We start from the raw sequence: 67772 nt of genomic DNA, 5'->3' as shown, positions 1-67772 counted from the left end.
CCGACCCAACTACTAATCCGGCACTTCGCAGCTTGACGATAGGGGAAGCAGACGGGACCCCGTATTCTCTACGAGCTCTGGTCGTATGTGTTTGGGAATAGAGATTTAGCGGATTATGAACCAAAGATGTCGCTGAGTTGAACATACCTCTATTGTAGGTTGGAGAAGACCGCACCATTTCACTCGAGAAGCATTCACCACGGCAAAGGTAGTACCTACTAGGTAGCCACCAAGTTCAAGGTAGAATCAAGTAACCTGTGTTCATTCAACTGGAATTCGTCGTCTATATACGAGTAATCATCATGTCATTCGGGCATGCAACTCTTTCCCTCTTTGACCCGGAACGTAGCACCAGGCTTAAACACGCTGGTCTATCTACCACGCCCCTTTGTTTAAATTCTCAATACTAAATCCAACATCTTTCGCTCGACATGTAGTACGGCCTCTACAAGTGCTCAAGGCCGTCTTAAATAATATCCCCGTTCGCTCTGAGTGGGCGTCATCTCGGCCTGCGTTTTCCTAGGTATCATGCGGTTTCAAAGTGAACCTTAAACTTATCGAATCTTCCTTTCCTCTTCCAGTGTTGATCCTATCTATCTGAAGCGAGAGCGGCAGCGACCCATGACCTCGCCTTGGCAGACAAGCTCGGCACTGAATTCTGAACCGTCTAGCGTCAGGTAAATATCGAAGTAAACGCGATAAAATGTGCCTTGAGGGGTGTCCATTCGTTCGAAGTCCTTCTCCAGGTTCTTACGGGAGAGATCCGAGGTTAGAGTAACGACTTCCTTGATACCTGCGTTTGGTTAATGAAGATTTCAAATCAGGAGTATCGGGTAAACTCACGGGGGTCTTTGGTGTATTCAGGGCAGACATCATCGTCACATGCATACAAGACGTCTTCATACATGAGAGTAGCACCCGGTGCAACTTGTCGGAAGAATGAAACCTTGACAGGCTCGCCGTTCTTGACTTTCTGGCCCTTTTGGACAAAAATTTGACGGGTGAACTTGCAACGGTCCTTTCCATCAAGAGAGGGTACACGGTAAGCCTCGGGGTGGTAACCCTCCTTGAAAGGCTGGAGAGTAGCCATAAGGTAGTGTCGACGTGCCACACGGTGGGTAACGATTCGCTCTGTGATACCGGCAGTGACAGCACCCTTGACAATGGCAGCGACGGAGTCCATGGGTCGAACAACCTTGGACTGGAACTGAGGAGGAACGTGGAGCTTGATCTGCTGGAAGAGATATTCAGAGGCACCAAAACCACCGACAACCAAAATGTTCTGAAGCGTACGGTTCTGGGCCTGGATAGCAATGATCTGGTTTCTTACAAGCTCCAAAATGCGATTGACGACAGGCTCGAAACATTGAAGAATCTCTTCGTTGGTGAAGGTCATGTAACCTTCCTCAATACCAGCCTCAGGGAACTCAGCCTCAATACCAACATCAACAGCCCACTTCTGACCGTTGTTTCGGAAATCAGCCTTGATTCGGTTTTCGAAGTCCATGATACACTTGGCGTAGACTCGACCGGCGGTCTTGGAGCCGTCGGGCAACTTCATCTTCCGAATCTTGGTGCGGAGGATATTGCTGAAGTTACGGTTCAGGGCCGTTGAGCCGCATGAGTCACCAGAGCCAGCGGTACACTCGGCTACAGTGAAAGGGTTCTCCTCCTCGACTTCGTACGCAATCAAATCGACAGTACCACCACCACAATCCACAATCAAAACGGCGTCATGCACCTTAAGGTCCAGGAGACCGGTCTTGGAGCAGAACAGAGCAGCGGCCTCAGGCTCAGAGACGAGGGTCAAGCGGTTATCGTTCTCATCACGAAGGAAACCGGCCTGAATGGCAGCAGCTCGAGTGGCGGCCTTTCCAGCGTCGTTCCAAATGGCAGGGACGGTCAGATAGTATCGAATGTTGCGCTCTTCTCGGTTAAAGACTTCACCCAACGCTTTCTGTAAAGCTGACCGCATAGCCTGTCGAAGCTTGAAAAGGTAATCGGCGGCGACATCGATCTCGGACTTTCCGGGGGGCAGAGGAGGCAGGTTAATGGGGTCAATGTATGTGTTGCCGCTCAACATCAATTGCAGCTTGAACCACTCGACCTTTTGCACGCCGGGCTTGGGATAACCGGTAGGGGCGAGGGCGTCAGCAATATCGGGTCCCCATCCTACCACCTTTTGGTATTGGTCGTAGTAAAGCACTGTGGGAATCTGTGGGGTACGTTGTCAACTTAATTCCTCGAGCTTATTCTTCATTGCAAGACAGAAATGTACCTTTTGCTTTGTGTAAGAGCCAGCACCAGGCCATTCGGTGATGATATCTTCCTTGGCCTCGTTGTTGGTTGCGAATGCAAAGGCGACACCAGAAAACGTAGTACCCTGTTCATTGATCATTAGTTATGCTACTTGCCAACTCAGCGACTGATCAAGGTGCCTACAAAATCGATTCCGACAATCAGCTGAGCCTTGCTCTTGCTGGCACCCTCAACCTCGGCAGCAGGGCCTGGTCGCTGGAACTGCTGGTTCATAGGACCGCCTGGAGGACCAGGAGGAGGGTATCCTTGGGGAGGAGGTGGTTGTTGCCCGAACCCGGGAGGACCTCCCATCGGAGGAGGACCTTGGCCCATGGGAGCCATACCAGGTGGGTAGCCCATCGGGGCTCCGGTGTTGATCGGGGGAGGACCGCCTACCATTTGAGTAGGAGGAGTGCGGTTAGGTTGTTGAGTGAGAGGACTGGTTCGACCGAGAGGAGCTTGTCCAGGAGGGAAGTTTGCAGTGTAGCTAGGCGGACGGTTGCCAGGGCCCGGATGATTCATCGGAAGGCTCGTCGTCGAAGACGATGGGGCGATTGAGGGAGCGTGTAGCTGCTGCTGCTGCGGAGGCTGCGGTATTTGGCCTGGAGGAGGGGTTGGGCTCGGTGTCTGACCTTCCGGGGTCTGTATGCTCGCGGTGGACTTGCGTTTTCCGAAGCCAAGGCTTTTGAAGCGGGAGTTCATAGAACTCATATGGAAAAGAGGAAAGGAAGCAAAGGGGAAAAAGGTTGAGAAGTAGGACCTAGGAGGTCAAAAGAGGTAGAGGCAGGCACAGACACAGAGAGCAGCGAGCGAGGCGCCGCAGCAGGACGGGGACGGGGGCAGGACGGACAGGACGAGGGGGGGTTTGGATCGAGGCGGGTTAGGATTGGGCGTAAGAGGGGGAGGGGAATTTGAGAGGAGGAGTGGAGGGCCAGGCTTGGGCTCGGGTCAGAAATTAGCACGGGGGCGTGGGAGGGGCAGCGACAGCGCAATACAGCACAGTAGGTACAGTTGTAGCGGGCAAAAAAAGGCCGAGCTAGGGTCTTTTTGGTCCTCGAAGACCTAGATATAGCGAGAGGCGAGACAAGAGTCCAGGGATAAGAACTCGGCTGCCAAACAGTGCGGTTGCGCTGATTCTGATGCTAGGTATGATGTCGATGCAATGCAATGCAATGCTATCATGTGCCGCTTCGATTCAAGTCTTGAGCGTCCTGGACTGTACAGATAGGTAGATAGTCTAGTAGTCCTGTCCTTTTGCGTCCTGAAATCGTCGGAACGTGCGAAGCAACAAAGAGGGGTGTGTGAGTCTGAGATCTTCGCAGGTTGGTTGGCTAATGATATTGAGCTTGGGCTGAGCTTGGGCTGAAGCTGGCTTGAAGCTGGATGCACCGAAAATCAATTTTTGATGCTTCAAGTTTCCTGGCTTGATGCAGGCTTTGCAATGACGAGCGAGTTAGACTTGGCCTGTCGTTTCTATGGTATGGTCTTGTCAGATGTCTCTCAAGGAAATCTGGAGAAGGAAAAAAAAGGTACGGTAATTATCCAGTATGCACCGCTTTCTCGAGGGACGTAGCAACGGATGGAGTCGTGAGATTCAAAGTGGGCTGGGCTTTGTCGGATTGGCGTCGATACGATACGCGCTGGTCTGTTCAGTGCTTATTACCGTTTCGAGACACGATCAAACAAAGAGGCGCAGTTGTGAAAAGAAGAACGGGCTGGCCGAAGAGGCGTGACGAGAGGGATGTAGTTGAGATGCCTATGGTAAACAGGTATCAACAAACGCTTTGCTTTGTTACTTAGAGAAGCTGTATCATTTGCATCGTATGGTCGCAATGAACGCGAGAGACACGAGGATGGATGATTCTGGTCTGAGTCTGAGTCTCAGTCTCAGTCTCAGTCTACGTCTTAACTTGTTCCTTCTAGGCTTGGCTTGACTTGGCTGGACTGGGTTGAGCTGAGGTTGTAGTGGCTGAATTGAGGCGCTGCGAGCTGGAATACCCGCTCCACAAGATTCATGACCCAATGGAAGGAGGAGCAACAAGGGACGAGGAATCAGCGACCGACCACTTCCAGTGGAGATCTTTCCAGGACACAGCTGACAGCGCTAGGATCTTTTCAGCGGTTTAAGGCTGAGTGCAGGGGTTGCCAGGACCCATTGGATCCATAGGATTGGATGTATGGTCCTACCGTAGGTGCATTTTAGCTGTTGAGAGTGTACTGGTAGGTGGTATCCAATCTGTGACCAGGAACGCCTGTTTCACACCGTTTTTTTGGTTAACAAGAAAGTTCATGATCTTACAGAGCGCGACGTTAGTACCAAGTATTGAATGTAAATATCAACAGTAACTGTTGGTATCGTTGATAACGGTCCAAAGTCTTCTTTAACTCACATCACCTCGATCACTGCAAACAACCAATCATGGCCAAAGTGAATGACTTGATCTGTTCTGCTGGGCTCTTTGCACGTCTCAAGAAAAGAAGCTCAACCATTTGCTGCTGACATGATCCAAATCCATGTCCGTTGTGGCTGTGAGTGAGAGCCCGGAGTCTTGAGGAGGCTAGCGCTAGTGCTAATGTGGTGCGAATCCTGCGTGAGATGTTCTTTTTGTTTTGTTCCATCGGCTACCTAGGTACCTAAATACGGAAGTTTGGGCAGGTGAATGATTTTAAGCTCAAGAATGATGCACATTTCAAATTTACTGTAATAAAATGGTGCAATACAGTCAATACCGTATTGTTCCTTTCGAATATGTTGAGATAACCCTGACGTTTGGGTACAGCACAAACAAGGTGGGATGGGTGATGGTGGGGAAGATGCCATACCCGCACCGCAAATGCAGGACACGAGCAAAGCCCCAATACGAAACCATACGGTAGGTAAGGTACTGCACTGTATGTATTGTCCAAGGAGGGATGACGAACCTCGAATCTGCCGAAGGAGAGAAAGGGGAATGGCAATGTTGACGTTGACCATGACGTCTGTTGTCTCGTACCTACGTAAATATCAAGTGCATCCCTTTAGCAATCATAGTACTAGAACTTGGTACCTAGGTAGGTAGTAGGTAGTAGGTACCTAGATTATCAACATCTCTGGATGGGATGTACATATCCATACCAGGTGAGCCTGATTGTCCTGAGCCACCTCCGGGTACCTACCTAGGTTCTCTCTCAGCCGCTTCCGCTTCTGACCTTGGAGGTAGGATGTAAAGTAGGACAATCCTTGCAGGGCCCTGGATCTCAATCCAGGACTTTCCGTAGGACCTTTTGTGGAACCCTTTTCTTTGTTGTGCCAATCTCCATGGTTAGCTCCGGGCTTTGTCATTGACTTCAGGTCTTTCATGAAATTGACGGGCAGTGGGCACTCCGACACGGAATTGAGTCCTTTCGCTGTAAAAAAAGGCTAGCGGCAAGCAATAACAGCCTATATGTGAATAGCTCAATTCTCTTAGTCTTTCATTCAAGTCAAGTGCAGTGAGCAGTACCGGGTAAGCAGCTTTACAGCCACACAAGTCTTAGTCTTCTATCCATCTTCATGACGTTGAAAGAGAGTTTATGTGTCTGGCCGGAAGTTGATGACTTGCTGTGATGAAAGTGACTCGTCTAATGGTGGAATAACGTGTGTTTGGAACAGCACGTTCTGGCAAATTGCTCTTCGAGATATCTCCATTCAATGATAGTATCGCATGTGATGTATTATCGGAACGTGGCCTAAAATATTGTTTATGGCAAGCTTCGCTATTGATCAGAGATATATGATTACTAGAGATATGGATCCTACTTGTACATATGTGTATATCAAAGTTGTCTCAAGAGATTTATGAGGGAATATAGATGACGGGAAGATGTGCTAATAAGACAAAGTTATGTGGTGTCTAGGCAATCAAGATGACTTCACCGCTTGCAACATATTTAGCTGGAAAAGGCATATACATATTGTCCTAAAGACGAATCATACTCGAAATACTTACCGGTTGTGTAACAAAGTCATAACTTTGGAATTTGGAATGTCGAAAGCTGTATGGATGAGGATTGCAGCAGTGCTTGCACTCTGAGAACCCCCCAAATTTCCGGTTGAACACAACAATTAAATTACATATAGTATAACTGAGGTACTACTTTGGCTGCTAGCTAACATATCTTACGAGCCCAAGTACTGACACTGGAAGATGAATATACGGATAGTGGTAGCATGTAATAAGTCAGCGAGCGCTGGTACGCCCAAAGTCCACCATACCCTAACGCCGGTCGAGCCATTGTGATGAGGAGTCATTCTTAGTTATATTTGTTGCAGCATGTTCTTCATGTCTGGTTTATGCTATCAGTTGCGTATATCATGGAGCGTCCGAACATGCAGTTTGGCTGAGCCAAGGGAAGCTCCCAAAGAGCACAATAGGATAAAACCATTTAATAGTCTGGGCTTCTAGCATAACTGGAAATAGGATACCATCCGATTCTGGACTGAAACAACTCACCCTGGCCTTAATAGCTAGCTACATTCCTATCTATAGGACGGCTTGGCCACGGTGTACTGGTCTGCGGCACCAGAGGATTAAATACACGAAGCGTTCAAAGCAGGAAGATAGACACTCAAGTTACATAACATAACAAGTCAACTTGATAGACATAACCAGAGTCTCTGGATAAACGAATCAACGACTCATACAGGTCATGTTGCTCGAAATCCAACAGAGGAGCTACCACGTCGCGCTCAGCATCAGCACCAGAGTATGGATGTTCTACCAAAACAACGGATACAAAACCCGAACCATCATCATTTATAAATTGGTTTCATTCATAGGGAACTGAAGACCAATGTAATTCGCTGATATCTATTCCACTACATGCTGTTAATGGTATCACTACCGAGACACCCACTTGGGACAAGATGATATAGATTCTTGGATTGCACCATAACAGCTATAGAAGAGCAGAATATTCAACAATGAAGCACACTGATGAACAGCCTTTGGTACTCTATTCTCTCGGGCACTAAGAGAACATATAGAAGGGTTGCCTCAACTACCAGTGAGTTGCTGGCCGCAAACTTCCACCGATAGAACGTCTGTCTAGCACTGTTTCATAAATCCGGGCATGGCCACGTAGAAGTCACTAAGTGACAGACCGAAAGATAGAATAGTATTCCATTCAAAAATTCAACAGCACCTTTAAGCAATACATTGAGTAGAGTATGTCATGACGTGTACCACTTGCTCAAAACACTGTCAAGTAAAATCTGGGACAAGAGTACAACCAAGGTGCGTATAGGTCATATAACCATCATCTAGCCGATAGGTATCCATAAACGAAGGAGCGATTCTCTTGACTTCTAGACAGCATACTGATATTGCAACACCTGTGGTGACTTTGAACGGAAAGAAACATGTTATGTAGGCAACAACTATTTGGTTGACTCATTCACCCGGAACGAGACTTAACCAAGATTCTTAACCCTGAGCGACTTGGACTTAGATTTGCTCATAAAGAATCATTGCGTTTGAGCTATTTTATCCACATAATGATATAAAAGCAACCGAGCCTCTCCAATGGCGTCGCCGCCGAGGTCCTCGATCTAGAGATTGAGACCAACTCGCCTTGAGCCACAAGTGGCCAAGGTCCGGACAATGAACAGACTTGTCTGAGGTACATGCCTCGTGTCCCAGGGACTTTATTTGTAGATACTCCATTATTATGCGGTCAAACTAGCCGACATGTCCTGAACGAGCCATCTCCCCAGGCCAGCTTGCTTCACTCTCAGACCCGCGGTGCCCCCTATGTATCTACTTAGTGATGTGTTTCGAACAGTTTGAAGCAATAGCAAGCACTTGGCTTGTGAGGAGATCAGCAAACAACAAATCCACCAGGGCTGATCTTGACAGTTCAGATATCTAGCTGAATCATGAACTTGTCGTTACCAAGTGAAATATGAACGCCGCTTTAGCAACACGAGGACAGTCACTGCAGACAAATAGGACATCTGCCCGAATAATTGATAGTGACAAAAAATGATCGGCATGGGAGCTGCATGACTACCAGCACGGCATCGCGATCGTTTCAAAGCGGAAAGGAAACGAAGCTAGCTACCCAGGTATGGATGTTTGGTTGGATCGCCGATCTACAGGGAATATCGATAAGCATCAGAAGCAGCATTTTGATAGGACGATGACATTTCTTTAATTCCATTGGCTTGGTCCATAGTAGACTATTAAGTTACAGTGACAGACTGACAGGGCATATGTTCTGAAGCAGAGTAGAGTATGTCGAGCATTTTGCGGTATGCTGGAGCCAGCCACGAGCGAACCGGCCGAGAGATTATAGAAAGTGTAAGAACTGGTAGGAAGAACGCAAAGTTACTGACCGACTCATTGCAACTTAACTTTGAGGCTGGAAGCTTCGGATGTTGATGTCCTTGACCTGACTTGGGACCATGAAATTGACATAACCGAGGCTATGGGCAGAATACCTACCTAGAAAGATTTGGAAACTGGACAGACATGGCCCCATTTGATTGGGGCGCATGGGTACCCCCAAACATGGAAGATTCTAGGAAAACCGAGACAGACAGACAGACATATCCGATAGTTACTGATGGTAGGCTACAGAATAAAAGACCTGCAACTAGATCCTTGATGCGAGAGGGGAAGTCGCAGACGAGGGGTTTGCCGAGAGGACACGATACATGGTACTATCAGCGTTACATTCCAAGATTGAAGCTATCTTGGCTTGGCTTTTTATCATGTCAATCAATTACCAACAGATCAAACCAATACAGTGGATATAAGCTGGCAGTCTGCATGAAATAGTAGGCCATGCAGTTTATAGGTTAGCGTGATAAACAAGACTTTAGACAATATTCCCAACTCCGTTAATTAGGTAGTGTCGTGCATTAATTAAAACTTGGGGCTGGGGTCGGAACCCTGACAGCCTAACTGACCCATGGGTAAGGTTGGGGAGCTTTGAGATGGGGAGGGGAAGAGAGGTGTGGAAGAGGGGGAGGGAAGGGGAAAGGGAAAGGGAAAGGGAGGGGTGGGTGAGGATTCATCTGAGGTAGGGAGGTTATCTATCACAAAATAGACGAGTCAAATGGTGACTTGAATTATGAATTGGATTGAACCCACAAAGTAAAGAGGATCATCGTGAGCATGTGAGCGATGGAATACGTGGTGTTGTGGGTAAGGTAAGGCAATTGCAATGCAAAATACGGATAAGGGGTTCATACTTTTAGACTCTGGTTACCTAGGTACCTCTAGTCTCAGCTTTACCTGGGTCAACAACTCAACAAACATTTCTAGAGACGGGTCGGTGTAGAGAGAGAGCATCTGCTATCTAAATCTGTCCCCGCTCTCGGAACCCCCGACCTCTCTTTCTGTTTTCTTTTTCTTCACCTCTCATCTAGACTAGTCCCGGATGGAAATCCAATCTTAGTTCCCGTCACATGAAGCCTCTTTCCCCATCTTTTCGGAACCCCCCAATTCAGTTAGTCTCTTCGCTAAACTTAACAGTTTGTGCCTGAGCGGGGAAACGTTCAAAGTTCAAACGACAACTCAACTTAACTTAACTCAACTTTCCGGGCCCGGGACCTGGAGCCGGTCGTTGCGGCTCTGCTCCGTTCGCTTCGCTTAAGTTCGAACTAGCAAGACTTGAAACCCACACAAATTCTCAATCCCCTTGCAAAATGTCTTAGATTGATTTTGCTACTCACGAGGATCATCAACCTACCCATGCTCTCTGTCTCGGATCCGAACACGTACTCTGCTCTTAGATATCCGGCATCAAGGGATAACCCACTTCTTTTTTTTCTTCCTTCCGCGTGATGTCTTACAATCCCAGGACATCTAAATTAAGACCAGGGCTAGAATCTCTCGTAGAAGCTGTCTTGCCTTAGCGAGTGCTGTAGCGACATGGCACGGCATGGATCGCACTGGTATTGCCTTACGAATCCAACTAACCCGTCAAGGCATTCCGAAAAGCCACGACTTTGAGTATCCCGTATGTTTGACTGATAGATGGATAGTATTGGGACTTTGACTTTTGACTGATTTGCTTCGGTTGTCTTGCCTCTGAGAACTCGCCACACCCATCCCTTTCTTTTTCTTGCGTTTCAGTTTGCTTTTGCCTTTCAATCTCACAATTCCCGGAACATTCTGTAACTTGGTACATGTAGATATCCCCTGCCTAGTTGTGTCAGTAGATATATGATATCCGTCAACAACTCATACTGTACACATATCAAAAGCAATAACATACACCTCACTAGTCTAAACACTAGATCGCAGTAACTCGCATATACAGCGTTTCTGAAGTGTAGTTTCTGGGCCTGGAATCAATCTTTCGAACCAAATAGATACCAAGGACATCAATTTTGCAGTGAGGCTGTGCTGATTGAGATTGAATACTTCAAACAAAACCCCAAACATCAATCGTCAACTTGCGCTTTCACAACATTCAGGCCTGGTGTTTCATATGTGGAAGACACTTGAATTTAAATCGTTATGGTATTATGCACTATATGGAAGCTTTTAAGCTATACTAAAATCCCAAAAAATATCATTTGCCGAGCTCCCATGCTCATGATGCGCTATGCCCAGTTGAACGCCTGTAAGCCAGTCATTATGCAACAAAAGTTTCCACACTCTTGAGAGTTCGCCATCGCCTTATTTTATTCATCGTCCTCATCGTCCTGGAGCCAACCTCTGCTCATCTCGACGGCTCGCTCCCAACGTCGTCGAGAGCGACGCACGTCCTTGGGGTCTGCTTCGGGGTAGAAGACCTTACGGTCCTTTCGGTTGACTTCGTGCAGCTCCTCCAGCTCGTTCCAGACTCCTGTAGCAAGACCCGCCGCAATGGCAGCGCCCAGTGCTGTGGTCTCTCGCATAGCGGGGCGATCGACAGGTACTCCACTGATATCGGCCTGTGTTTGCATGCAGAGGTCCGAGTTAGATAGACCGCCATCCACAGCCAGAATGTCGAGGGCGTGGCCCGAGTCAGCTGCCATAGCATCCAGAATAGCTGCTGTCTGATGGCAAGTAGCCTCAAGAGTAGCTCGCACAATGTGACCCTTGTTGGTGTGTTGAGTGACACCAAAGAGAGTACCCTTGGCGTCATCAATCCAGTAGGGGGCGAAGAGGCCGCTGAAGGCTGTGACGAACGTCACACCACCATTGTCAGGAACAGATCGGGCAACATCATCAACTTCAGAAGAACTCTTGATAATCCCCAGGTTGTTTTCGAGAAACTTGACACCAGAGCCGGCAACGGCAATGCTACCTTCAAGAGCGTAGACCGGCTTGCGGCCTTTTCCGAAATCATATGCGACAGTAGCGAGGAGACCAGTCTGTGAAATGACAGGCTCGCTGCCGACATTGTAGAGAAGGAAGCAACCGGTACCGTAGGTGTTCTTGGCTTGGCCAGGCTTGAAGCCACACTGGCCGACAAGGGCAGAGGATTGGTCGCCCAAGCAGCCGGCGATAGGGACATCCTTGAGAGGTCCCCTGAAAAGGGTACCGTAGGCAGTGGGGTGGGAGGAAGGAACAATCTTAGGCAGGCTGATCTTGGTGCGGTCAACATCAAAGAATTTGAGAAGATCGTCATCATAGTCCAGTGTCTTGAGGTTCATGAACATAGTGCGGCTGGCGTTGGTGGCATCGGTGACAAAGATGGGTCCTCCCTCACGTTCCACTCCACCGTTGAGCTTGTAAATGAGCCATGAGTCGACAGTACCAAAGGATAGTCGGCAATCCTCGTAGGCCTCTCGGACTGACTCGACATTCTGGAGGACCCAGAGGAGCTTCACACTTGAGGGGTAGGTAGACAATGGCAAGCCGCAGGATTCTTGGAGCTTCTCGGCGCCAGGCTTGTTCTTGAGGTCACGGACGAGAGCAGAAGTGCGAGTATCGGGCCAGACAACAGCGTTGTAAAGGGGCTCACCAGTGGTGCTGTCCCAGAGAACGGTTGTTTCACGCTGGTTTGTAATACCAATAGAGCGGATATCCTCAACCTTATGACCTTGAGCACAGAACTTCTCGGTTGCCTTTTCGATGCAGACCTCGGCAGTTTCGAGGAGTGTCATAGGGTCATGCTCGTGCCATCCAGAACTGGGGTAGAGGTTCTCAAATTCCATTTGGTGGCTGGCAACAGGCTCACCATGACCATTGAAGATGAGGAATCGGGTTGATGTTGTACCCTGGTCGATGCTACCGACGAACCAGTGCTTCTGTCTCTCCTCCTCAGTCTCCTCAATTCCCTCGGGGAGTTGCTCCTCATGGTCTGACTCTAGCTCAGGCTTGGCTGAGAAGAAATCTCCTGCGAGGTCTGCTGCTTCAGCATCGTGAACGAGTCCTTGTGGTAGCTCCTCGAGGAGAATATCAGCAGTTCGTGGGCGCTTAGACTTGAATTCTTTTCTAAGGTAGTCCTTGGGGTTTATGTCGTCGAAACTATCTTGCACCAGGCGCGGGGGTGCGTTGGTTGTTGAGAATTGCATCCTTGCACACGATGTGGTTAAGAACAAGTTTGCGAATTGGTTGTTTGTAATATCGTGGCAAGGGAGCCGTCCCTAGCAGGGTAAAGGATGTGGCGAAGAGCTTAAACGTTGATGAGCTCTACTAAATCGTGATAGGGTTCGTAGCCAAGAAGCTAGATTGATGTAGTTGTATATAAAGATGGAGAGAGGATGAAGATGTTTGATAGATGATGGAGAATATAGAATGGGAGATGAAGAGGATGGACAATGGAGGGAGGAAGTCGGCCTTGATAAATGCTTGAGGATCGAGGGGGAACAAGGGGAAGGGTGGGGGAAAGAGCGGAGGGTAGGGCGGAGGAAGCCTCGGGATGCCATTGTGAGTTAGACACGGGGGAAGGACACGGCGGGAGACCGGCGCCCAAACGGCTGGAGTCAAACAGCAACTGACATGTGCAGGCGAAGACAAGCGACAGGGCAGGAACGATGTGCAATGCTGACGACTGTGTAGTCTAACGCCCACGCCCAGAACCGGATAGGGAAGGAGGGCGGGGTGTTGGGGATGCTTGCTGTGCCTCGTCCAAGGACCACTTCGCAGTCCCGGGGAGATCGATCGCCGGGTCAAATTCAAAAGCAGGTTTGATTTTCGGTCGGCTTCTGCCATCATTTAGTGGGGCATTTTACTTCTAATACCCCAACCCCACTTCACAGGTCAGGCGGACTATGCGGAGCCCCGGCCTCGGGGGCTCATCCACTGTTTAATCCAGCGGGACACCGAAGGAATTGTTTTGCACGGGATGAAGCCCACACGGGGGAAATTGATTCTCAGATCAGGAGGACAAACCTGAGATTAAGCTTACGAAGAGACAAAAGACATTCGAGGCTGTTTAACGAGCACCTTTCTTTTTCTTTTTCTTTTTCTTTTGTTTCGCATTCTAAAACCCAAAATAACCCTCCCCCACGTTTGTCCTAAAACCAAAGCAGTAACCCGGCAGACATCCATCCAATTCTTTCAATCCATTCAATTCTGACTCCCGGAAACCTTTTTAAGGGGTGGACCCACAGAGTCCAGACTCTTGGTGGGTGGGTGTTGGTTGACGCGTGCTTCCCATGCCCGTTCTGGAGGCTCAAATTCAAATTGAGTGAGGGACACTCATCTGCTACCGTACTGTGCCCTCAATAGGTAACCCCCTGGTTGGTGGATTTTCTGTACCCGCCCCCAATTAGTACTGCCGACACCCCCAATGGCTTCCTCGACACTATCGTGACCCAAATTCTTCAATATTGGGGGTATTTTTCCATGTGTGCATTCCATTTACATTGAGCCGGCAATCAAATCCATGGATTAGGTTCGTTCCTGATGACAGCTCTGCAACTACATGGATACGACAGATCTAATCCTGGACATGACGGCTGTTGAACCAATGGGCAGCCTTGTCCATCCCAGAAAGGCTAAGTGACAAGTCTCCAAAAAAGCCCAGGTTGAGCGAGATACAGCATTGGATGTTCAGGCGGTCCGAGAAATAACCAGGACGCAGGAGTCTCTTGACAAAATAACTTAGACTTGATTAGATACTAAGCTCAGGTAAACTGTCCTAACTTTTATGACACCCTTAGCTAAGTCTCGCTTTTTCTTCGACCCACCTGATGTTCTAATCAGAAATGTATGTACAAGATCACGAGGAATTGCACCTTCCTTCACTGCATCTACCCTTTGGCACGGGTCCGCATTTGTTAATTGCTTGTGTCTCCTCTGCTCTTTCCTCCGGACAAAGTCGCCCGGTTGGGATTAAACCGGTTTTGAAAAAGTGGCGTTACACGTCACAGACGAGGCAAGTGCGTGGTGAGCCGCAGTGGATGTGGCTGATACAGTACTGTAAAGGCAGGCTCGATGCCTTCTCGATGAACACATCCATATGAAGATCACAATTGCATCGAGATTCGAGAAAATTCAACACCTGGACCCTTAATTCTTTATGCAAGAAACGTCACTTCAAAACGTCACTCTAAAGGTTGCGGCCTCTGAGAGATCACTATAACCAGAATCCACATTTCAGCAATCCACCTGTGGACATGGCTATGACACAACGCTTTGGCACATAAATCCAATGACGTTACACCGTTTCTCTCACAAGCGGGACTGACTCCAGTCAATATGCAACCAAACGACAATCCTCAGTTATCAATGTGAGTTAAACGATCGACCCGGCCGTATGATTTCATTTCTTAGTACTTACATGTGTCGATCAGGCCCAATCCTCCGGCGCAATCATCAAAACGTCACTTACTCCAGGACCAGGACCCTTGCGTGGATAACTTCAAACGTCAACGGACAAACATCGACAAATCAACGCCTGAATTGACCTACAGTGACGTTACTGAAACCCAAGGGTCCAGTTTCACACTGGATGAGATCCTTCAGTCCACCAACACTGACAACCCGGAATCCCGTCAAACTTCCTTCGCCCCCTCTCCACGAGAACCCCAAGACCCTTATGACGACCCTTTTGATGATCTGGAGTTAGATCAATACTTGGAGAGCCTCACTGGGCCCATCTCCATTGAACCCTCAGCGGCGACAGTGTATTTGGACGACGCAGATGAATACGGTTTGAAACAATCTGACGAGGATGCTCTGGTGGCGCTGTTGAACGAGGATACTTAGGAAGAGCCTCAACAACCACCATCAAGTGTCCTTCGTACATGGAGTCGGAACTCAAGATCAGCGGATGAGTATGACCCGCAGCTGCAGTGTTCTTCACCGCACTCTTCTTCAGACAAGCAAGAATCCAGTATCAGGTATCACCAATTGCCCGAAGAGATAGACTGGAGTGCTATTGAAGAGCACACACGTCAGGAACCAAATCCTGCATCAACAATTGGGTTTCCCACTGAAAACAGGAGCAAAATCCCCGAACATGATTCACGACCAGTTGAACAAGAAACCTGGATCTCCTCCCAATCTCGATCGTCAGCGCCCACAAAATCTCATTCCTTGGCAGCATTTACTGGTCAAGTATTACTGAAACCTTTCAAACCCTTTTTCGATCTTCAGGAACTCTTAGACGCTAAAGCACAAAATGTTCCGACATCAACCCGAGATAACTTTTGAACTGTTCGCTCGAGTGATCTACTCTAGTCGCGAGTACTTCCACAAAAAAAATACTTTCAATTTCGAAGCCTACTTAAAGAATGCCCGCCTTATATCAATGGGGCTCTCCTGGGCTAGGAGGCAGGGAGTCCAATCGACTGTGCAGCTCGGGAACTACTGAAGGCGCAATCATCACGTATGAAATGCTTTTGCCGATGTAAGTTGCGATCCGACCCTAGGTCAGAAACCGGATGGGGAATCACGGTACTTGAGATCCGTACTACGACTTGGAAGGAAATCCAGGGAGTCATGGATACGCTTGGGAGAACAGATCTGGATGAACCAGGGAGTTCCTTTAGTAAATGAGTGGGTTAATGACGGAATTCTATCGAGATGGGTGTCAATTTGGTGGGATATAAGCAATGCTTCATCCATATGCTAAATAGATCCGACAAGTTCCAAGAATCAAACACAGTGACCATTCTATTTTTATATTTCTATCTGTCTACCTCTACGAAAATTTCCTCGGGAACACACAACATACCCTAAAGCTCATTGCCTAATCGAGGCCACCGATAAATACTACAGAAGCCAAGAAACAAATCGAGGACAGAAAGATATATCTGAAGTTGTTTTGTCTCCCCTCCCACAACTGAAATCCACCAACATTTCATTTGATAGATGAGCACTGGTGTACCAATGGCGAAGAACGGGACTGCCGTCCTTCAGGGCGTTAGAAGGATTGGCCGTTGAAAGCATAAGAGACGACTCCTTAGCTACTTTATCGGTAGCCTCAGCCTCAGGGGAGAATTCTTCTGTTATACACCCGACTGCAAGTCTCAGATCCGAGGTTTAGTTAGGCATCTGGAGATTCAAGTATGGAGCCATAGCCTTCTGAGCAACGGGCTTTACCTGACGTAATTCTGTGCGAGTAGGAGGCTTTGTATCGCCGCGACGTCTATGCCAGCTTTCTTCGGTTTCGAGTAGCGCAGCATCCTCGTCGTCACCGTCAGGATCGACAAATTGATACGAGCGAAACTCGCAGTTTGACCAACCGGTGGCTGTGATAGATGTCAGATCATCATATTTGTTATGTGTGAGAAACTCTGTTGCTGAGACTTACCTCTTTCCTCAGGGACACCATACCAATCATCAGTCAGAAAGTGCCTAAGGCAATCAGCAAATACGTACGAACAGAGGGCATCACTCATCTTACAAGAATCCCCCATGAGACACAACAACAATGTGTTCATCACCACTCACAAGATCCCTCAGGGCTTTCCTAGCTTTCAGACCACGGGCAGTGAGCTTCTCGACTGTGGGTTCATATTCGCTGTCGGGACCCTTATCAGTCCACGAATCCTCTACCCGGGAGTAGTCAGCGATGCCCTGAAACTCGGCCTGCACCTTAGCCACTGCGGAGCCAGTGTCGCAAGGATTAGCAGAGACTTCCTGAAAAACAGGCATAGCAATGATTGGCTTGAGATCCTCTGTTCCAAAAGCATGGAGACATGTGTAAACGGTGCGACGCATAGGCGAAGCGAAGAGCTTGGTAAGCTTATCGTGGTGAGGGAACTCTTTGCGCAGAGCAGCGCACTGCTCCTCTCCAAGAGGAGTCAAGTCAGGGTCTTGCATCGACTCATTCTCGATGGAGAGATTGTGGAAGCCTTGGGCGTGGCGAACAAGGTGGATAGTGGGCGCCATTACGATGATGATGATGAGTATATTCAAAATGAGAAGGTTTGGTTGAGTGGTATTTTCCAATATGAAGTCTAGAGTGGAAATCAGAAGAGCCCAGAGAAAGAAATAAAGGACGCTCAACGTGTGACCAACCTCTATTTAAACGAATCACAGTAGACAGACAGCGGTATATATGATAATCAGACAAGGAAGCGGGAGGAAAAGTTGGATTACCATGTCATGTAATGACTCAAAATGCCCCTCCCGATGTGGCCCCGCCAAAGCCGGTGTCATGATCTCCGGAGGCCGGACTCGGCTGCGTAAGCGGAGCTGCCCTACTAGGTGAGCGGCGTGCGCGGCCGTCGCTCGCCGATTGGCTAATCTTGGGGGTTTCCGAGATGCATCATTAGCCTCTGTAGGTTATTCGTAGCAGAGGGCCACTCGGTTGGGTCGCCTTGATTACCTCTTTTGTATCCGATTCGGCTCGCTAACCAGAGTTGTAGACAGGCATGCAGCGTTAGGTGAATAAGAGCCGAAAGTTGTAGTGACAAAAACAGTTCGTAAGCAATCTTCATTGTTATTCCATCCGTATGTTTCTCGGAATAGGTGAATCAATGCACTGATTTCGTGATTGTCCTGCTCATTTCAAATATAACCTGATGACCCCAACGTGATGTTACTGAGAACCTTCAGAGGGACGTCGTGTCATGAGAATCTGTTGCGTGTTGCGCAAGACCTAAAGAATGGTATCACAGTTCAAATTCTTCATCTAGCAGTACATTTGACCATACCCTTGCTCTGCCAAGAATGCATTCTTCTGATCGTCTACGACGGCCAATCCCACTAGAACGCCATTATCGAACCGATGGAACACAAGACCCTGACTATCATCCAGTACAAATCTAAAATTCAATAAGAGCCTCCTCCTTTACAGGCTGCTTCGCAGGTTCTTGCTGCGGCACCGAGGGGAAAGAATCTTGGGTGTAACCACCATACGCCCAGTTCTGCGGCGCTGCTGGTGGCTGCTGATGCTGCTGTGGCATAGAAGGCTGCCAGTATGCCTGTTGTTGGTGCTGCTGTTGTGGGGGAGGAACTTGCTGACCCATCTGAGGCTGCTGTGGTTTAGAGTGCTGCATCTGGGGTGATTGAACAGGTTGCTGAGGCGCCTGGGGCGGCTGGACGGGTGTTTGGTTTGGCGTGGACTGCGAGGGCACCGGCGCAGGGCCTCCAGAGTACTGCGAAGACGGCTGCAGATTAGGATACGGTGATTGAGCAGTGTCAGGTGCAGCTCCTGGAGCGGATGGCCCGAGAGGGGCCTGCTGTGATTGCTGAGGTGTGAAGTAGTAAGAGGTATTGGGGTCGTTAGTGGCTGCTGCCTGTGGCTGCTGATGGTTGTGTGTCTGTTGGTTTGGATCGTGTGACTGCTGTTGTTGGTACGGATCTTGAGGTGCCGAAGGTGCCCTGTTTTGCCAGCTATCGGTTCTTTGAATCTGCTGAGGAGGATATTGGCCGGTCTGTTGTTCTGATACAGATCCATAAGCAGGATACTGAGGCTGGGGTGTTGCATGCGGTGGTTGTTGGAATTGTTGGTGTTGAGGAGCCTGGTAACTGGCTCTTGGTTGGCCAGTATAGAAGCTTTCCGCAGCGCCAGGATTGCTTGGCATCTGAGTTGAAGAGATAGAAGGATAGGGACCGGCTGGCTGGCGAGGTGGGGGTAGGTTGTATCCGCCGAGATTCTGTTGGCTGTATGCCTTGGAGAGTCTGTCCTCCAACATACGGTCGTAATATCGGACGACGGTCGAGAGTTTAGCATGAAGATCTAGGAGTGTATCTGTACCTGTGTTAGCTACCGACACCTGTTGGTGGAAACGAATTGCTTACCATGCTTGCTCATGGTTTCTCCGTAGGTCCTTGCTAGCTTGGGCCGCAATGTACCAATGCTGTCATAGAGCTCCTGAATCTGAGGTTCACGAAGGATGGTTCCTGGGGGTTGAGTCTGAAGACGGTCCACCAATGTTGCAAATAGGTTAATATTCTCTGCTTCAACAGGAGTCAACTCGTAGTCATTCTTGGGAAGAACAAAGTTGGTGGAGGAAGAAGTATCGACGGAACTGGATGTTTGCTCCTTGAGTACCGCAGCATGCCTCTTCTTCTGCTCTTCCATGTCGGCCAAGGACGCGGCGATTGCGGCCTTGAGGTCATCATCTTCATCTTCTGCCTGCTTGACCGCCGAGGCGTCGCCGTTGGTTGTGTACGAAGATTGTGCAGGCGGTGCATGGTTGTGGGAATGAGTCTTGACTTCCTCCAAGCTCATTGCCAATGCTTTCTTCAGATCCTCATCAAACCCGTCGTCAACTCGGGCGTTTCGGGGTTGCATCGCAGAGGTACTGCGCGTCTTGTGGGGGTATGTCGGTGATCGATCGAGCGACGGGTTAGGGAGTTTGTTACCCTTGTTGGTAAGTTTCGCATAACACCCATCATCAACTCGCACAGGCGCCATGATGCCGAGATGAGGGAGCGCAACCACCTTGGCGGAACATTGCTGGTCGAAACAGTTACCACAGTTTCGGCAATGGTGTTTTCTATTCGTAAAGGTGAAGGGTGTCCGGCATCTCATACACACGTCGGAATCGGTCCATTCGGGGGGCTAAAGCATCATCAGCTAGCTACTAAGGTAATGTTCGGCGATGGTCCTTACCGCGCTGCTGTCAATCATGCTGCTGGCCACTGATGTCTTGGGAGGGAATTGATATCCGTCACGCTGCAAGGTTCGGTATACCTCACCAATGTATGAAAGCTCGTATCGTCCCTCAGTAGCGCCGGCCCAGGATTGTATAAGCTCGAGAATTTTTGATTTCACGTCAGCGTTGACAGCAGCACCACCAACTGCCTGAAGAAGCGACACAAGGTTGTCCATAAACTCCCGTGATGCGACTTCGGCGAGGAAGTGTGATCCGCCGTTTTTGACGCAAGTATCGGTAAGCTGATGAAGCGTCAGACTCAATGTTTGGTTTTATCAACATGACGGGAATCGTACGTTTAAAGCGCTCAGTTGGGTGTTAGGGTTCTTGTTGCCAATGCGCCTCTTGAGAGAGCGCATCGCCTCTTTGGGCGCGACCGTTTTGGATCTAATGACATCGGAGATTTCGAGATTAAGGGCAATATCTTCACTGATAATCTGAGTTAGATGATGCTAATACAAGGAGAGTTGAGCGATGACATACAGGCTACTGCTCGTGGCTTTCTCGATCTGCTCGTCCAGGGCCGTATTGGCGGACGACGACCACCAACTCATCATCTTGTGTTTGGATCCCACAATCCAGAGGAGTAGTATACGGAGGAAACCGAAGCGAAAAGTACTGTAAGTATTGGGCTCTTGAGTTGACGGCGCGCGAGGTCGGGAAATGAAGACAGAACGGCTGTAACGTGATGCGATGCGATGTGATTGTTGGATGTCTGATGGAGATTCAGTATCTAGCTTGCTCCAGGCTATCATCAACCCCAGCCTCTGTCTGGGTGCTATTGGGTCTTACGTAGAATGGTGCCTCATCAGGCTAGCTTAAGCCTGCTAGGATTGGACGAGAGCGGACATTGATTCCACAGCAGTTCACTTGGAGGAAGCCTAACCCCACTGAAGTCTGGATTCGCAGAGCCTGTCGTCAGCGCTGGCAGGGCAGTCAGGGTCGGGTGTCAAAAGAACTGGCTTCTGGGGGTGTGAGAGACAAAATAGCTAAAGCACTTGGAATCAGCTTAGGTAGATTGTTAGACTTCTTTATTTTGGCTTTCTAAGCCTTGGACGACAACCTTTCTGTCACCCACCTGCAGGGGCCTGGTCACACTAAGCTCTTGCTTTCTATGTAGAGTGGAGGAAATGACGATGGAACTTAGCTGTCCGGAGGGCTCTGGACTGTGGCGTAGCTACTACCTGGTATAGATGGGTACCTCTTTGGTGGCTCATGCGCCGGGTGACCGAGGAGTACTAAGAAGCGGTAAACAGTACTTGTCTACACTGTGATCTTAGCTCTAAGACTAAGTACCTCCTTTGCCTTGATCAGTACCTTGTTCCCCGCGGGTTAGGTTCCTAGGGACCGACACCTCACCTCATGGGCGCTCGTCTTCTCCATGAATGGTTCCTTTATACCAACTTCATTACTAAGGCGAGTCTCGAAACATTCTACAGCGCCTCGACAATGCTTCTTGAAGGACGTCCTGTTTTTCGTGTTTATTTAATCAGCCTTTTTTGAGAATGCTACAGGTCCATGCCTTTTATTCAAGGCTAAAACGTTAAACAGGTTCCTTAATAAACACCACCGCTCCGCCACTCTACGTTTACATCGTAGTCAAGATATAGATTACGACCCTACCTTCGCACACCATTTCCACAACTTGACCATACGATTATACATATTCCCACCGTTCCGAACCCTTCGACCGAGCTATTATAGTATAATCCGTTCCGGCAGAGCAAGCCATCATGGCTTCTCTGGGCCATTCGCGCGCAAGTAGTGTGGCCACAGCAGGATCGCACTCCTTGGTCAGTTCAAGCGCATTTAGTCATGGCTCAGTACCGGGTGGCCATCGAGGAGCCGATTCTCCCTCGAAGGCTTCACTTCCACATATCGACGATGTTATTGCTCCTCCTCACAACCTTGACCCCAATATGTCCGCCCGGAAGCTGTTGGAAACAGCGGAGACGGCATTACGACAAGCTGAGATGGCTCGAGACTTTCGCCGACCATCTACTGCTTTGAAAGAATACATACGAGCTTCCATAATTGCAATTCAGACCCTCCCTAAACATCCAGACTATCATGACCTCAGGACCAGTCATGCGGACTTTAAAAGGGCACATGCAAATCTGCTCAACAAGATCAGCCAGCAGGATCCCATATATGGCAAAATTAAGCAGGACATCATTGCGGACAACAAACGATCAGGGGTACAGCCACTGACAGTCCGACCAAGCTCATCGCAGGGGGGAAGCCGGCCTCATACTCCTTCAGGGTTGGCAGTAGATGGAACAATGTCACCGTCGAAACTTAGATCAATCACCAACGGTTCGCCTGCTCGATCAAAACCGACGATTCAACCAAAGCCTCAATCCCTTCACGGGAACGCAATCAAGCCTGGTATTCAAAAAGGGGCTGGGACAGCCAACCCAGATCTCGCTGCCAGATTTGCCAACTTAAGAGGACCGCAAGCATCACCAGGGCAAGATCCTCGTATCAAGACACACCACATAACACTGCCCAAACCAATGGGCCCTCGAGAGATGCCTCCTCCTCGACCCCCCAAGGTTGGTGTTGACACCAATGTGCCAACTCTCCCTAAAATGCCAGATGCCATCTACAGTCCTGCTCGTGGAAGCATTTCAGGAGAAGTAACACGGCCACCCTCGAGTACGCCACGCAGCTTGTATCGTACAGCCTCAACAAGCTCGGGCCCTGGGACACCTAATGCCTCATCGCAACCACAGCCTGACTATTTCGCACCGACACAAAGCTATTCCAATAATTCCATCCCCCCAATCCCTCCAGGTAATCTTACTGGCTCCATGAAGATTCCTGATGGGCATACCATTTCTCCAGAAGAGTTGTACCAAGCTATGAAAGCCAGAGGCAGCATTTTGATAATAGACATTCGAATGCGTGACGATTTCAACGAAGGCCACATCATGTCCTCGTCAACCATCTGTATTGAGCCCAGCATCTTACTCAGAGACAACCCCTCAGCAGATGATATCTCAGAAAGTTTGATCCTATCACCCAATCAGGAGCAAAGTCTGTTTGAACAGCGCAACATCTACGATTTGGTGGTCTTTTATGATCAAAGCTCCGAAGATATCCCTCAACAACCACGGAACTCAGAGGATATGGTCATCATCTCTCTCCACCGCGCCTTAGTTGACTTTAATTATATGAAAGAGCTCAAGAACACGCCCAGGATTCTAAGAGGAGGTCTAGATGCATGGGTAGATCTAATGGGACAAGCATCATTGGGATCTACCACTTCAGCCCTGAACAGGAATCGAAGTCAACAATCAGGTATCGAGCGGAGAAAGTCGAAATACATCGTCAAGCCTCTCAAACCAGATGAAGTTAAAGCTTGGCAAGAAACACTCAAGCATGACGACGATTTGCAGACTGCATCATCACCAAACTTCACTCGCACCACCGAAGACTTTCTCAGAAGGTTTCCACCCGTGTCATTGGAACAGGAGTCCATGACCTCTCCAGAGGAGAAATTAAAGAATCGTGCAGTCTACGGGTTATCTCACCAGGTAGATCTATATACGGACTTGCCCTCGCCGCCCACGAGACCAGCACCCGCTCTCCCACGTCGGAGCTACAGTGGTCTCACCGAGGGACGTGACGAGAACGAGCTTTACGGCAACAACAATGCGATTGTGCCAGCCCGCCTCTCAAGAGCGCCTACTATAAAGCCGATGGAGCACCAGACGACGGGCGATTCGAACAAGTTCTATACGGGACTCAATAACCCCCATAACTGGTGCTATGCAAACAGCACGCTTCAGAGCCTTCTTGCTTCCCCCGACTTTGGCAGAATACTGGCAAACTCGGAATGGGCCAATAGATATAAGGCTCCGAGGAAGCCAGATGAGAAGATTGATCATCCGCAACTCATGATTCGTATTATCTCTAACCTGTTTCACTGGATGAACTCGGGTAAGTTCCAGGCCATGAAGGCCCAGACACTTATGGTAAGTTTAAAAAACAATAGAAAAAGGAAGGAGAGATCGCTGACCCAACCACAGGACTACTCACGGCACCTTTGCGAACAGAGTCGAAGTATTGAGCAGTTTGGCGGGTCTCAGCAACAGGATGCACAGGAGTTTATGACATTCGTCCTCACTCACCTCCATGATGAGACCAACACGCGGCGAGATCGACAGGGAAATGTTCCACAGCCTGACACCTCTCGCCAGACATTGCTGAAAGCCGCTATTCAGTTCTGGAACAACCATCTCGAATACAACCAGTCTATCGTGGACCGTTTCTGGCGTGGCCTTGAGTTATCAACAGTGGAGTGCTTTGAATGCAGCACCCGCACCTACATGTATACCACATTCGACCTCATTACTGTTACAGTGGGCATGGGCCGCGGCATGACACTTGAGCAGGCTTTCGACGAGTACGCCTCAAGCAGCCCTATTGAGGACTTCGCTTGTGCCCGTTGCTGTCACCCCACTCGCGCTCAACAGACTCTGTCCTTTGCCCGCTTTCCCACCCTACTCTGCGTCGCGTTTCGCCGGTTTAACTACCAACCGACTACTGGAGATATGCGCAAGTCTACCGCGCCCATCACATGGGACTTTAACGACACAGACTTCACCCGCTACTTTCTCCCTCGTGGCGCTCGTGAGTCTTCGTCCGGTACCGATCCAATGGATCCAGCCTTTACCGGACCTTTCCGCTATGAAGCTTATGCAGTCATCGTACACACCGGCAGCCGTATTGATAACGGGCATTATCTGGCATACGTGCGCGACTACACATCTCACGACCCGTATGCTTGGTATTGCTGTAACGATACACGCGTAACAAAGGTTCGCATTGGAAGTGGCGATCGCGATGATGTTCAAGAGGAGGTGTTCAAATCTGGTCGAGATCGAGTTCCATATCTTGTATTCTTCCGCCGCAAGGGCATGCGTTGAGCCCACCGTATCCTTTTATCGTCACCAACACCTGTCTTGTTTGTCTAGGCACTTAGTCGAATGCTCCCTTTCTTTCCTCTATTTTCAAAAACCGGCGTGTTCTTAGACCGCACAAGAGGTTCAGTCGAGCGATCAGTCGAGCGAAGGCGTTGACGATTTGGAGTTTGTTTTTCAGAGGGCAGGGAAAGTTTTGTCCATGCCCACCAATTCCTGTCCGTCATCTGAGTGGACAACGGCCGCCTTTTGCTTTATAGCGTCAACGTTTTGATTTACTTCATCTCACAACTTGCCAGGCTATATGAATAGTTTCTTTTCTCGGTCGTTTTCAGCACCTGTGTATTGTATCAGTAAGCTGCTATTGCGAGGCATTGTATGGAGTGAATAGCGTGAATCTTTTTCAGCATATTTGCTTGGGCGTCGTACATTACAATCAATCATGGCTCGGTGTAAGAAGAATTTCATCGCTAGTTAGCCCATATATTTATATATACCGATGAGACTTGATTTGTTCCAGCTGATGTAATGTGGTGTTAATTCAAACCCTCAGACCCTTTGGGGAAGTAAGGTCATTGCATTGTATTAATACTCGAAGTCGGTTAATGCTCCAAGATGGAGTAAGGCAGTGCCGTGATGTTATTTTCAATAATCAGCTTAATCACGGTCATGTCCGTCTTAAGCGTCAAGTTGACGTTTTGCAGAATTACATTGCCGGGCCATATCGAGAGGTAATACCACCACACCCAAGACAGTAAAGCCGAGATTTGGAGACAAGCACAGCATGACCTGGGATTAAGTTCCATTGTCGCTACAAAATTTCCTCTTAAGATATCATGGAGCCAACGCCGCGATAATACATTACAGACACTAGAAAACAAAACTGAGCAAGAAGTCGATATACTCCCGTCCCTCTTTCTCTCTTGGTATCCATTGTTCCAGCTTCAAAATATGATGTTCCACAATTTCGTTACATATCCGATCTTATCATGGTTTACGAGCGCTCGAGTGTGGCAGCAATGTCGTTCTTGAAGTGCTCAGTGATCTTTCGTCGGTTGAGTTTCTGCGTGGCAGTGAGAAGACCCTGCAGCATGTTAGCATCAAAGCTTATGGGTTGGTAGAAAGTCAAGGCAGGTTCTTACGTTATCAGAGGTCCATTCCTCGTCTGTGATCAAAACACCAGTAACAGTCTCCAAACTACTCAAGCCAGCACGCTTCGCAGCGCCTTGGAGATCTTTAAGAACAAAATTTATCAACTTAGGGTTGGTATGGAGGGTGTGGAGGTTGTGCTCGTCCAGACCCAGCTCTTTGGCCTTCTCTTGCACGACTTTCTCGTTCGGCATGATGACGGCAATAGGGCGCGAATGCTCAGGATCAGCATGGACCATAACATTGCCCACTGACTGGACGCCACGGTACACAGCCTCAAGCTTCTCAAGAGCAATGTACTCGCCACCTTGCATCTTGACAAGATTCTTGACGCGGTCAAAGACACGGAGATGACCTTGTTCGTTGAATTCTCCGATATCACCAGTTTTGAACCATCCATCAGGGGTGATGGCCTTTTCTGTCTCCTCAGGGTTGTTCCAGTACTTGGACATAACAGGCAGGCCCTTGATCCAAATCTCACCCTGAGGAACCTTGGCCTCGGTGGAGTAGCCCAGGTCAGGGAGAGCAACGAGCTTGATCTCACAAGCACAAGGGGTGGGGCCAATGGCGTCAGGAGAGAATTCAAGCGGGCAACCCAACGAACCATTTGCACAGGTCTCGGTGAGACCGTATCCGGCTAACATGGGAGCGACGACCAGCGAAATGAAATTCTTTGTGCCGTCGGAAATACCACTGGCGCCATTCATAGTGAAGCGCATACGGCCGCCCGTCAATTCGCGAACCTTGCCAAACACCAGGCTATCAAACAAGCCAGCAAGTGGCAGTTTGTTCTTGGAAGCGAATGCCTTCCAGTTGTAGGCGCCCCAGAACAAGTTCTTGAGAAGGGGACTGGCAGCTTCCAGCTTGGAAGTGATGCCCTTCCTAACGGTTTCCCAAATCTGAGGAACACCAACCATAACAGTAGGCTTGAACTCGCGCATATCGCCAGGGCAGTTCTTCATCGACGCATCCGACAATGTTCGAGGGTTACCGTATCCGAGCGTTCCTCCGATGTACATGACCAGATTTTCGAGGGCCATTTCAAAAATATGGGCGAGGGGAAGATAGGCAAGAATGCACTCCTTGTCGCTTACACATTCTTCGACACATGTATACAAACTGGTGACTGGCGGAGAGCGGGTTAGCAAACAAGCGCAACAAGATAAGAAGTCAACGTACTGCCAGCAATGAGCGCTTCATGGGTAATGCAAGCACCCTTGGGTAAACCGGTCGAGCCAGAAGTGTACATGATACAGTAAAGGTCCTCTGGCTTGGCCGGGTTCGGTTCAACGGGGCTCTCTTCGCCTAGCTTTCGAAGTTCCTCCAAGGTGACAACCTTCAGGTCGGGGTGCTCTGCCTTGAACTTCTCGACCTCGCCTCCCTTAGAAAAGATTGTTCCGTCATTGACAATGACAACCTTGACTGACGACTTCTTGATGGGTTCGGAAGCGGTCTTGAGGAGCTGGGAGTCGACGTACATGGCGGCGCAGTCGGTTTGCACAAGAGAGTGCTCAACGCCGCTAGGACCCAGAGTGTCGTAGGCTGTGACGATCGAGATGGATTGAGAGGCGGCAGCGTGAGATGTGGAAATCCAACCGATACTAGAAGCTGGGATTAGAGACAGTCACAGACGCCATCGACTTTGAACATACCTAGTGGTGCCAAAAATGTGAAGCTTGTCCTCACTGGTCAAGCCAACTTTCCTTAGACCAGAACCAATCTGTAGAACGCGCTCAAGGTACTGCTTGTAAGTCAAGTATTCGAAGCCGGTCAACTCGAAGTATGACCACTCCTTCTCAACTTCTTGAACCTCGCCGTCGACGTTCTTCTTGATCTTCTTCTTCTCATTGTGCATGTTGATCAACTTGCGGGCACCGACAGCATGGTGGTTTGGGTAGAGCCGAGCACTGCGCTCGACAACTTGGAAGACAGTCCTGGCATCGGGAGCAGGATAGTTGATAAGACCGTCTTTGGCCTTGGGGTGACGTCGAGGGATGGTCTCACCAGGAACCTTCTCGTAGCCGGGAGCCTCGACGGTGAAGGGAGGCGAGTGCACCTGGTGCAGCGGCATGATGCCCGACGTCCAGTCCGTCATCTTAATTGCGCGGGGGGTTGTATGGGAAGGTGTATGTATAGGTGTATAGAGAAGCTGGTGATGAGCAAGATGAAGGTGGAAGTGAAGATGAGGATGCAAGTTAGGGTGAAGTAAAAGAACTTCACAGAATGGTCTGCGATGACGACAGTGGGGGATGAGGTTATCGCGAAGTGTAAGGAGGAAAAGGGAAGAAGGATGAAGGGGGAGGCCAGTGGAATTAATGTGAGGAAGGGACGGAAAGTAAAGCCACGGACACGACGTAGGAGAAAGAGAAAGCGCGGCGCAGGCGTGGACGTGGAGAATGTCAACGGGCATAGAAGCAAGCAACGCAACTGCAAGAGCAACCAAAAGTTAGTAGGTTGGAGCTAATGAGGTAGGTACTCTGTACTCTGGCCACTAGGTGCCCGCAGGAAAGACACGGCACGGGCACACCAAAGCAGTACCGTAAGAGCCCGGGCCAACTGGAAGGTGGAGAAAACTAGTAGCAAAGTACCCCGAGGTACCTCCACCTGCTCACCTACCTGGTAGTACTAAGAGATGCAGGTGCTAGGTTCTGAGTCCGTCACTCTTGGCTTTGGCTAGGTAACTAACTTCATAAGATAATACTACCTAATACTACCTACAGCTTTCTTACTACGGCCTACCTAAGGTACCAATGCATTAATTACTACAAGTCCGTCAGGGGAGACTCGTAAGCACTGAACAACAAGACTGAGTAATACATTGAAACATAATCATGTTCACACTATCGGGATGAGATCACCCTCTTAACAGGCCCTGGGGTATCAGAAGAGTTGACTCCAAAAACTACAGAGTATAAGAGACGAAATAATTTGGACACTTTATGCTAGCTTTGACTAACCCTTGATTCATTCTATTGTAGCAGTCTAAGCCTTAGAGGGCAAATCTTCTGTTACCCACCTGACAGGGGACTGTTAACAACACCGAGAAGCCCTAGGTTGTTCGCGATAATAATAAGATATCTATCTACGTAGGTAGATAGGAAGTCGTTGCCCTTGAAAACACTCGCGTAAATCTTGATAAGTACCAATAGGATTGGATCAGATGCACGCGCCACAGAAACAGACTTATCAGTAAAGTCAGGGATGGGATATAATCCTTGAGAAAATCTTTTGCAAATTGCAGTTCATGTGAAAATGGGGCACAAGTTTCGTATTCTGAACCAACTTCCAGTATGTATGGGTTTTCACGCAAAGTCTCATAGCAATTTCCCTGCCATGGCCGACTACCTTGAGTAAATCGTCCCAACTACCATAGGAACTTGGAGGTATGATACAGCAAAAACAAAAAGGTACCAATGGATACAACCGACGAACAGAGTAGCATACTCCTTTTGGATTAGCCTGAATAGCCGTGCTCCATTGGTTAGTATCTACAGGGAAGCTTCCAGGCGCTATGTCCACTGGGGAAGCAGCGAGCTTGACGCTCATTGCGTCACGAATGGAGCACTCAAAAATTGCTGTGGCAGGTTTGCGACCACGTAAATATGACCAAGGCGAACGACACAAGACAACCCAAGAGTCTAAGGCGAAAAGTGATCGTCATTGGATTGGCTTGGGAGCTTAAGCAGGCAGCTGTCTTTCCGGCACCTTCGGCTGTTAGACATGAGCCTGCTATACCAAAATTACTACCTTAGGTCTTAAGGTGAGGTGGTCTACTGCTTTTGCTAGTAGCTCAACTTCGGCTGGTGCATTGACTGCCCCAGCGTCACCAACAGAGACCAGATCTACAAAGCTCCTTGAGCTAATTTATCTTTCTTATTGTTGTAAGCTACGGACACAGCTACAGCTACAGGTCCATGACTGACTGGGTTAGGGTATGCAACCAGGCCCAGTTACCTAGCTCGTTGAATCACCGTATCTCAAAACCCTCACTGGGCTTGGCCGTTACGCCGAGGCTGGTTGGTCCGAGCCAATGCCTGGGTCCATTGGCATCTCCATTCCTTCAACACCAACAAGGGCCTTTGTACAGGTGCCATGTCCGTAGCCGTAGGTACTCAGGTACTGTAATCCTTCCGGATCTTGTACGGTACATACTATGTACTATGTATCGACCTGACGCCAGTCAGCAGCTGCCAGGGGTCAGCACCTTATTAGCTACCGACATGCAGCTACAGCATCGTCCTCCCATTTGCTTGTTGGGACCAAACCTTGGGAGAAAAAAGTCAGCCGGGCCGAGATAAACCAAGATCACCAAAATCCACATCGTTCGTTCGTGAGGGGCTATTATACCTTGACCCATTTAGCACTCGACGCCACACTCAATTATCTAGACTAAGTTACTTGCTCAGATACTATGGTGGTTATAAGACATCAACTACTTAATGACCAAAGTCAATGCCTCTGAAGCCAACGAGAAAGTGATACCATCTGCTATGTCTGTCACCTACTCGCCAAATACTTGCAGCTCGCACGATAGCGGCACGTCTTGAACTACAACAACTCTGTTCTGCTCAGGTCCTCGGGATCAACCAATCTCCTGAGACCTGAAGATGGACGAATAATTAACCAAGCCCGGATTCATCAATACGCATATTGGATGGGTCCGCCGTCGAAGCCGCCGGATTCCCCGCCGTTGCTCCCCCGGACTCTCCAAGGAAAGGCTGTGGGTGCCTGTCAGATGGGATCAATCAATCGGTAGACTTGGATTGGTTGTCACCGATGCTCTATGATGCCAGTCAGTCAGCTGTGTGCGTTACCTGGACCAGACAGCCGAGGTTGGCATGTGTCAATGGCAGTGTCCTCATCCTACAGTACTTGGTGCATACTGCATAGCATAGCAAACTGGCAGTATCTTGTTTGTCTCCTTCACGAATGCTGACTTTATTCATACACTGCCACTCTGGGATATCTTGGCGTGTAATCTTGCGTGCATACGGACGCCGCCATTAGAAAGCCAAGCATTCACTAGGCTACCCCATATTTAAGCTTGCTCGCAGCCAAGGCCAGGCCATGGTCAGGTGTTGTTGGTGAAGGGGGGGCAGATGCGACTGTTTAAGTGTAGGAGTAGGGCGTTTAGTTTGCAATCCTTGAAGACCCCTGCTTTATAACTGTAAGTACGGAGTAGATATCTGTTTGAAGGTCTCGAGAGTAGCTTCACGACGCCAGCTGAGATGGTCGAGTGACAATGCGCCCCTCCCAGCTAACGAAATACAGCCAAAGAGGCTTTTCCCTCCTCTGCCCAGAATTGTAAAGTATCAAGAAATTGCCAAAGTTGACAAATGAAAGGCAGAGACAATGATGCCGAGCCATGAACTCAATGACCTCGTGACAAGATGAAGTTGGTGTTGTGAGAGTTCTGTTGCAAAAGTTGACCTTGGTGCAGAGCTAGGCCGCCTTTTTCATACGATGTTTTAGTCATTGCGAGTCGGGTTTCATTAAATGGAGGTAAGCCTCTTGAATCTAACGGCTGACGGAGCTTGATGGCGAGACTACCTATCTATGTACCTATTCTCAAGAAAGGGGTACTGGAACAGGGCAACGAATTGCCAATGAGCTTTGGAAATGTCATGAACTGAGTTGAGAAGATTCAAGTCATGGGATAACCATATATCATCCATCCATCATTAAGGTTGTATGTACTGTAGATTGTGATTATCAGAAACATGCATTCCATTGCTTCTTTTTTGGACCCTGTTTTTAGCGTCTTGTTGATCTGTCATAAGCCAAACTCTTGCTGGAGGCGATTCGATTCAGGGGTATCCGTATAGACTACAGAGTAACGTAGCGCCACAAACTCCCAATGGGAGCTGGCCGTTGTCATCGAATGGAGTCTAGTTATATCTACCTACCTTAGGTACCTATCTATTACAGTACAGTGGAGGGCAATCAATATGCATATCTTGCATACCTAAGCATGGATTACTTAGGGAATGCATTGTGAATTAATTGGTCATTGTTAATGCCCATAGCAATGGAAGAAGACAGTAAAAAAGAACTCACCTACTTTTCCTTACCTTACCTTAGTAATTACTAAATAAATCAATGCTCAATATTTCGCCTACAAAAGACGCGTACCTGGGGGCGGGTCGATTGAACCATTCAAGACCGTTCATTGGTCGTCGTGATCGTGGAATGAGAACTTTCAGGGGCAGAACGACCCAAATTACATCGGAAATGGGGCTTCCGCTTCACTCGAGGAGAACTAAAAGCTAAAACTCAAGCGTCTCGCCTTGTGTTTCTGTTTCCTTGCGTTGCGTTGCTTTGTGTTGGAGTCTACGGATAGAATCTGATTATATTTGACTTGTTTGTCTCTTCTTATTCTGACATTCTCTTCACCAATCTCATCATGGTGATCCGCCGAAGCACTGAGCGGTCTAACGACTGGCTAAAGCCCGTTGACGATGATGAAGACGATTGCTTCCTTGGCGTGGCAGAAGATGGAGATGCAGAATCAAAAGGAATTCTCGATGAAGGGAACCGGTCGACGCTCAACTTAACAACGGCTGAGCTTCCCGTGTATATGACAATTCACCGGTAACCTTGCCCCAATCCCTGCGAGACTCGATCCTAGAGAGCCTACTCATGGAGCTGTTCACTGTGAACTCAACATAAAAGAAGAGATATGAAAAGAATAGCGTGCTAACTCTTCTTGAGTGTAGAGTCCGGCGTTTAGTCCTTGCGAGCATTGGTGAGTTGTTCTCCATGGGGATTATCATGGACTGTGCTGTGCATAGGTAGCTAACGAGACACAAGATGACCCTTATACTATGGAACACTTCAGAGATCCAAAGATGAATGCTCTCGTTGTAAGACCTTTGGTAGAAAGACTCTATAACCCAGATGATATTTCAGTTGGTAAGGTCACCAGACAGAATCTTGTACTCAGTTCAAATCTCTAACTTACCGCCTCTCAGTCTACTGTCTATTAGCAAACCGTGTCTCTTTCTTGAGAGACCAGTCCACAGAAGTCCATCAGAGTGTCAATCAAGCTCGTGCGATCCTGTGTGAGCTACTGGCCAGCCGAGTACTCCGCCGCTTCCACGAGGATAACCCAGGTCCCCAAGGTCTTTTGTTGCTATCGCACATCCTCGTTGAGGGCTTTGATCCGTTCCAAGGTGCCCCCAGTCACATGGAGCGGCCAGCGAATCGACCTCAATGGCCTGGAAGCTCTCAGGAAAATCTCGGGTCAGAGAGAAAACTTACAGCCTTGGAGTTGGCCATTGTATCCGAAAGCAAGTTCTTTATTAGCTCCGCCGCCTGCCAGCGAGCTGTTGATGCTGTGCACAATGGACAGATCATCTACACGCCACTTTCCTTCATGGACTTCCTGCCGGACTACTACAAGCGACGGCCTATTTCTCTTTACGATCCTCGAACGGCGCCTCTTCTTAACCACCATCGCCTCATTGTTCCTCGTAACCGAAACCTGATCGAGCTCGTTCATTTCGTTATCCTTCTTGTTTTGTATGTCATGACTATGGTCTCTCGTCATTCCGAGGTCAACATGTGGGAATTTGCCTTCTGTATCTACACCTTTGGCTGGTTGCTTGAGAAGATGGCTGCCATTATTGAGCACGGCTGGGCGGTCCACGCCCAGAACCTATGGGCCTTTCTGGACATTACATTCGGTTCCATCTTTGGCGCCTACTTCGTTCTTCGCATCTACGATTTCCTGCTTGACCAGCTCCATTCCGGCTACGGACTACCGATCTTGTGTATTGCGGCGCCTGTCATGTTGACTCGGGTTGCCTTCAACCTGCTGCCTAACAACCTTGTCTTCATTTCCGTTCACGCCATGATGAAGGACTTTACCATGCTGACGTTCCTCGCCACTTGGTGTTTCACCGGCTTTCTTCTCGCTTTGCAGTGGCTTGTTAGTGCTAGCAACGATGGCGATGAAGAGTTCAGCTGGTATGTTGTGGGCAAGTGGATGCTTTGGATCTGGTTTGGTCTTGATGGTGAAGGAATCGAAGAGTCGGTGCGGTTCCATATCATTATTGGCCCTGCACTCATGATTGCCTTTGCATTCCTCGGCAACACGCTCTTTTTGACCATCCTTATTGCCATGCTCACAAACACCTTCTCCAAGATTGTGGCCGACGAGACTGCCGAAATCCAATTTCGACGCGCTGTCTTGACTTTTGAAGGCGTCAAGAGCGACTCTATTTTCGCCTATCCGCCCCCCTTCAATATTTTAGCTCTCATGACACTTCTGCCTCTGAAGCTTGTCACCTCAGCTAGGATATTCCACATTGTCAACGTGGCCCTGATTCGAACTCTCAACATGCCTACTCTGCTTCTGATCAGCTTTGTGGAGCGACGCCGTCTCTGGATGCAGTCCAGACGTGCTTCTGGCAAGCGTTCTAAGTGGCAATTCACCTCCTTGTCACCTCACAACGACGTTCAGGCGGTCTTCAAGTCTGTTCCACCAACCGAGATCTCCGACATTATCGATCAACTTGACCCATTGGGAGAGGTTCCCATTCTAGAGGATGATCTGATGCCCACAATGGCAGCGGATAACCCACAGTCCAAGTTGAGACGAGTCAGGATGTTGCAACGAGAGGGACACCGACGAACGGGAGGTAACGAAGCATGGAGTAGCGCAAGCAGCATACAGGATGAGTGAATGGATTCTGGTAATTAGGACTATGAAGCATTGCAACGGCGAAATGGATATGGTGATTTTGGGTTATGGCATATTATACATTCTACAATACAATACATACTTGGGGTGATGATTTATTTTTAGAAGAAAGGACGTCTTTTCTATAGAGCAGAATGAAAGAATAACATGGACTCATGTAATCTCCGCCTTTCCTACAACCAGGGTAGACCAACAGATAATGGATGGTATGGATAACACCTTTGGAGTTTTGCTTAAACAATTCGTACCTACCTACCTGAGAGCTTGAGTGGGTCCGAGCTGAATGGCCCCGCGGTCATGGGCCTCAGACGGGAGCTAATGTAGGACCCAAACTTTACACCAACATCAACAAATCGTCTCAATTCAAATACGGATCAAGAATTAATGTCGCTTTCCCAACTTCTCAAACATTGAATAGCTCCGCGACGAATCAACCCAACAGACCGCTACGTAACCGCCCATCATGACTCCAGGCGACGACGGCCAACCGCTGTCGGTACGACCGCCTCCCGTTGCGGATCGCAAACCTCGAAACATTGCCGACTTCATTGCTCGTGTCAACGCGCAACCAGGTGGTTTTAGAGCTATATCAGAGGCTAAACTCAGGGAGGAGATCGCCCAGGAAAATGCGGCGGGTGGCGATTCGCAACACAAAGACGTGGACATGGCCGAAGCTGACGAAGACGACAACGACGACGACGACGATCATGATGCGACAAGAGATCCTCAAGAGGTGCGCATGGAGATGTTCAAAAACCTCGAGTATGGAAAATTCTTGTTGTCCAGGAGAACTGGACATCGATTGCAAGTTCCCGTTCAAACTAACATCTATTCTCAGTATCGCAGGAAACACGGCCCTTCTTACTCTCGACTTCCTCTCGCTCCTCATTTCAAAGCAAAACCCCACACAAGCAGGCGTTACCCTGTCGCAAGGCCTACGTGATATGGTAGGAATTGGTACGATAGGCGCCGACAAGCTGGATAACCCCCCTACCACATCAGCCAAGACACAAGAGCAGGAGAATATAGCACTGGGCTTCACACTCATGCAAACCAACAAGGTACGCGATGCTGCTGAAGCTGCTAGCTCATTCCTTCAGAAGGAGGTGACATCGGAGGGGAACTACTGGGAAGATATCATTGCTGTTCAGAAGTCTGGATGGTCCATAACTAGAGTCCCCATGGAAAGGCACATATTGGGTGTTCGGTTTGGTTTCTCAGAAGGCATGTCAATTTCGCAACTGATACGACCGATCCACGACCTTACTAACTCTCTAGATAGCTTCTCCTGAGTACAGGAACAGTCTCGCACCTATGAGAAGAGGCGATGGCGGAACAGTCCAGCTCGACTGCGGTAAACTAGGAGGGGTATCAGAGCGAGTCGTGGTAACATATGAGAAGAACGGCCAAATTACTGGCCGCTCTGCTCTACCAGCCGAGACAGCTGTCGATGCCCCTCTCGAAGAGCATGTTCTTGAAGCCCGAAACACTATTTTCTCACAAGAGCTTTGGCATGAGCTTACACGAGAGGCCCGTAGTTTGGCATCTTATGGCGTCAAACCAGACGGCTCCCGTCTCACCTGCGACATCGATCCGGCATCCAAGTCACGAATCATACTGGAGCTGGTCCCTCTCGGCACTCAAGCTTCTTCTGACGACCACCTTCCAGACAGTCAAGTTGCCGAGACGATATCCCTAGCTTTACATATCCTTCTAGGCTACGCACACAGGCAGAATGAGTTAATGAGGACACGCCCATTGCCTCCTCACATGGCACGAGCACGGGGCCAACAATCACATGTCCTTCTCCGCCCTATCATCGGCCGTCTTATGCATCTTGACAACGTTGAGGTTGTTACCAAACACGTCGGCGCCCTTGTTCAGTCGCTACAGCGAGCGGGCATATCCTCTCGTTTCGTTCTCAAAACGCCCAAAACATCCCCATCCGATTCAGACCCATCAAACCAAGGACCTCACCAGCTTGCATCTTCACAGACCATGATGCGAAATATGCTGCACCCTATCGAATTCAACATAAAGCTTACTATCCTGCCTGACGTTACCTGCACCGTTCGTGGGCGCACCTTCCATGTCCCTGTCACCGCAACCTATTACAGTGTTATCCTCCCTCCCAACTCGCCTCTATCGTCTGTGTGCGCTCCTTACAAAGATGGATACCCTAATCCTAGTGCTCTGGCTCATTATCTTGGCACCGCTACTTCACGTCTGCTAGTGGAGCACTATCTCTCCAAGCTCTCCTCCCCGTGGACCCGCAGCATTCAGGGTAATGTCATCCGCAATCAAGACAATGAGGAGTTTGAGTTGTCATTTGCCGTCACGGACACTCCAGCTTTACGTGTCAGAAGCACATCGTTGGTAGATGGCAAGTTAGTGCGTCACGAGTGGGCATGGTCGGATGATACCACCAAGGAGAGTGTGGAGGCTGTAGTCGATCAAGAGATTCGAAAGATTAGGTCTTGAGGGACCACAACTCTTATTGAGTGTGGGACATCAAACGAGGCCTACGCATTTTAATGAACTAAAGGTTTTGTATACAAACTCTTAAAGAGCTTCTGCGCAGGGAAGAAGAGACACGGGAACTGTCGATAAGGGTAAGAGACTAGAAGCCAGCAGTATTTTCCAAAGTCCATTTGTGGCGTTCAATACAAAAGCGAGATAGACTTATTGGGCACCTGTTAGAATGCACACGTAAATGGGTTTCTTGTACGCAGCACAACGCATGTAGTTGCGACATCATTAGCTAATTCTTATAACATGGGGTCTATGTAAGATTTCGCTGCTATCAGTTGTTTACACTGCGTCTCCTGCCACTTCACAGTAGCGCATACGGATGGCCTTGGACATATCGGCTTTATAAATCGCGATCCTTCTCTGGGTTGCCACACATCTAAGCGAATAGGAGTCGTGTAGCAACGGTGCGGTCTCCTCTTTTGACTCTAAACAGATTTAAAAAGCAATTTGATGTTGGGGAAGTAAGCTGTTGGCAGCATAACAGCCAACTTCTGTAAAAGAACAACCATTGTCTAGTCGCGAATGTTGAAAAGATTTCGGAGATCGTTTTCGCTCAGTCGTCCAATCTGTGCACCTTGGTTCTCGTCCAGGGCCGCTTCGACCATTTCTTTCTTCTTGTTTTGAAGGTCAACAATACGGTCTTCGACCGTCTCGTTTGTCAGTATGCGGTACACTTTGACGGGCCTTTGTTGGCCGATTCGATATGCACGGTCGACAGCTTGCATTTCAATGTAGGGATTCCAGAAAGGGTCCATGATGATGACCCGAGAAGCAGCGGTAAGATTGAGGCCTGCGTTGCCAGCTTTCAGAGACACCAGCATAACCTTGACATCTTTTTTGTCGCGGAAGTTGTGAGCCGCAATGTTTCGTTGGGTTGCCGACATGGACCCGTCGTAGCGTTCGGGCTTTGGCATATTCTCTCGCCGCATGGCTACCTGCAAAAGATCCAACAATAGAGTCCACTGAGAGAATATGATGGTCTTCTCCCCTGTTTCCTCAATTTGTTTGAGGAGTTTCATGCATTCTGTCACTTTGGAAGCAGGTTCCCAGGTCTTTCGCAAGTACCTCATATACTTTTTGTACGCGTCGCGATTCCGGCAAGCTTCTTTGCGCAGGGTCTTGAGCATAGAGGGTTTCACGTCCAGTGCCTTTTCCTTGCCCTTCCCCTTTCCCTTTGTTTTGCGCTTCTTTTTGACTGGTACTTCATCCTCGGAAAACTCGTCGTTAACGATAAAGTCTCTGAGGTTTCCTTTTTGGTCAACGTCATCATCCGACTCATTGTCTGAGTCAGATTCCGAGTCAGATTCCGAGTCGCTCTCTTCAGCAACCTCCTCTTTGATAGATCCTTCCTCGATAGTTTCCGGCATGTGAACCCGGCGAAATATATCGTACGAAAAGCACTTGGTGGGGTCAAAATGGCCACGACAGACGGGGCACCTAGCCCGACTGCTTTCGTTTCCTTCCTGGAGGTTGTTTGCATGAGCGCTCTCTGCAATGCGCACAAGACATTCCCCACAACTATCATGTCCGCAAGGAACAAAGAAACTGGGGCACTGAACGGCATCGTAGCAGATAGGACATTCGAAAGACTCAATACCTTTGATTCTTTCTACAATGGCTTCGTCGAGCTTTTCAACAATTTTTGTTTTCTCCTCATCCGAGACTGCAGATGGTGCGTCATCGACGTCGAGGTTCAGATGTGGATGGCAACAAGCTTGGCGAAGACGGAGCAGGAGGACAAGGATATTGGAGTAGTTTTTGCTGATGGATCTCTCGCGAATATACTTGCTTACCAGCACTTGGGCGTGCTTTTCCAATTGGGTGTAGAAGTCCAGCTCTTCAGGAGAGAACTTGGCATACACGATCTCTTCAGTTTTTTCAGGCAGCCTTAGAATCGGTTTGCCGTCAAGTAGCGAATTCTTCTTGCGACGAAGCATGATAGCTTTGAGAAATGCTTGTAATTTTCTCATTGCGGTACTTTTTGGGTCGCCGTTGCGACCGAATAACCGACCGAACGACTGACGAAAGTCTTCCCACTTACAATAAGGCTTGATTTTGAGAAACTTCACTAAGGAGTAAAGTTCCAGAACGCCATTCATCATAGGCGTTCCTGTAAGACACCATCGATGAATTGCTCTAAGCTGAGAACATGCTTTGGCACCCTGCGTCTTTTCATTTTTGATACATTGCGCCTCATCTAAGATCACACGGTGAAACTTAGCCTTCGGATGCAACAGTGGAAAGCTAAGCTTGGGGGTTCTGTGATTCCAGTCGATTTGGTCTTCTTCGGGATTTTGCTCCCTGAACTTGTCGTATCGTTTGAGCTCGTGTGAGAGTGAGCCGTAAGTAGTCAAGACCACATCGTATGTGAGTAGCTCGTCTATCGTAGTCCTTTTACCGTGGTGTACATATACCGTCAATCGGTGAGATGATTTGGTTTTGGTGGCAATCTCCTCTTCCCACTGACGGATGAGGGCAACAGGAGCAACGATCAAGTTTGTCTTGGGTCGTGTCGTAGCTGGACGTGCCAGAAGAAGGGCAAGTGTCGAAATCGTCTTTCCTAATCCCATGTCGTCGGCGAGAATACCACCCTTGTTTGTTCCTGCCTCCATCTTTTTCATCCAGGCAAGGGCGATATCCTGATGGGGATACAATGGTCTTTTTAACCCAGCCGGGGCTTCTCCAAGGCCTGCCTTTGGAAGGTCCATGTCGGAAGAGATATTTGAGAGTAAGTTTTCGAGTTCTTGCGCGTCCAATTGAGGCCCTTGAAGAAGAGCGGCATATGGATCGTGATCAGGATCCTGCAACCATTCTCGGACATGTGCAGGCAATGGATTTCCACCACCATCTACTCCATGGGTCATATCGTACCTATTCGTCCGCCCGATAATGTCACTCAAAGCAGATGGGCTTGAAAAAGACCCCGGCACATATGACGGAGGCGGCCTGGCCAAGTGACCGGACCTACCGACCACGGGAGGCTGAGGAACGACACCGCGTCTGGTTAAATCGGGGTAGCCCATAGTCATTCCAGGAATCAAGTGCTCAGCGCGCCCGGTAGGACGAGGAGCACGAGCAACCGACCCTGCAAAGATAACTTCCGGCTCATCCTTAACAGCATGGCGATTTGAAGGAGTTGGTAAAGGTATGTACTGGGGGTTCAGTTGGCTCTGAGGGAACCCGAAGGCTGGGCCTGCTTCAGATGAGTCATCCCATCGTGCATTGTAAGCCCCTGGCATACGGGGTGGACTCTCTCCATCAGCAACAGGAGGACCGGCCGGAGGAAGTTGGGTACTCATTATGCGTGTGAAAGCATTGTTCTGAGGAGACTGTGTTGCCGCCGTCCGGCCAAGTGAGTCTTGGCTGGAAATTTGTGTTGCATACGCAAGGTCGTCCTGTTCCTGTTTCTGTCTCTGCTCAGCCTTGATCTGTTCTGCGATAAAATCAGATCCTATATCGTCATCATCCCTAAGACAATCTTGTTAGCGCTTGTGGAAGGTCAGTGTGCCAGGTAGCAACTTACCCAGTAAGGTCAATGAAGTCGATAGGTCCATGATCTGTGTCGTTAATGGCCACTGGATCCGAAGCGATTTCGTCTTCAAAAAGGGGAGAGATTCGAGGAACCTTTGCCTGGTTGTCGTGGATAGTGAGGCGAGCCGAGTCAGCCCCCCTTTTCCGATCTGGCAACGAGAAGCGGTTGTGTCTCGCAGCAGAATCCATGGATTTTGGTATACCACGCTGTTGAACGGCTGGAGGTCAAGTCAGCTCAATGTTTGAAAAGTAACGGAACATGAGCAAGGGATGGCATGGGCGCAGCCTTTTGTAGACAACCTTGGAGAGTTCAAAGGCTATTATGATAGAAATTCATACCTGAACTAGACTGGACGTGGTGAGAAGTTTCTGGCGCAGAGCTACCTGGCAGAGCTTCCCCAGCTGCGATAAAGTCAGCCAATCAGGAAATAAGTCAATAGTTGACATATGCTAAAGAGGAATACATACATGAGTTAGTCTGTTTTTTCTGCTTCAAGTCTCGGAGGAGTTTCTTCAGGCGAATGATCTCTTCACGAGCATCTTGTCGCATTTCCTCCGCTCCATCGTAGTCGGCATCACCAAGAGAATCGAGCACGACCTTTTGTACAGTCAACTCTTCTTGGATTTCCTCCAAGCTCATGGAAGTGGCGGCTTGGTCGGCCATCTTAGGCTGTCGTCTGCAGGAAGGCGAATGAGACAGCGTACAAGTGCAGTATCATCCGAGAGCCTCTCGGTCAGCGACAGCAAGGGGCCACAGGGGGCAGGCGGCCAGCCATTAAACTTGGATACACAAGAAAGATAGGTGGCTGCAAGTCTTGATACTGCAATCTGCAATCTGCAGATGGGCGTATTTGCAGGTGAACGGTGATTGCTTTTGCGCGTATGCGGCGTAAGGTGCACAGCACTGTGATTTGAAGTGAAGCAAAATGAAGTGAAGCGAGGCGAAGCGCAGTACGCTGCACGCAGGAGGCTGATATGCAGGGAGTTGGTTGATAGATGCAAGTCGATGTTTAAGGTGGAGTGTAGTTGTAGTGCATCCGACAGTGTGGAAGGAGCTCCGCCGCGTCACGCGTATTCACTGCCGTCACTCACTCACAGTGGAGGAGGAAGGAGCAGTTGCACTAATGCAGGCAGCAGGAGCAGATTGTAGTGGGGGAGGGGCAGGTGGGTGTCAGAAAAATTGTCCTCTAAGGTTTAGGGTACAAAAGTAAAGGAGCATAACGCAAGCCTAAGCCGGCATAAGATGATTAGAAGATTTTGTCTTCTATGACCTAGGCGGCCAATTCTTGTGACACCCTGCGGAGGGGCAATTCAATCCAATTGCCCACAAGGCAGGCATCGACTCGAGTCGAGCATAGTACCTATTGTACTTCGAGGTGTTACAAAAACTCGATTTTTAAATCCGCAAGAGAAGAAATCATCTCAACTCAATTTGTACACTTTTTCCCCTCGGGTCCTCGAGTGATGGATTTTCCCTATCTTGACTCTTATTAGGCAGAAATTTTAGAAGTTTTCTTCTTTTTCTTTTTAATAGGTACTTCGACATGCCGATTGGTATCCACATCATTGTCTTGAGTTTTCATGAAATCATCGAAGTGCACATGCAGTCTGAGTCCGATTATGTTATAAAAAGTAAATCAGTTAGTCTCTCGAGCAACCAGCATTACAAGCAAGGATCATTTCCTCTTCACCAGAGGGACATGTGTGTTTGTATAGCAGCCGAATAATGACCTCACCTGCATAGGTATGATAAGAGTCTCATGCCTGTAGCTCAACTCTGAGAATTAACATGCCCTTTTGATTAATTAGGCTTTGGTCAAAGTCTGAATTTGCACCAAGGTCACCTTGCTTACGGTTGAAAGCTCAACATAACTTACAATGTCTTAAACTACAATGCACTTACTACGTGGCAGTTTTGAATAGGCGTGGACGCTTGAAAGTGCAAATATACTAATGCAGGCAGATACGACAAAAGTCGAGTCACTGCCGGAAAGAATATCGTAGAGGCTTAGCCTACTAAGATAAAGTAGCCTACCTAAGTGATAGTCTGAGCTGACATAAAGTGACTAAATTATTTCGTCCCTTATGCTTGTAACAGCCAATTCTTCTAATACCCTGACGCGTAGCTACAGTGTAATTAACATCAAATCGAATCCTGATAGTTAAAACGGAGAATTACCAGAAATCTCAATGTTAAATATCACGTACTTTGACCTCTTCAAGTGTTAAGAACTGGTATACTAATGTTGCCATCAAATCTGGTTGTATCCCTTGGGCGTAATAATAAGCCCATGGATCGGCTCATTCTCAACCAAAAGTGCACAGCTAGAGAAATCTGAGGTACCTCAAGAAGAGACCAGTATCGTTATTATGCTTCCTGCCTAACGAGACACAATGTTGTTCAAGCCGTGCACGATATTAAACGCCCCGTGAGTCAACCCCGGACTCGTTGTCCCTCTTGAACGCCGTGAAATCTCACAAAAACAAAAGTCAATAACACTGCACCCCCTTACAATACCTAGTCATCCCCAGTAATCTTATGCCAAACCTTCTCCACCTTGTGAGTGAGCCAATCCCAGATGCCTTCGTCTTTGCCATCATCATCGTCGTCACTGTCACTATCACTGTCTTCATCCTTGCCATCGCTTCCTTTGGAGGTGGCTGCTGACTTGGATGGCTTTGCTGGCTTCTTAAGCGAGACCGTTGTCGTTGTAGACTGCAAAGGTGTGACTGGCACTGTGGGCCGCTCAGGTTGAGTAGGCTTCTGGTGAACCGTCGGGCGTTCGGGTTGGGTCGGCTTTTCTGGGATAGTTGGACGAGCCGGCTCCTTGGAAGAAGACGGAGGATCTTCGGGTTCTCCTGGTGCATCTTCAGGCTTGTGAATACCAATGGGCGCCAGAGGAAGCCGCAGTGTTCCGTTGTTGGGGGCTGGTGTCAGGCCCACAGAGTCACACAGCATGTTGTACACTTCGATGTTTTCTAATTCATCCATAGTTAGCGATAAAATACTTTCTTTTTAGCGGTACTTGAGACTCACGGAAAACTTCGATTTGGCTGTTGGCCGGATGAGGGAACGCAGGGCCCCGAGCGATAAAAATGGCCCGCATCAAAGGATGCTCATGATCATATCCATGAAGACCTCGAGGATGGTAAACAAGTTTCTTCTTCTTTCCCTCTTCGACATCGAACTCATCTTTGGTAACAATAGCCCATCCTGTTTCAGGAACAACCCACAAAGGAGCAATGCGATGATGCTTGGAGAAGTGGTATCGCTCAGGCATGTCTACATCGCGGAGATAAACCTGGAAGTTCGGGTTTGATTTCGACTTCTCTTTTAGCTCGTCATAAAGACCTTGCAAGTCTTCGGGGTTTTTGGGGCGAAGGCCATACAGAGGCCAGCCGTCAATATGCTCAATCTTGTCCGCATCAATCAGATCCTCAAGTTGAATGAGACGTGAGATGTCAGTCGATGCCATACCGTGATCCGAAACCACGATCACGTTGACAATATCTGTCAAATTGCGTTCTTCGAGACCGTGGAATATCTTTCCCATCATGCCGTCCACATCCTGAATAGTCTGGCGAATCTCAGTAGTGTTGGGGCCAAATTTGTGACCATCGCGATCCACGTGCGGGACATAGGCGGCAATCAGTTGAGGTCGCACGTCGCTGGCGTCCAAAGTCTTGTCTTCAAAGCCAGGCATATCGAGGAATTGCATAATTCTCAAGACCTTGTTGTCCAGTGTCTCCTTGCCGTTGAATTTGTCCATCAAGCTTGGTTCAGTATGAAGAACATGTGCTTCACTGCCAGGCCACATATGGATAGCACTTCGAATCCCTTGTTTCTCTGCTGTCACCCAGAAAGGCTCTCCTCCCCACCATTTTGGGTCCAGACTCTGTGCCGGATGGGTGTAGTAGAACTGCGATTGGAGCTCGGGGTCCCAGAAGGTGTTACTAACGATACCGTGGCTCTCGGGATACAAGCCAGTCGCCAAGGTATAATGGTTTGGAAAGGTGACAGATGGGAAAGATGGATGCATCCACTTTGGCGATACACCTTCAGCAACAAATGAGTTCAACATAGGTGTAAGGCCCCTCTGCAGAAAATCAGCGCGGAAACCGTCCAGGCTGATGATAAGAGATGTCGGCGCAAAGAGGGCAGTTCCGTTACTGACCAGAGTCTGGTTCACCTTGACATATTTGCTCTTGCGATTCTTTGAAAGCTTCCAGGCCAAGAGAAGCAATATGGCGAAACCGATCGCAATAAGTGTATGTATGAAGACCCACCGGCGCCAACTGCGACGCCGTTGGTCTTTCGCTCCGGCAATCAAGTTGAGATGATGTCGATCAAGCTCGTCACTATCGTCCCTTTCGCTGCTCTCGCCTGTTGAGCTTCCCTCCTTCATGCCACCCTCTTCCATCTCGTACATCAATTCTCCATCTTCGCCATGTTCCGCATGCTCTACGAGCTTTTCTCGCTTCTTTTGCCTTCGCTGACGTCGGGTACTCCGTTTCTCGACCACAAGATTTTCAGTTGAGCTGTTGACTGACCGGGTTCCTGAACTGCTTCCGCGACGACCAAACATCTTCCCTAAATTGGGCACAGCAAGACCCGAGCCACGTCGCTCTCGCTCTTTCTTTTGTCGCGAGTCCGTCACGAGCCGATCAATATCTTCCTCTTCCATCAAGACGATGCGATCGTGGGCGCGCAGTTCTCTGCTGTTTCTCGCACGCGAAATAAGTTCGTCATCGTCGGTATCGGTGTCCTGGTCGCTGCGGGAGTGAAGGGATGAAGCGTCGTCGTCGTATGCGATGGGGGACAGGAACGAGGCATTATCACGATCCACCTGGGAAGGTGTAGTATTTAGATTGGAGGAAGGCATAATGATAAAATTTCAAAATGCTGTTGAAGAACATAAAGTGTTCTCACAACTGCGAAGTCGCCGCTATGGATTACATTGAGTAAGGTATTCTATTTAAGGGGACGTAAGACATGGGTAGACCCTTGAGTAGGGACGGTACAGTAGTGCCATCCAGTAAAGTTCAGTGCCGCGAATGAGACCAGTGTAAACTTCTACTAGCTCCCAAGAGAGTATCCACTTTTAAAGGAAGTGAGCTATGAATGGCGCGATCTTTTTCAATTGTTCATCAAGGGATCCGTTGTCTTGGTTTTGCAAGGGATAAAGAGAGGAACCAAACGTCTCAAGAAACATTCATAATTTGAAAGCTCTGCAGTCAGATCACTTGACAGTGTCAGAAAGTTATTTGTAAAGATACATGTCATCGAACTTGCGGTACTATGAGGTATGTATCTATACCTCTAAGTGCCTACTAACCTAAGTGGCTCGAACCATCCATTCATTCATTATTGGTTTCTTACTGACGGAAAGTATCAGTCTTGAAACTCCATTGGAATTGCAACACTAAAAATGAAACGTCCCCACTCATCAATAAGTGGGACATTCAGAGCTAAGCTGAGCAAAAGAAAAGACTTTGCGGTTTGTGTGGATCGAACACACGACCTTCAGATATCGGATTCCCGAAGTTTGTCTTCAGTCTGACGCTCTCCCAACTGAGCTAAACCCGCTGTTGCTTGGAAGATCCTGTTGGTAAAATAGGCCAAGTTCAATGTTGACATCGCCCGGTCTATTTGTATTCACTTCTGATAGTTGATGAGTTGAGAAGAATCGGATTCTCGTCAGGGTTTACTCAGCTGATCAAGTAAGTTCACTAGATTCCTACTTGTACGGTAGAATTCAACTCAAAGTAGCACAGCTGTTGTAGCTTTTGGTGACTACAACTTTCCTCCTCTACTAGCAAACCATCCCTCCGCCTCATCCCTCCCCAGAAGACTCGAAATCATTATCCTCCCAAAAATATCGATATCCTCAGCTTGCGCCTGGTCAAGTACCTCCGAGAAGATAGCATTCGTCACTACATAATGGTTCTTATCCCTCCAAGCCTCGGCAAAACTCAGCGGCGTCATCGCATTCCACAAATGTGCAGACAACGTCCAAGAGTGGCATAAACCGAGTCTGCCATCACATTGCAGTATCTTGCAGCCGGCCATGATACGATATGTTTGTACAAAATAGAAAGAGAACAGAAGTGTGCGGCGGAGTGACTCTTGCAAAATCCAGTCTTGCCAGAATGTCTTCGTGGGCGCTATCGGATATACAGGGAGCGATATGGCTGCTGTATCTATGTCGAACTGCGCAAACGAGAAAAGTGATATCGCTGAAGCTTCTATGGCTGGAATGATACGTTCTGCCGATACACGAGCCCAAATATCACCATCGTATAGACGAATAATCTGGTAAAGAATAAGAGCTTGTGTATGTGCCAGACACTCCAATGGTGTCACTGGAGCTGGCGCTGCAAGGAGGTCGTTGACGCGAGACTCCATACTACGAAATATGATGGGAGAGTTAACGTGGTTCTTGGCCATGTATAGAGCGCAAGAAGAATGGGCGTCTGAACTGTTATTAGTAAGACGAGCTGGGTTTTGAGAGAGCTTAAGCTTTTACCCTGCATTGATCGAGGCATCCCATCTTTGTAGAGTGAAGGATGACTCCATGGAGTCTGGTTTTCTAGGACCATCTTCTCAGGGGCTCGTTTTATTTCATCAACTGCCCATTGTAGACGATCAAGAATATGTCTTGGAACATGCGCAAAATCCTTTGTCGAAGGTGCAGTTAACGCCCACGGCTGGTCAACAAATTTCAGAGTGGCATCTTCTAATGGAAACTCCAATGCTCCCAAGTCACCTGAACAGGCATCAAGACCTGAGATGACTGCATTGAAATCTTCAATTAGGGGTGCATCATGTGAAGGACTCTCCGGGGAAGAATCTTCGGCAGTAAGAAGGCCAGGCGATATAGCCTCCAGTGCTTCCGACTGAACTACTTCCTGCCCTCTGATCGCTCGAGCAGGGTACTGGCAGTGAAGCTGTCTTTGCGAGCACCGGAGGCATGCTGGCATAGCGAAGTCGCAGCGACGCTTGGCCTTTGTACAGGCAGCGCAGGATTTCCGCCGAGATGGCGGATTTCGGCGTTCTCGAGCGGTGAGTGACATAATGGCAAAAGTGCTTCCGCAAATGAATGCCACTTATATATTTGATCTTGCGGGAGAACAAAGCTTTGAAAAGGGAAGACGGCGATAAGATGACAGAAGTAAGAGGAAGAAGATGAATCTAACCGCTAACTTGTGCCGGAAATGTGGGACCTGGCGGAACTCCGCCCGGTGCGAGAGGCCCGGGGTCGGAGGTGAAACGGTAGAGAATAGCGGATCTCCGGCGAGTTGAGTATCCGATGTGAGGAGTAAACATATCTCCAAGTCTTGATGGATCGTCTATTTAATCTGCGTTGAAACCTTTGCAATGTTTAGGTATTAAGTTTCCCTTCACGAACACTATCAAATAACCATATCCGTGGAATACTCTATATCCATACTTCTCCCAAGCCCCCTCAAGATGTGCACCCCTACCGTATTTGTCAGTGGAGCGACAGGTTGCCAGGGAGGTGCCGTCACCCGTTATCTTCGATCTAAAGACGTGCCCGTACGAGCCCTTGCCCGCGACCATACTTCAGCCAAAGCCAAAGAACTCGACTCAATTGGGGTGAAACTTATTCCCGGAGACTATGACAACCAGGATGCACTCGAGGAAGCCATGCAATGCTGTACAGCTCTCTTTCTGGTCCTCATGCCGGATTTCACAGACCTCACTGCGGAAAAGCGATGGGCTACCAACATCTTCAACGCTGCCAGAGCAGCTGGCGTTAAGCATGCCATCTACTCAAGTGGTTTCGGCGCAGATAATCCAAACAACTTGACGTTGTTAGAGACAGGGAGTTTTGTGGATACAGTCATGCGAAATAAGAACGCCATTGAGGAGAAGACCCGTAACGCGGGCTTCGAATACTGGACGATCTTGCGTCCTGGTTTCTTCATGGCCAACTTTGTCGAGCCGTTTGTCAAGATGTATCCTCGTCTCGTTGATGAAGGAGTTTGGGCGACTGCTCTCACTCCTGCGACCATTCTGCCCCTGACTGATACTGTCACTATTGGGAGGGTCGACGGCGAAGCTTTTCTGGATCCGAAGCGGTTCCACGAAAAGGAGATTACGTATGCTGACGACTGGCTTGATCCAGAGACCATTCTGCACTCCCTGTCCCAAGCAACAGGCAGGGAGCTCACAGCCGAATACCTTTCAGATGAAGATGTTGAGAAACAGAAACCTGCCAATCCCTTCATTGCTGGTCAACTTTGTATGCGAGATATGGCCAAGTTGGCAACGAAAGAGGCGACAGAAACATGGCGAATTCCTCTAAGCACCCTTGATCACTTTTTAGGAAGAGAGAAGGAAGTTGTCCACGAGACTTACCGCTAGTCTAATTAAAATAAAGAGGTGGATGAGGTCAAACGTAAGATCGTGATAAAGGAGCAGGGGCTGTTTTGGCGATGGCACTTCTATAGATATGACCACATTCATCTTTGTGCCAAGCTCAAGCTTGCATCATTTCTGTAAGGTATCAGCCACAGTTAAGAGAATACCTCCATTAGTAGATATAGGACGAATGATCGTGCTTCATATTGCTTCATATTGCGAGCCTGCGTGGCGTCTGCTCGGCTGCTGTAGCTAAAAAGCTATTCCACAAGGTTCCTCATTCCAATTCATGGACTACGTATACGACCCTTAAAGCCAGTCCGTGGGTTGTCATCCAATAAACGCCGTTACCGCCAAAACGCCTTTCAAACGCACAAAACGTCCACTGTATGCCTAATTGAATATATCCTAGGAAAACCATAAACCCAAAGTCACTCTTGTTACATGAAGTTAATTTAAACAAGGGGTAGTTACTGTCCTACCCCAATGGTCCCTCGCCCGTTTCCCTGTACAGGTTCAACGTCTGGGAAGGTGTGGATGTCCTTGTTGCCATTTCTGTCTTTCAATGCGCGGAGCTCATCGGTACCAGGAGTTGTGTCGCTCGTTGGAACGTCATTTTGTATGTAACTCCCTCTGCCGCTGATCGAGCTTCTTGGCCCGCTATTGGATTCATCGGGGCTTGCAGCCGCCCAGTCGTTCCGAGACTGCCGTTGTGAGGCAGAGACAGGATATATTCCGTCTGAATCGTATGCAGCATTTCCCCGTGTAGTATGCTGTGGCCAACCCAATGGCATGCTAGACACTCGACGGTGCCCACGAGTTTGGCTGTAAGGGGCACCTCCATACATTGGCATGTTGTTAAAAGGTTGCCTTCCGTCGCTCTGTTGTGAACTGTCATTACTGTGGAATACTGCGCCATTCTTCTCATCAATGTTCCTTGTCTTCTGGTGTCCCAATATTGCCCCTGCGCCTCCGCCTGCAGCCAGAGCCGTAACTGCGGCAGTAGTTGATGACCCAAAATTCCGGAATTGATCGATTGGGCCACTGTCTGATGTTTCGTCCAAGAGGATCCAGGTCATGAGAACGAGCAGGCCGGTGACCACCAATACGGTAAGAATAGCAGCTCCAGCCTTATCGCCTGCAGGAAGGGGATCATAGTCTAGATCTGGGATCGTTCGTCCGATATCAGCTGAACCACCACCAGGGTTGGCTTTGCTTGTTCCTCCGGTATTTTTCGTTAACGGAGCAGGTCGATCCTGGATCATGCAAGCAAGAGTGACTTCTAATGCTGCCATTTGTTGACCCACGGTCACCTCACCTTCGAATGTGTTCTTGGTCCAGTAAAGACTACACATTCGTCCGTTCTCGCCTCCTGTGCATACATCCGTGGCTGCAATGGCTGATGTACGCAGAAGGGGCATAATAAACTCGTGAGTATGGGGTGCCCATTGAGTGGTAACGGCCAGCCAACGGCTTAAATATGCTTTGAAGGACTTTTGGTCCAAATTGCAGAGCTTTACTGACTCGCACGCGACTTCTGTCATGATGTTACTCTGGGGGCCTGTGAAAAAGACCTTGACACCTTCAAGGAGATTATCCAGACGATCTTTCCAGACCTGGCTTTCGGTATGATTGTACATGGCAGCAGCGCCAAGAATCATACCGCCTGCATTGTAGGAGAATTGATACGGTACCATCTTGGTGCAGTTATTATATATGTGAGCACCATCATAGACATACCAGCTCTTGGGGTCAATAAACTCAGTTCCTATCATCCAATCCCAGGTTTTGTCAGCCCAGTCAGCATAACTGTTGTTGCCGGTGAAGAGAGCTAGACGAGCGCCCAAAGCAAAGAAACAAGCCTGGGAAATCGAGTTCTTGTAGTCGTAACCCTTGTTCCACTGTTACTGGTGTTAGCTCTCATGCACACTGGGAGTATGTCTCAACGAAAGCACAATGCGAGCCACTGACCTCAAAAATCTGCCATCTTAGTCCGCCATTACAGTGTTCTGTGTCCCAACGAGCAGCTTGGGTATTGAAAACAGCTTGAGCAAGTCCGAGCCATTGTGGCTGATTTGGTTCGGGATGAGGAAAATTATATTCGGCAGCAGACATAACGGTAAGTGCCCAGAAGCCTTGGTCATCGTTTCCTTCGGTTCTTGTCTGGTTGATAGGCATGTAATCATCGTTGTCGCCGACTTGGAACAGGAGTGCCTGCTTGGTGAGGTTGACATACTGGTCATCGCCAGTATATGCCCAATAGTCAACCAGTGTTCCCATAAAGGCTCCAGCGTACCACCCTTGACATCAAGTTAGAATGCTGGAGGAAGTAGTAAGAGAATGCGAATGCTTCTTACAGTAATAAGGTTCCGGTAGCAAACCCGGCGTACCACCGGGCTCATGACCATGATACATCGCAACCATATCCTTGGCGATTGATTTGGAGATTGACTTAACCGAAGCTATATCCACATTAGTACGAGAACAAGTGCCGTCGGGAAGCATCCCAGGGCTTATTTCATGGTGTAACTCACTGGTCGAATTAGGATCCAGTTTGTAGGCCAAGGCGAATGGGTTGAGCGCCAATAGCAGAGCAGCTATGACGCTGCCTGCACTGGGCCTTGACCCATGCGACCTTGAGGTGAAATGCATGTCGACGATGAAGCGTGAGCAACCAAAAGCTCAGAGACGGCGACAATGATGCGCGCCGAGCTTCATGAGGAAACGATTATTGACAGTGAACACAAGAGAGAAGCCAAGAAAAGACAAGACGAGAGATGACGATGAGAAGTGGAGAGGCAGGCGTGAGCGGAGGTTAAAATGGATGGTAAAGAGGCAGGTAGGTATGGTATCCAAGAACGGAAGGAAGCAGGGGTTGAGGGGTCAGATTAATGGAGGCACGAAGAGCTAAGAGCTAAAGCAAGTTTAGGTATATTCTGTACTATTAGTGGTCTACCTTGGTAGAGTGTAGGTGCTTACTCTCTCTAATGGACGGAACTTTAAATAAAAGGTTGGAGGTCGGGCTGTAAGAAGAGGCAAGACAATGTTGGCTAATCAATGGATTCGTGGATGAAGATCAAGATCAAGACCAGGACGAAGACGAAGACGTTTGAAAAAGACTGAGTGAGACTGTGGCACTACATACCTAAACAGTACCACAGGAGGCAATTACATGACAAGTAAATGGCTCGTTCGTGTAGCAACCATCCATATTGAGTGAGATCCATGGATATCAGCTTACATACATCCATTACAGGCATGTACATACAGTACAGTGCTGGGGTACCCGAGCTAAGTTGGGTTTCCCGTGTAAGCCGCAGCCATGCACAAAGTCCCCAGTACGAACCCTTTTGGGTTTCCGGTACGTCCGTTGAGACTGGATATTACAATACAGCAGTGTCACTGATTGACTGCGGCATGGATGTCTTGTCACTGTTGAATGGATGCATACAAATCTTAGACACTTTAGTACTGATCAACTCGGATATGGAAATACAGTAATTATGTACGGATACAAATCGTGATGCGATGCATTGTGGATGCTTCCCCTCAATTCCTGGGGACATGGATAGACATGCGGGACCTTCCAGTGTGGGGATTTCCTAATACGAGCAACATGGAATGGGAGACAAAGAACCTGGAACGTCTTCGTCAAGGTGGTTGGTTCAACTTTAGCGTATAAATACTAAAAAGTGCCAAACTCAGACAGGATAAGCTTAATTCGTACCTGAACGGCATGCCATGTCCATCTTGTTGCAAGCAAAAGATAGTCTCGGTAACTCGGCAACCAAGGGCTATTTGAGGTTTGTCAGTACTGTGTTTTCAATGGTTGACACAGGCAATACATAATTAAAAGACATACGGATACTGTATGCACATAAGCGCACCCATCATTGATATTCTGTCTCGATGTCGTATCCAATCGTTGCCAAGAGGTCCCAGTACCCAGTCCCTCGGCGAAATCCTTACACGTGCCAAGCCATTTTATCCTGAGCTCATACTCATAGCCATCAATGACGTCTTGGTTGATTCCATGTGACTTTGCAATTCTCGATTGCCTTGTTGGTATCCGTAGCTCGTACAGTATTCAACATTGACCTTTATATCAATCAATGGATCTCCAGCTAACTGTTCGCCGAATATAGTACGAGCAGGTAGACTGCATTCTTCATATTATTCCATATCTCTTGACCTGAGCCCAGAAGACAGGCCGTACGGGCCTTTGATCCACCTGTCAAATATATCAGACGAACAGGTAACCAACCGCTTGCAGCCCACGTTGATATGGAGAACGTTCAATATCCCAGCACTCAAGTCAACTACGGACCGTTCCCATCTCTGTCTGCTTGTATTTTACCGACCCACTGTCACGATAAGTCTCGTCCTTGCTAGGTGCTGTACTTGAACACCCTATTTGCCTATCAACAAATACGTCTCACAACGTATCCCATGCATTGTCATCCGACTCCATGGGTTCATCCTCACTCGAATTTCCTCCATTTGTAAATTCTTGGAACAAAGCAATATCCTCGAACTTGTCGGACAAGCTCTCAACGCTCGCTCCTTCAGGATCGGTCATGGCAAGATTCAGATCAGCCATAAATGTAGCTCTTATATCATCTGAAGGCTTACTCAACCGGTTTTCTTCAAACTGCTCCATCAACTTTCGCGCCTCTTCTGCTGATATATCGCCTTGCTGCAGGGTCATAGAAAGAATACTTCGGCCACTAGTCTCCGCAAACCGGAATGACCGCCGTAGCTCCCCATATGTTTGGACGCAAAAGAATAAGTAGAAGCGCCAAGAAGGATCTCTTGTGCCTCCGAGGATAGCGTTCGCAACATGAATCAGAGCGGTATGCCACAGCATTGTATAAGAGGAGCATGAGTAGTTTTCTCGATAGACCACTACGAGGCGCTTCAACTGATTCACAGATGCCTTGTAAGCAGCGTCTGGTGAGCTTCGTCTGCAAGGAAATGTCCTCAGTCTTAATGGTTTATGAGAATCCCTCGCTCGAACGGTAAAAGGTCGTAAGATATTGAGGATGCCTACTTGAAGCCAGATACTATCGGCAAGTCAGTCCCCATGCAAAAGCTTCCGTCATGAATGCGGCGATGGATGAAACGTACTGAAAGACTAAAACATGATGCGGGCTCTGCTCGGATCGAACCATAGATGGGGGCAGGGTTTCTGCCCAGGCTATTAGCTCACGATACTTGTATTCGGCAAAGGCGAGTGTGATGTGGCTGCTGAGACCCTCGCGTGGATATGGCTGGTCACGGTAGTACTTGAGGGTCACCTCATGCATGATACGCCAGAATCGACAGAGGACTGGAAATGTGTCTCCCATATATGTTTGTTGTAAAGTTTGACGAGTAGACTCTGGACTGCCTTCGGGTGAGTGGTGCCATGTATGCCCCGGTATTGGCACCGCGGGGGGATGTTCGGGGTATGAGAGTCCGGGTTGTTGGTAGAACAGAGCCATGAGTCTATGCTTGTCAGCACATTCAATTCCCCTTGGATTCTGCTGTAGGTATCAACTTACACTATCCAGTTGAAAGTACCCCAAGCTGCGTAAGACGTTGCACTTTGCATTTCTGGGCCGACCTTCCTTGCCCTTTCAACGGCAACACTGGGCTCGACACCGAAAAGACCTAGGCGAGTGCCCATGGAGTTTACTTCGGACACATACGTCAAAACATAATGATCCTTCCCATTGCCTAGGTACCCCAGACCTAGTAGCTGTGTTGCTGCAAGTGTTAATAGCGAATCTGTCAGTTTTTCTAACGACCACCTCTTTTCGGATTCTTCACAGAACTGCGTTATGTACTTCTGCGCTATGGAATCGACACCACTATACATTTGCTTGTATCATATTAGCATCAGTCGAGCATTAAATATAGAGCTGGTCACTTACGCAACCCCAGTACATGACTGCACTGACTAGTATCTCGCTGCAATAGTTGTTCCGGCAGTCAACCAGGTCAGCCAAGAACAGATCTGGATCAAAAGAACCTAGAAGAGGGTGATCCGTCTCCAGATATAATGAGATGATCTTTGCAGCTAAGTCGGAGGGAATGGGCACAGAAGTCCAAAATTCAATGTTGAGTTTCTTGAGTCGCTCGTCGCAGAGACTCAAATCGTGGGCTTCAGACTGTGTGGGATTATGCGCTGGGAATGGATTGGGTTCCTCGTTTGCCATTGGGGTGTCGTCGTTTTCGCTATCTGCGGCTGCTTTCTGACCCGCGTTGAAGATTTTCCTAATCGTCGTCAGCTTTGATTCCATAGGAAGCAGCTCTATAACCAAACAATGACTTCTAAGATCTGCCCTTGACAACCAACTGACTTTAAAATGCTCGATTCGAGGGGCTGAATTGGCGGGAAAGCAAGAGAATGCCTCGCCATGAGCTCAGACTCGAGGCCCAAATATCGCGTATGTTCGGGAGCACGACCACGTGCATGAGCATGAATATGCTGTGCTATTCGAGGTTGGATTATAGATAGAGCCGTGTCGAGGTTGGTGTGGCTTCGCAAAACTCGTAAAATATCAATGGCTTGTGCTTCAGGCCCCGTCTTCATGATCTCGAACAATTCCAGAATCTGCTCGGTTTCCTTGCTCGTCTGAGTCGGGCTCTTGGTCTCGGTGTAGATGCATGGTTCCTTTTCGCCTCGCCGACGACAGGCCTCGCACACAGGCTTTTTCCCATCGCACTATCCATACGACTCGAGTTAACGGTGGTAAGTTTATAGGTGGGAAAGTGGAATGACTGACGCGAATCTTTCTCTTGCGACACGAATTACATGCTAATTGTGTACTGATTCGCTGTCGCTTGAGGGGCTCGTCGCTAGATGATCGCGGGGTTGTAGAGGACCCAGAGGGTTGAGAACTGGAGGAACTTTCGGATTGAGGAACAGGAAGCAGTTGCCGATATCTTTTTGACATTGCTTGGAGCTTTGGGGTCTGATGACGACAGGGGGTCGGTTATCGTAGAGCAGATATCAAGGGTCTTGATGATGGGAGAATGACGAGATAGATGTTTGCTCTCTTCCTGGGTTGTATATTGACTGCATTGGTTAGCTGTCCAGTGCCGTGCCTGTCGTTGGTTTCTCATGTATTCACGTGAAGGTAGTAGCCAAGCTCAAGGGTACCTATCGTACCGATCTTCGAAACAACCTCCGTTATCCGTACAGTTAACTTGTTCAAGTTACTTCAAGCTCATCAATCTGCATGGCCAGGCATGTTGGATTGAACCACCAGGCTCGGAGTACTATCCGAGTCAAGTGATTGGCTCACCATCCTTGTAAATCGGATCGAAATCGACTCCCTCATCGTTCCCTGATTTTTCTGTCATTTTTAAATGGTCCATGTTTTCCACCACTGGCTCGTCTTTCTGTACGCCGACCCGTCATGATGACAACACAATGACCGTCTTTTTCAGCTATCACAACAGCCCTACGATTGAGCTTATACTCTGGAGTTTTAATCAAACCAATGCAGTAACGTTACTGGTATCCGGTATTGTGGCCTCCACCAACTTAATGTATAGGTCGAATATATAAAGCTTGCCGGGATTCCCACCTTTCACGAGTAAAAATGCTCCGATGTCCTATTCTTCCTTGCCACCGTAATACGGTCCCCACCATTCAGAGATCGATTCAATGACATACCAGCACCTAAACACATCAAATGTTTGCCCTGCTAACAAGGCGCTTCGAAGCCGAAGAGGTCACCCAGGTGAGGATTGTTCGACTTGTCAATTACTGAGAATTTCTTTCTACTGCAGCAAACATGAGTGTGATAGGATGAAATACGGGCATGGCGCGATGGTTGGCGAGCACTGGAATCGACTGCCATGAAGGAGCCAGTATGGATCTCACCACTCTTCGGTACCTATCCAGCATCACCACGTCCAACCTCAAATTTGTCCTTCGACTTCACAGTGCGCACGATTATAAAGAACAGCAATGACATGACCAAACAGTACGCAATTGATATGTCCTGGTCAAAAGCCTCAGCAGGGTTCGGAAATACCCGCACATCCGGGATTGAGAACAAAGAACTGTTCCTTCAAGGATGCCAGTTGTGGCTTTCTATTGATGTCTGGGAAGCACTCACTTACCACAAAGGGGTCTAATGGCTTTCTTTCCCTTGTGGCTTATTGATAGCTACGGTGTTGCACTGACGCAAAAAGTCTACAGAGAAACAGCATCTCGACCGTCTGTTGACAAGGATAAACACAGAACTGATTCACAATGTAAGGGGACTAAGTGTCAGCATACACCTCATCCTCCCACCTTATATTTCAATCCGCTGTGTGGTTTTGTCGCTGCACTGGAAGAAAAGCATTCGTGTTGATATAATAAAGGTAGTCTTGAATACTTTGATGCTCTCTGCGTTGAACCTACGACAGCCTCTTTGCCCAAAGCCTTGGCTTAACAACATGCCAACGACAAAGACGACATCGATAGATAAGAGTCTAGCTGAGAAGGAAGAAGACTCTTTCTAACAGACTTGAACCATTACCTATCAAGGCATCATCAGTTTGTCCCTGCTGCTGTTAGGTAGCAAGTTTGCAGGACAGCTGGGTACAAAGTGCAGGTAGGCGAACCTATGTACCACAACTACCTGCCTCAAACTCACCGGGGTTTGTTGTAACTACTAATGTATGCATATCATTTCTGGGGAGAAACTGCATCGGCTGTTTTACGTCGGCGAGCGAGCCACACAGCACGAATGAAACGATGTCAAGTGAAGCCCTAGGTGCTTCAGGTTCGTCTCGCACCAGAAAACCATGACCTCGCTGACTGACTCCCAATGCAAATCGTCCTATTCATGTATTTAAACGCATTAAATTGTTTCAGGACAAGTTTAATGTTTGGTGATAATCTGTCTCCATTTTAAGTTAAGCCTCCTGTTCGATGGCCCGCATCATTGTGGCTGCGTTGCTGTGGTTTTTCTGACTCTGACATTGGCTGTGGCTGAGGAGGTCAATGGATGTGGATGCGAATACGATCAATTCTGCCGCTGGCTAAAAGTAGACACCCTGGTCTGCACAATACAGTACAGCATCACATGAGAGCATCCATCACACATTTCCTCGCCAGCTTTGCCGGGTACTGCTACTCAATTATTGTACAGTGACTGCCTGGAGAGGTACTATCCAGTATATCCGCTTACTATCTCGGATACTCCACGCCTTTCCATGAGCTTGGCAGTTGATGAACTGCACTATCCGAGATATGTAGTGGAAACAACTTAGACTAATCGGAAACCCCCAGAACATCCACCACAAAGTAGATCAGACGCTGAGGTTTCACAGACGCCAAAAATAGAATATCAGTAACCCTCAAGAAAAAAATTATTATTCGTATCCATACTAACTTTCAAGCCATGGAGCAAAGATTCATTGCTTACCTAGAGTCCTCAACCCCTCACACAAAGTAGAGGTACCTCCCGTCACCAATGGAGCCAATTCAGGCTCAGCACTGGGCCTCTAGAAGCCCGGTCCCCTCGGGGGCCTCGTCACCCAGCAGCGCCCCAAACCAGCCCCGACAAGCTCCGCCCTTGCCTCCCAGTCCAGTCCCTTTCTTTACCCTCCAGCTCGCTCCGGGCATGCAACCTGGTCATTCAACTCACTACTCGCTTCGCCTGAACCAGCGCAACGTCTCACAATCAACTTCCCTCTTCCAACCTCTCGCTACGCCAACCTCCTTCTTTCGCATCCAATATCCCAATAACACGACACGACACGCACGACGACGATTTTGATCTTGAACTCCTCTTCGTCCATCGTCTATTTTTCGCGCTTTTTCGATCGATACCCCATTGCTATTTTCTAGCGCTTCGACAGCTCCTCCAAACACAACCAAAATGCCTGAGCAGGAAGCCCCCTACGACCCCTATATCCCCAGCGGCCAGGCTGGAGCCCAACAGGGTGCTGGCGGCAATGCTAGAACGCAGGCGCTGCAAGCTGTAAGTTGTTTTAATTATTTTCATTGATGCGCTGCTGTTTTTGGGTGGTTTTGGATCGCGACACTTGTCGAGAAAGGCTATTGATGACGGATGACGTCTCCTCTCGGAAAGTACGAACGGCATGCGATATGGTTACCCTCAGGTGACAAGCCATCAATTCCCGACCCAAAAGTTCCTAATTCTTGCTGGATTCAAGCTGCTGTGTCGCTTTGTCAGTTTGTTGGCAAACGGGTCGAGCGCTGCTTATTATTTTTCACTCTGTCAGCTTTTGGCACCATACGCCAAGCGTCATTTAGTTGATGATGCCAGAAATCATCCAGACTCTTGCGCCACAGAAAATCACGCTTCATTTAGACATGTGCTAATACTATCGCTAGCAAATCGACGACACCGTGGGTGTGATGCGTGACAATATCAACAAGGTATCCCAACGTGGTGAGCGACTCGATGCTCTTCAGGATAAGACCGACAACTTGGCTGTTTCAGCGCAAGGTTTCCGCCGAGGAGCCAACAGGGTCCGAAAGCAGATGTGGTGGAAGGACATGAAGATGCGCATGTGTCTGATTATCGGTATTATCATTCTACTGGTCATCATTATTGTCCCTTCTGGTAAGATATTCTTGCGCCCTATAAATCATGGTCCTACGGCTAACTCTGCTCAGTTGTGGCTACCCGCTAAAGGCTCAACAAAAAAGCTTTGGGTACTTGTTCCTCACGATGCACACGCTGGGACATGACGACTTCGAATAATCGCAAGCTACGACCATGGGTTATGGAACTTTTTTTGGGCAACTGGCCATTATTGCAATGGAATATGATTTGAGCACGGTGGAGTTTGTTCACGTTGGGTCCGGTCATGTTACGCTGGCGACTTTGCTCTCGGGGCTGTCTGCTGACGCAGTTTCAGCATCACTCCTGCAACGCCAGTCCGGGCTGGATGTATGAGATTAGGCGTTCCCCGATTAATTGAGATATATACCTTTCCGCGGATTCTGACCGGCGACTTCAGCTTTTCCCTGACTGCGTCATCAGTATGGACAAGAGGATAGTCCTGCCGGTTCTTGGAATTTTTAGTAGGGAATCGGCTTTGGGCGAGATTTGAGTCGGCAGTTTGCCTCTACCTCGGATGGAATGCCTCTTGATAGTTTTTTTTACCAGCATAACTTCAATCACATCACGATAACTTCCATGACAGTCAAACTTATGGGTCAAATACTGTGATACCTATACCTATGTTGATTAAGACGCTGATAACCGACATGAGACGAACTAAGCTAGGACTCAAGGCATTGTTCCGTGCCCTGTATACATGGCAACGGGCACTCTGCAGTGCAGGGAAGAAGGGATAAGAAGCGTCGGAGAGCCTCTTGATTCGAGGCACCGTAGCAATGGGTCATCGACTGGCGTCATCTCGGAGTGGGCTTTGTTCGGTAGCGGTATGGATACCATGTACAGAAAGATAGCCTCAGGGTGTCAGAAGAGATGACCGCTAAAAGCATAACAGACGAAATAGTTTGGCTATTTTATGCCAGTTCAGTCCTACTGCTAGGTTGCTCTATTTTGGCAGCCTAATCCTCGGAGGACAATTACTCTGTTACCCACCTGTGTATCCGTAGATTGATAACACATACTGATTGATAATGCCTCATCTCCATCTGTTGCCGTAACGCTTCCGATCTGTGCCTCGGGGAGCCTGACAGAGACAGTTGAGATCTGCGCAGCAACGTGCAAAGACTATCCTACAGTTCCAGAATGGAATGTGCTTGTACGAGAACTCAAAGTGCTTGAGTGATCCTGTTGTGTTGGCATAACGAGGCTACGGAATGGCCCAGTGGCATGGATACTGGCCTGTTGACTTCTCATCATGCTGATGAAAATTCTATCATGACGATCAATCCCTACAGTGCAGCGACCCCAGCATATGCGAGCGGTGTCGGCGGTCTTCGCGATCCTTACAGTACCTATTATGTGCGTACCTTATCCAGCAGCTCATAACTACTAGACCTATATTTTTATCGCGAAGCAAAGCTGAAGAGCCATCGGTTGTTTTGATCGGTAAAGTTACTGGTCCAGGGACCCTTTCAATAGCTAACAAAAAATCAGTTTGTAAAGAAAGTCATCAATTGTACCTATTCCAATGCATCGTAGTACCTGGTATGGATGGGAGTATGGACGTAGGTACCTAGCTTCGGTACTGTAAGTTCTCAAGGCGAAGGCTAGCAGCGGTAGTGCCCTGTTGCCCCTCCATCAACCCCAGGATCTTTCTTATCTTCCCGCTGCGTGCCTGCCACTTCTCCGAAAACGAGTCATCGGCCCTCCACCACTTCTTCGCCTTTTTTTTCTCTCCCTCCCTCTCTCTGTTCAACCCTCCCCTTCCCTCGCCCAATTGTCCGCCTACAATCTCCATCCTTCGAGCAAGATGCTGTCCGCTACTTCTGGGGTCTTTCGCGCTGGCGCTCGACGAGCCGCTCCCCGCTTCGCAGCTCGTGCCAGTGTCAAAACTGCTCCGACCACGCTCCGATTCATCAACGCCAGCGCCAGCCGAGCCTTTTCGACCACACGAGCTCTGGCCTCATCGCCTGATCGTGACAGGGTTCGGGAGATTGTTGCGCAGACGATCAACAGCATTGGCAGCAAGCGGGAGGGTGAGCAGTACCTGAAGCTCTTCACCTCGGTTGAGTCGCAGAAGTTTGCCGTCATCAAGGTCGGCGGCGCCATTCTTACCGAATACCTACAAGAATTGACCCTGACTCTCAAAATTCTCTTCGAGTTGGGCCTCTACCCTATTATTGTACATGGTGCAGGCCCGCAACTCAACAACCTTCTGGAGGCGGCTGGCATTGAGCCTCAATTCGAAGAAGGTATCCGGGTCACCGATGCCAAGACCCTTGGTGTTGCTCGCAAGCTTTTTCTTGAAGAGAACCTGAAGCTCATCGACCGCCTCGATCAGCTTGGAGTCTCAGCCCGGTCCATTAGCGGCGCCTTTATCGCCGATTACCTCGACAAGGATAAGTGGCAGTACGTTGGAAAGATCACCAAAGTCAACAAGGAAGCTATTGAGCACTCCATTGAGGCCGGATACATCCCCGTCCTTACTTCTATGGCCGAATCTGAGGATGGACGCCTTCTCAATGTCAACGCTGACGTCGCTGCCGCTGAGCTTGCCCGTGCTCTTGAGCCTCTGAAGGTCGTGTATCTGTCTGAGAAGGGTGGATTGTACGACGGTGATGGCGAGAAGATATCTGTTATCAACCTTGATGCCGAGTTCGACTACTTGATGAGTCAGCCCTGGTGCCGATATGGAACTAGGCTCAAGATCCGCGAGATCAAGGACCTGTTGGACACCTTGCCTCGCAGCTCATCCGTTGCCATTATCCACCCCAGTGATCTTCAAAAGGAGCTGTTCACCGACTCCGGCGCTGGTACTCTCATCCGTCGAGGTGACAAAGTCCAGAAGATTTCCTCCCTTAACGAGATTGAGGACCTGGCAAAGTTCAAGCAGACTTTGGTCCGCGACCGCCAAGGAATGGATGCTGAGGCTACCGTCGATCGATTTGTTGACCAGCTCAAGGACAACAGCTTTGATGCCTACTACGACGATGGAATGCAGTGCTTGGCTGTTGTCCTGCCGGCCAGCGAGGAACGGCCTATTGCCACCCTTGCTACCTTGAACATTACTAAGTCAGGATGGTTGAGCAACATCGCTGAGAACGTTTTTGCTTCCATCAAGAAGGACCACCCTAGCTTAGTCTGGACTGTCAGCGAAGAGGACGAGAACCTGACTTGGTTCTTCGAGAAGGCTGATGGAACCTTCAATAGGAACGGTAATGTCCTATTCTACTATGGATGTGACCTTCGCTCCGAGGCTCTCATTCCTGTCTTCGAAGACTTCAAGGCCCATGGCCGAGCTATGCTCGGTGAAGCCAATCTCGAGTCCCGGCTTCGGGACGCTGCCAAGACTACCAGCGAGACTCTAAACGCCTCACAGAAGCGAAACTAGTTTGTACATGCAAGGTGCAGTGATTTGGCGTCAACAAGACTAAGACGGTGTTCTTTTTTGGAGTTTATAAGGAATGATGTGAACATTGTATATAACCAGAGGGTGTAACAATATCGACTCCTTCTCTCAGCTCAAGACTAGGGTCTATGGCTATTTTGAAGACCCATCTAGTTTGAGACTCTGTAAACGTCAAAGCATGTGGCATTATTGTGCAAAGTAACCCTTGTCGTTGTTGGCTGGAACCTTTTGGACAAGGGGGAAGGGGCATCAGCCAACTGCTCTTGGGAGTGAGCAAATCACGGCGGGCACGAGTCCGTAATACTACCAAACACATATTGCAGGCAAACGCTGTATAGCTGTCGTCTGCAATAGGCCAGCCTTGGCGAAGATTTCGATAGACCTTGCTCGACCTGTTAAGGAAGAGGACCGCTGCAAGAGATATGTTAATACCTACCCATGCATTGAGAGGTTTCAAAGAAGGATCCGAGCTTATAATGTATCATCTCCCTGTGTGTGTGGTACGCTATATTACCGTAGCAGCTTACCTTGACTGACATTAATAGCATACACAGGACCTGGCTTCGTTCAGATACAACTACTTGAGTACAATTAAAAGCTGAATAAACATTGTTTTAATATTCCGATGTTAAGCTATGAGCTAGGTTAGTAGTTAGAGTCGTGGTGTTTGCCAGCTGGCAGCACCTGGCAGCATGTGCTTAAATCAAACAGCACCTTGACATTCGTTGTTTACCCAGAGTATTGACAATACACTTCGTTTTCTATTGTTGCATCTTACTGTTTACATGTTATGCACAGCTTTGCTACATTTCCTTGACGTTGGCAGCACAATCTTTCTTGGTTCATACAAGGCCTTGCTACCCTTCAGACACTTCGCTTGCTTTACCTTGGCCATTTCAAGAACTTCATCGTCCACCCATCGATCCCAACAACGGCCTTGGCCCTTGGATTAGGTGCACCATGGCTGCCGCAAACCCAGTAACCTCATCTCAGCCGGAGACTCAAACCCCTAGCTCACGACCCATGAGTAGTGTCGACATCGGTCTCATGGTAGGGGCGATTGTTTTGTTCTTCGTTATCATCACATCTGTATTCGTCGTTCGAGGTATTGACGAACGTCGCCGTGCTAAGCGATTGCTTCAAACAGTCGAAGACGGCAACGCTGAAAGCCAGTACGAGCACCAGGCAAATCAGGGGACAAACGTCACCGAACCTGAACAGATCGGATCTACCTCGATGCGTCACACGCGTCTCTGGGAGCGTGAGTCAAGCCATCGTAGTATTAGGATTCGTTGCTAACAAACATGTTGACAGGTGACTCGCAGGAACAGTCCACGACTGAACAAACGAGGAAGCATGTCACCACGACTACGGAAAACATGCAGCCAAACTCAAAAGATGCGAATTAATTCTAGACACTGATGGGTTCTTCGGTGTGTCAAGCCAACCGGGTTTTTGGAGGAAACATAGGTCATAAAATCACAACTGGATGGACATGGTCCCGTGTTTGTGGTCGGTACGATACCAAGCATGTATTGGGGGCGTTTCTCGGTTCTAGGGTATCGATGAAGCTTACAAGGTTATATGAACGCTTACTTTGGAAGAATGGAGGTCATGTTATGCGCAAAACAGCTCCGGCGATTAACCAGCTCAGTTCCACCATAATCGACAATGCAGCAGCATTGCAGGGTATCGTTCATCAGCCCAGATGTTGATGAGAAGCTTGCCGGTTGATAGAATCCGTATGGAACAAGGAGTAATTCTGACTTGCATCACCTTCTCTTGATGCGTGCTTTCTATCCTTGCCTTGCTTGTAGATACTGCAAACTCAGTCAAAGAGGTGGTTTTCATCTCGCACATCAAGATGATTAATGTAGTAACCAGGTACCTTGGTGTTGTTGAAGTTGGGATTTGGATATGACGCGTTACTAAGGCACTCACGTGATCACCTGTCAAAGAAGTCCAGCCGTTGAACAACCTGCCTGACAACGAACGCCTGCCGCGTTACAAGTCTATTCTTGCAACTTCAACACGCGATAAAAAACATTTGAAGCTGAGGCCATCTACGATCGATCTCCTAATGCCATCACGATCGCCATCACGGGGCCGTTATAGGTCGCGCACGCGCTCGCCTACTCCGCGCTCTCAGGTTTCCCGTTCACCCCAGCGCCGAAACCCGCACGATTCACGTTCACCCGCCCGCTCTCTATCGCCTCAGCGTCGGAACGGTCGCTACAGGAGCCGAAGCCCAAGCCCAAGCCACAGTCGATCCAGAAGCCCAAGCCGCAGCCGCAGCCGAGGTCGTGAGCGCAGCGATAGGGGCAGAAGTGGTTCTCCGCCTCCCAGAAGCACCAAGGTACGCCTAGATTTCACAGTCTCTTGTTCTAGGAGCTAAATTGTTGGGATTAGATTGTTGTTGAGAGACTGTCCAAAAACATTAATGAGCAGCATCTCTACGAGATTTTCGGGCAGTTTGGGCGAGTTAAGGACCTCGATCTGCCGATGAATAGAACTTGTAAGGTAACCGAAATCTTGCTGTTGGAATAGCATCTAACCAGTGTATACAGTTGGAACCAACCGTGGTACAGCATACATACTTTACAACTACGAAGACGATGCCGAAGCCGCGATTGCCCATATGCATGAGGCGCAGGTGGACGGCTCAGCTATCAATGTTTCTATAGTACTGCCTCGGCGCAAGCTCTCTCCTGCACCTCCAACAGCTCGCCGTGGAGCCAACATTGACCCTAGAGTTCCCTTTTCAGGAGGACGTGGGGGTCCACCTGGTGCGGGCGTGGGAGCAAATAACGGCATGAGTGGCGGAGGAGGCCGCCGTCGCAAGTCACCGGGAAGTCGGTATGGTCCAAGATCCGATGTGTACCGCCCGGGATCCCGTTCACCTTCCCGATCGTCTGTCGGGCCTCCTTCTCGTACTGGGGGCGGCCGGTATCGCAGCCGGTCCAACAACTCTTACTCATCCAGATCGCGCTCACGATCCCCGGGACCAAGACGAAAACCGGCTGGCCGGCACGGCGAGAACGATGCGAGACGTCGCGGGAGTATCGATAGCTATGGCGAGCGAAGCCGATCCCGTAGTCGAGGACGTGGTCCCCGATGAGCTATAAGGAGCAAGGTGTAATTAATCGGTTTCCGTTTGGCGTTACGAGATGAGGAAAAGGGCACAGGCAAGGGCACCAGGTTTTAATTAGCTCCCACAAAAAGAAACAAGTTGGTTGTTGGCAAATCTGACAGTTGAGCTAGATCAAGAGGACTCCATCCGCGGGCTTTCATCAAACACTTCTCGGATCTTGACCTATCATACCCATGTTTCAGTCCGGAGGTACCCCTCCGTCGCAATATACCACCAATCACTCACCAATCAGCTGGTTTCAGTCGTGTCAATGTCAAAGAACATGGCCTTGTTACGTGATTTTTCTCTTCTTCTTTCGGCACATTATAAATATTCATCATGGCGGACGGGGCGAGCAGGGAATGCCCCTAACGTCATGCAATGCATCCTATGGATCCATCCTCAGCACTGGATGTCGTTATGCCACATGGATGCATGCTTCCAGACCGGCAAGTGGGATAGACTTTGGACATTCTGCTGCTAGATATGCAGCTAATGCTTCTCCCCGAGCGCCTGTCTAGACATCTTTCAGGGATCGTTAGATCTCATCCCACTTGGTAGCCCTCTCCCCGCTCACAGTTCACGGGAGTGGTGTGGGGATACGAGGGCTCCCATGTCGTTTGGACAAGGCCATCTTGGCTAGACTTCTGTTCCTCACCATGGTTTACTGCATTCAAAGCTTCATTACTACTGTACATATGCACAGAAACATCCAAAGCAATCCTGGCAGCAGAAAGCGCTAGCAACCCCCACTAAGCTCCTGGCGCAAAAGTTAGGGCAGGGTCTTAATCTTCACCACACCCAACACATTGGCTTCTGTTATAGGGCTGAAGGTCCGATCCCACAGCACACCTACATAGCCGCTGCAAGCAAGATCCATGGTCCAACCAGCAGGGGGCCATGGTCACCGTTAAAGAGGGGCCGCTGTCAACCCTGCACTACTCTTTCGTTACGACAGACAACCTGGGCCTGGGCTGTCGCTCCCTTCCCTCCCCACCCCCAGTACTGTATGAATATGGCCAAGTCGCAGCCTGCTGTCAACGTGCGGTCTAACTTCTGGGTACTTGTAATGTATTGTACGGTATCTGTATGTACCTGGAATGACGCTTGACACATTGCAGATCTTGCCGACACCTTTAGCGATATGCAGCACAGCACAG

The 67772-nt window shown here is 48.8% G+C and overlaps 17 protein-coding genes across 17 annotated transcripts; 8 read left to right on the top strand and 9 right to left on the bottom strand.

Annotated features, from left to right (window-relative positions):
- Nucleotides 1-593: 593 nt before the first annotated feature.
- FIESC28_00716 (uncharacterized protein) lies at nucleotides 594-3009 on the bottom strand (the record flags this gene model as incomplete). The annotated part of the gene is made up of 4 exons (XM_031154867.1): nucleotides 594-793; nucleotides 844-2215; nucleotides 2279-2383; nucleotides 2443-3009. 4 exons carry the CDS (start codon nucleotides 3007-3009, stop codon nucleotides 594-596), a joined length of 2244 nt encoding a protein of 747 aa, XP_031021121.1.
- A 7945-nt stretch (nucleotides 3010-10954) lies between these two features.
- On the bottom strand, nucleotides 10955-12775 carry FIESC28_00715 (uncharacterized protein; the record flags this gene model as incomplete). Its single annotated transcript, XM_031154866.1, has 1 exon — nucleotides 10955-12775. One exon carries the CDS (start codon nucleotides 12773-12775, stop codon nucleotides 10955-10957), a length of 1821 nt encoding a protein of 606 aa, XP_031021120.1.
- Nucleotides 12776-14906: 2131 nt separating this feature from the next.
- Nucleotides 14907-15416, top strand: FIESC28_00714 (uncharacterized protein; the record flags this gene model as incomplete). Its single annotated transcript, XM_031154865.1, has 2 exons — nucleotides 14907-14938; nucleotides 15002-15416. 2 exons carry the CDS (start codon nucleotides 14907-14909, stop codon nucleotides 15414-15416), a joined length of 447 nt encoding a protein of 148 aa, XP_031021119.1.
- Nucleotides 15417-16694: 1278 nt separating this feature from the next.
- On the bottom strand, nucleotides 16695-17546 carry FIESC28_00713 (uncharacterized protein; the record flags this gene model as incomplete). Its single annotated transcript, XM_031154864.1, has 3 exons — nucleotides 16695-16903; nucleotides 16966-17009; nucleotides 17059-17546. 3 exons carry the CDS (start codon nucleotides 17544-17546, stop codon nucleotides 16695-16697), a joined length of 741 nt encoding a protein of 246 aa, XP_031021118.1.
- An 878-nt stretch (nucleotides 17547-18424) lies between these two features.
- Nucleotides 18425-20820, bottom strand: FIESC28_00712 (uncharacterized protein; the record flags this gene model as incomplete). The annotated part of the gene is made up of 6 exons (XM_031154863.1): nucleotides 18425-19353; nucleotides 19404-20064; nucleotides 20146-20169; nucleotides 20221-20505; nucleotides 20560-20692; nucleotides 20747-20820. The coding sequence occupies 6 exons, from the start codon at nucleotides 20818-20820 to the stop codon at nucleotides 18425-18427; spliced, it is 2106 nt and encodes a 701-aa protein (XP_031021117.1).
- A 1176-nt stretch (nucleotides 20821-21996) lies between these two features.
- On the top strand, nucleotides 21997-25197 carry FIESC28_00711 (uncharacterized protein; the record flags this gene model as incomplete). The annotated part of the gene is made up of 2 exons (XM_031154862.1): nucleotides 21997-24243; nucleotides 24298-25197. 2 exons carry the CDS (start codon nucleotides 21997-21999, stop codon nucleotides 25195-25197), a joined length of 3147 nt encoding a protein of 1048 aa, XP_031021116.1.
- A 988-nt stretch (nucleotides 25198-26185) lies between these two features.
- Nucleotides 26186-28435, bottom strand: FIESC28_00710 (uncharacterized protein; the record flags this gene model as incomplete). Its single annotated transcript, XM_031154861.1, has 4 exons — nucleotides 26186-26275; nucleotides 26334-27466; nucleotides 27520-27941; nucleotides 27993-28435. The coding sequence occupies 4 exons, from the start codon at nucleotides 28433-28435 to the stop codon at nucleotides 26186-26188; spliced, it is 2088 nt and encodes a 695-aa protein (XP_031021115.1).
- A 4308-nt stretch (nucleotides 28436-32743) lies between these two features.
- FIESC28_00709 (uncharacterized protein) lies at nucleotides 32744-35026 on the top strand (the record flags this gene model as incomplete). The annotated part of the gene is made up of 4 exons (XM_031154860.1): nucleotides 32744-32931; nucleotides 33057-33085; nucleotides 33136-33252; nucleotides 33312-35026. 4 exons carry the CDS (start codon nucleotides 32744-32746, stop codon nucleotides 35024-35026), a joined length of 2049 nt encoding a protein of 682 aa, XP_031021114.1.
- A 481-nt stretch (nucleotides 35027-35507) lies between these two features.
- On the top strand, nucleotides 35508-37525 carry FIESC28_00708 (uncharacterized protein; the record flags this gene model as incomplete). The annotated part of the gene is made up of 3 exons (XM_031154859.1): nucleotides 35508-35806; nucleotides 35883-36251; nucleotides 36343-37525. The coding sequence occupies 3 exons, from the start codon at nucleotides 35508-35510 to the stop codon at nucleotides 37523-37525; spliced, it is 1851 nt and encodes a 616-aa protein (XP_031021113.1).
- A 563-nt stretch (nucleotides 37526-38088) lies between these two features.
- On the bottom strand, nucleotides 38089-41771 carry FIESC28_00707 (uncharacterized protein; the record flags this gene model as incomplete). Its single annotated transcript, XM_031154858.1, has 4 exons — nucleotides 38089-41044; nucleotides 41100-41325; nucleotides 41447-41509; nucleotides 41576-41771. The coding sequence occupies 4 exons, from the start codon at nucleotides 41769-41771 to the stop codon at nucleotides 38089-38091; spliced, it is 3441 nt and encodes a 1146-aa protein (XP_031021112.1).
- Nucleotides 41772-43625: 1854 nt separating this feature from the next.
- FIESC28_00706 (uncharacterized protein) lies at nucleotides 43626-45990 on the bottom strand (the record flags this gene model as incomplete). Its single annotated transcript, XM_031154857.1, has 2 exons — nucleotides 43626-44086; nucleotides 44145-45990. The coding sequence occupies 2 exons, from the start codon at nucleotides 45988-45990 to the stop codon at nucleotides 43626-43628; spliced, it is 2307 nt and encodes a 768-aa protein (XP_031021111.1).
- Nucleotides 45991-48578: 2588 nt separating this feature from the next.
- Nucleotides 48579-49496, top strand: FIESC28_00705 (uncharacterized protein; the record flags this gene model as incomplete). The annotated part of the gene is made up of 1 exon (XM_031154856.1): nucleotides 48579-49496. One exon carries the CDS (start codon nucleotides 48579-48581, stop codon nucleotides 49494-49496), a length of 918 nt encoding a protein of 305 aa, XP_031021110.1.
- Nucleotides 49497-49963: 467 nt separating this feature from the next.
- On the bottom strand, nucleotides 49964-52145 carry FIESC28_00704 (uncharacterized protein; the record flags this gene model as incomplete). Its single annotated transcript, XM_031154855.1, has 4 exons — nucleotides 49964-51394; nucleotides 51465-51793; nucleotides 51851-51955; nucleotides 52028-52145. 4 exons carry the CDS (start codon nucleotides 52143-52145, stop codon nucleotides 49964-49966), a joined length of 1983 nt encoding a protein of 660 aa, XP_031021109.1.
- A 1783-nt stretch (nucleotides 52146-53928) lies between these two features.
- Nucleotides 53929-56434, bottom strand: FIESC28_00703 (uncharacterized protein; the record flags this gene model as incomplete). The annotated part of the gene is made up of 7 exons (XM_031154854.1): nucleotides 53929-54457; nucleotides 54621-54980; nucleotides 55037-55241; nucleotides 55305-55356; nucleotides 55409-55751; nucleotides 55838-56202; nucleotides 56264-56434. 7 exons carry the CDS (start codon nucleotides 56432-56434, stop codon nucleotides 53929-53931), a joined length of 2025 nt encoding a protein of 674 aa, XP_031021108.1.
- Nucleotides 56435-59362: 2928 nt separating this feature from the next.
- On the top strand, nucleotides 59363-60143 carry FIESC28_00702 (uncharacterized protein; the record flags this gene model as incomplete). Its single annotated transcript, XM_031154853.1, has 3 exons — nucleotides 59363-59464; nucleotides 59842-60073; nucleotides 60127-60143. The coding sequence occupies 3 exons, from the start codon at nucleotides 59363-59365 to the stop codon at nucleotides 60141-60143; spliced, it is 351 nt and encodes a 116-aa protein (XP_031021107.1).
- A 1740-nt stretch (nucleotides 60144-61883) lies between these two features.
- FIESC28_00701 (uncharacterized protein) lies at nucleotides 61884-63464 on the top strand (the record flags this gene model as incomplete). Its single annotated transcript, XM_031154852.1, has 1 exon — nucleotides 61884-63464. One exon carries the CDS (start codon nucleotides 61884-61886, stop codon nucleotides 63462-63464), a length of 1581 nt encoding a protein of 526 aa, XP_031021106.1.
- A 978-nt stretch (nucleotides 63465-64442) lies between these two features.
- On the top strand, nucleotides 64443-66600 carry FIESC28_00700 (uncharacterized protein; the record flags this gene model as incomplete). The annotated part of the gene is made up of 4 exons (XM_031154851.1): nucleotides 64443-64743; nucleotides 65598-65785; nucleotides 65892-65997; nucleotides 66050-66600. The coding sequence occupies 4 exons, from the start codon at nucleotides 64443-64445 to the stop codon at nucleotides 66598-66600; spliced, it is 1146 nt and encodes a 381-aa protein (XP_031021105.1).
- Nucleotides 66601-67772: the final 1172 nt, after the last annotated feature.

Source organism: Fusarium coffeatum (assembly GCF_003316985.1).
Source record: "Fusarium coffeatum strain FIESC_28 chromosome Unknown BRIP53273_contig_20, whole genome shotgun sequence".
NCBI classification, from domain to species: Eukaryota; Fungi; Ascomycota; class Sordariomycetes; order Hypocreales; family Nectriaceae; genus Fusarium; species Fusarium coffeatum.
The sequence above is the reverse complement of the archived record's forward strand: the minus strand, read 5'-3'. Positions and strand labels throughout refer to the sequence as shown.